Here is a 72089-nt window from a genome sequence, read left to right as displayed (position 1 = left end):
GGCCAATGATCCTTTAAATAGGGTGCAAAACCCTGAGATTTAGGGTTTCATCTGCCAGCTCCTACTCGTCGAGTCTCTTCTTGGACTCAGCGAGTAGGTCATTAAAATGCGTGGACCAACCCGCTGCTACTCGGCGAGTAGGGCAATCAACTCGCCGAGTAACCCTTGAAATCAAGAACTCATACACTAAGCCAATACCTGAAAATCGGGGCGTTATAATTCTCCCCTACTTGAACTTGACTTCGTCCTCGAAGTCTGCTGCAACGAATAACTCTGGGTAATGCTCCCGTATTTCAACCTCCGACTCCCACGTCCACTCGGACCCTTTCCGATGCTCCCACTGAACTTTCACCAAAGGTATCTCCTTATTCCTTAGAATCGTCATCTTCTTCTCTAGTATGGCCACATGCCTTTCTACATAGTTCAAGCGCTCATCAACCTGTACGTCATCCAGTGAGACTACCGCCTCTTGGTCCGTGATGCACTTCCGTAACTACGAAACATGGAACGTGCTATGAATCCGACTAAGTTCCTCCGGAAGCTCAAACCTATAAGCCACTTTGCCCACCCTGGCGATGATCCTGAATGGCCCAATATACTGAGGGCCCAATTTTCCCCTCTTCCTGAAGAGGATCACACACGCTTCCAGGGTGAGACCTTCAGGAGTACCGTGTCACCTACCTGATATTCCAACTCAGATCGGCGTCTGTTAACGTAACTCTTCTGCCGACTCTGAGCTGTCTGCAATCGCTGCCTGATCTGCTGAATCTTCTCGGTAGTCTGCAAGACCACCTCCGTCCAACCCATTACCCTGTGACCCACCTCGCCCAAACAAACCGGGGTGCGACACCTACGCCCGTACAATAGCTTGAATGGCGGGGCGCCAAGACTGGAATGATAGCTGTTGTTGTAGGCGAACTCCGCAAGCGGTAGGTGAGAGTCCTAAATCCCACCGAATTCGATGACACACGCCCTCAACATATCCTTGAGGGTCTGAAAAGTTCGCTCGCTGTGGCCGTCTGTCTGCGGGTGGAATGTTGTGCTAAAATGCAATGGCATGCCCAGCTCCTCGTGAAACTTTTTCCAGAAGCGGGAGGTAAGCCTAACATCCCGATCCGAGACAATGGAAACGGGAATCCCATGGTGAGACACGATCTCGCGAACGTACAACTCGGCCAACTTCTCAGCCGACGAACTCTCCCGTATGGCCAAGAAATGGGCGCTCTTGGTCAATCGATCCACGATGACCCAAATGACGTCAAACCCCTTCATCGTCCTTGGTAACTTTGTGATAAAACCCATCGTGATCTGTTCCTATTTCCACATGGGAATCTCCAGGGGCTGCAGCTTGCCATGCGGCCTCTGATGCTCGGCCTTGACCATCCTACATGTCAAGCACCTCTCGACGTACCAGGCAATCTCGCGCTTCATACACGGCCACCAGTAGCTCAAACTCAAATCCCAGTACATCTTGGTGGCCCCTGGGTGAATAGAGAAATGAGACTTATGAGCCTCCTCCATAACCGTCTGCCTAACCCCACCCGACATTGGAACCCAAACCCGACCACATCGGGTCAAAAGTCCCTGACTATCCCGCACAAACCGGTTATTCTCACCCTTGATCCTTTCCAGCTTTCAATTCTCCGGTCGCATGCCCTTTATATGGGCATCGATGATCAAACTTACAAGCGGAGAATCCACCGATATTCTCATACATACCGCGGGAGTGGAAGACCCAGCTGACTTGCGGCTCAAGGCATCCGAAACCACATTTTCCTTACCAGGATGGTAAAGGATCTCGCAATCGTAGTCCTTGACTACATCCAGCCACCTGCGCTGCCTCATGTTCAGGTTCGGCTGATCCATGATATGTCTCAAGCTCTTATGATCCGTGTAAATGGTGCAGCGGACCCCATAGAGGTAATGTCTCCATATCTTGAGGGCGAACACCACCGCCCCCAGCTCCAAGTCATGCGTAGGGTATCTCGTCTCATGCGGCTTCAGCTGCCGCGAAGCGTAGGCTATTACTCGTCCTCTCTTCATGAGGACTGCCCCTAAACCTGTGATGGGGGCATCACATAACACCACAAAATCCTCAACTCCCTCCGGGAGTGTCAAGACTGGTGCCTCACACAAACACTGACGGAGGGTCTCAAACGCCCTCTGCTGCTCGGGGCCCCACCGGAAGTCCACCCCCTTCATCGTCAGACAAGTGAGGGGTACTGCAATCTTGGAGAAATCCCGTATGAACCTCCGGTAGTACCTGACCAATCCCAGAAAACTTCTAATATCTGAGGGAGATTTCGGAATCTCCCACTGCATAACCGCCTTGATTTTGGCCGGATCGACCAAAATCCCCTCTTGGTTGATGAGATGCCCGAGGAACTGGACCCCTCTCATAACCAGAACTCGCACTCCGAGAACTTGGCGTACAGCCGTTCTCGCCTCAGAACTCCCAACATCTCTCACAGATGCTCCTCATGCTGCTCTCGGGTCTTGGAATACACCAAGATATCATCTATAAACACTATGGCGGAGCGATCAAGCATCGGTCTGCAGACCCGATTCATCAGGTCCATGAACACTGTTGGCGCGTTGATGAGCCCAAACGGCATCACCACGAACTCGTAATGTCCATAACGAGTTTAGAATGTGGTCTTCTCCACGTCCTCCTCCCTGACCCTGACCTGGTGATACACATAACTCAAATCTATCTTGGAAAACCATGATGCACCCTACAACTGATCGAAGAGATCGTCTATCCTCGGGAGTGGGTAACGGTTCTTCACCGTTAGCTTGTTCAACTCCTGGTAATCAATACACATCCGGTGTGAACTGTCCTTCTTCCGGACAAAAAGAATCGACGCTCCCCATGGAGAACTGCTAGGTCGAATGAACTGCTTGCCCAGCAGTTCCTGCAGCTGCGACAATAGCTCCTGCATCTCTGGGGGCACCAATCGGTACGACACCTTAGCTATAGGGGCCGCACCCAACACTAGGTCGATCCTGAACTCGACCTGCCTCTCCGGAGGCATCCCTGGCAATTCCTCCGGAAACACATCTGCAAATTCCCTGACCACTGGTACATCAAAAACCGAGGTCTGGTCCCTAACTCGCGTATCTACCACATATGCCAGATAACCCATACACCCATGCTGAATGTACTGTCGAGCCCTGGCAACCGAACAAAATCCTGATCCTACCCTAGTGCCCTCACCATATATAACCAGTTCTCCCCCACTTGGGGTCCGAACTACCACTCGCTGGCCCTTGCAATCAATCATAGCACCGAACCGACTGAGCCAATCCATGCCCACAATCATGCACACCTCCCCCATGGGGATCGGAATCAGATCTATCGAAAAAGACACCCCGAAAATCTCTAAGTCACATCCTCGATAAACTGAAGAAGCAGAAACCCCGTGTTCGTTGGCGATAGACAATCGCAACGGACACTCTAACTCGCCCACTGGCGCACTGATCTCTCTACTAAAAGACTGAGACACGAAGGATAGACTCGCCCCCGAGTCAAATAAGACCAAAGCAGGCAAATAGTTCACCAAAAATGTACCAACAACCACATCTGGTGCTGCTCTGGCCTCCTCCGCCGTAAGCTGGAAAGCATGACCCTGAGCCTTCGGAGGCTCTGTCCTGACCGGTCTGCCATCCGTGATCCTCAAGGTAGCCGGCGCTGCAGCCTGCACCGACTGGGCGGCAAGTAGTGGACAGTTAGCCCTCATGTGACCAACCTGGTTTTAGTGATAACATAACCTCATACCCTGAATTGGGGCGGCCTGGCGACAATCCTTCATGTAATGCCCCTCCTTGCCACACTTGTGGCACCCAGTCCCAACCCGACATACGCCAGAATGACCCTTGCCGCATTTCCCACAAGTGCGGCCTTGCTGACCCCCGGTCCTAGTATCAGCGGTCTTAGACCGCTTCGCCGCCGGCTGAGATAGTGCCGGGGCCGGCGGCTGCTCCCTTAACTGCAGCTCAATCTCTAACTCCCGCCGTCTGGCGGCCTCCTGCAACTCCAGAAGAGTATCACATCGTTGGGTAGATACAAACTGTCTGATATCAGTCTTGAGCATACTCAAATAACGAGTCATCTGAGACTGCTCGGAAGCAAACTCTAGGCAGAACATCGCCCGCTCAGTGAACATACGGGTGATCTCCGTCACCAACTCTCCATCCTGTTTCAAACTCAGAAACTCCTATGCCAAACATTCCCGCTCAACCCTTGAAATGTAACGGGTGCGGAACATATCCCTGAACTGCTCCCAAGTAACAGCAGCTCTCTGATCATCAGTGTAAGCCTCAGTTGCAAGTCTCCACCAGTCCTTGGCCCCGGACCTAAGCAGGTTCAGAGCACACCTGACCTTTTGGTCAGCAGGACACGACCAGGTGAAGAAACACCCCTCCACATCTGAAACCCATCTCATAGCCTTGATGGGATCTTGTGTCCCATCAAAAGTGAGGGGCTTCGTGTTATCGAAGTCGCTGTACTGAAAATCCCTACCAACTCCTCCCCCGGTCGTAGATACAGCTGATGCAGCTGCTGTGGCGACTGTCTCTGCAAGGGCTGCGTAACGCTCATCAAAATACTCCATCATAGCAGTCTTAATCGACCCGAATATCTCCGGCAACTCGGCCCAGAACAACGCAACAACCTCATCATGCAGGATCGCTCAGATCCTGTCATCCATCTCATCTGGCCTCATCTGGCAGATAGTCTCGGGCGCTGTCAGCTCCCCCTGTCCACCCTCTCCTGATCCTAATCCTGATCCCGAACAGGATCCGGTCACAAAGCGCCTGGTCATCACCATTCTCGCAACCCAACACAAGGTATTAGATAACTCATACGAATAATTAGGGACCAACCCCCGACAAAACCTAGGGGTTGTGACTTCCTTGTTACGCGTATGGGTCCTGTGCTTTCAGTAGTACGGGCCCATACTACTTTCCACACCTACCCATATTTGTCCCAAGTATCATCACAAGGCCCTAACAATACACATAATCATATTAAGCACTCAAGCCTCATTGCTAAAAGGAAGGCTAAATGCCTCGAAGTCGCGCGGACTCCTCCTAATAACCTATCTACCCATAAAACTTCCACCAACCCTGCAGCACTAGCGTACACTAGCCATACATAACGCTGGACCCTATAGACTTTCGAATATTCAAATCTACCCTAAGCTCCCAATCAAACAAGAACAGAACATAAGGCTAAATCAAACATTCTCAAGCTATAAGATCTTAATTATGTACAACCATGATGCCTACACTAGATAACTACAGTAATAATGTCAATTTCATATAAGGAAAGACCCTTGGCTAGCAGGCATCATGTATCAGGCAATTCTATCATGCAATTCCTGAAGATCCCTAGCCTAGCACTAGCATGCTGTTCTAACATATCACATAATCAAATAACTATATGGTATTTTGGGGTCTACTTACTTGCTCCGACTGAGTGTACACCCTGCATCCTCCTTTATTTATTTTGAAAACCTTTTTAGAAAAATCATTTTGAAACCCCTTTCCATGATTTGAGACTGGAGTTACACGAGGGTTCCTCCAATTCACTCAAACCAAGGCTCTGATACCAACTTGTAACACCCAAAAATTTCAAACCAATTTAAACTTCTAAAACATTTCAAGTTCATCAAAATATTACAACTTTGTTTTCAAAATATTAATTATCAGAGTATTCCCAGAAACATAAACATAATATGAGGAGCTGTACGATCATGCCTTCGCTTTGCCGCGATCCCCTGATGTACTTGAAACAATAAACTGAAACTGTAAGCCCGAAAGCTTAGTGAGTTACCCCCAAAATACCGATACACATACAGTCCCCATAGCAATGTCAACATTAACATATCATACCAATCAAACAGAACAGCATGTACTGGTCCACAAATTTACAAGCTGAACTACCCTATGGGCGCTCAGTACGAGTCTGGAATGCCTACCGGGCCCTTAGCTCGTATCTGGAATGCCATCGATCCCTCAGTACGAGTTTGGAATGCCTATCGGGCCCTCAACTCGTATCTGGAATGCTCCCGAGTCCTCGGTATGAGTCTGGAATGCCTACCGGGCCCTCAGCTCATATATGGAGTACTCTAGGGTCTGTTGGCTACCACATGGAGCAGTACAACCTCAACCCATCCCACATAACATGTCGACATGTAACAGATAAATGCACATACAGATAATCAATCAGTATCACAGGTAGTCCTACAGATCTACCAGACTAGCATATCAACTGGCATACATCACTAACTCAAACCTAACATATCAACAACTAGTAAGATATCAAATCCAATGGGCTGGCCTTGGTGCCTTAGACCCCTTAGTATAGTGAGGATAACTCACATCGCAACTGACATCAGAAAACTAGAAAGCTTCAGCTCCCGGATCACCAACACGAACTTCACTACCTATGATTACCATACAATCCTTTTTCATAAGTTTCCACATTATCATAACACCCTCAGAAGTCATATGGTCAACTCTTGGTTAAAGTCAACGCTCATAGTCAAAGTCAACAGTCCATGTTGACTCGACTCGTCGAGTGCAGTTCACCGACTCGTTGAGTCCTTCCTGAACTCGAGAAGTCGTGAAATCCTTGATTGGCTCGTCGAGTTCCCTTTTAACTCGTCGAGTTCATACGTCCAAGAATTGGGAGAAACCCTAGCCGACTCGCCGAGTCCAAGGCAATCTTCAACGGACTCGCCAAGTTGTTCATCTAACTCATCGAGTTCATGGCTATCTTCAACGGGCTCGCCGAGTTGTTCATCCAACTCGCCGAGTCCTTGCAGACCTTCATCCATGCAGACGCTTTTTAAGTCATGGCAAGGTTCCAAATTTCAGATCCAAGCCTCTAGGGCATGTTTATCACGTAAAGTCGCAAACTTTACGTGCATGCAAGGCTTTAAGACCCTTAAATGGCAAAACTAAGCTTGAAATGAAGTCTCACACTTGAGGGAAGGCCCCTACCAAGCAAGGCTGATGACTTTATGGATCTAGAGGTCAAAGGGAGTCTAGATCTGAATTTACAACTTCAGATCTTAGCTTAAACATGGGAAGCCTTTCATAAAATGCATCCAAAGGAGGTCAAAAGAGAGATGAGCTAAAGGAACAACTTAATACCTTCCAGGGAGTGACAACTGATGAACCTCTTAGCTCCCCATGAGTTCCTAGCCTTGATTTCCTTGCTTCTCCAAGTGTTTCTTCTTCAAAGTTCCTCCTCCAAGCTTGAACACACCACAAGAACACATACATACACACGATTTAGGGTTGAGAGGGACAATGGGCAGTAGAGGGGAGGCTAGGGGAGGCCAATGATCCTTTAAATAGAGTGCAAAACCCCGAGATTTAGGGTTTCATCTGCCAACTCCTACTCGTCGAGTCCCTTCTTGGACTCGACGAGTAGGTCCTTAAAATACGTGGACCAACCCACTGCTACTCTGCGAGTAGGGCAATCAACTCGCCGAGTAACCCTTGAAATCAAGAACTCACACACTAAGCCAATACCTGAAAATCGGGGTGTTACTGATGTCCTAATGGATAAAGTTGGAAATTTTATCCATTTAGTCATTGAGAAGGACTAGATCTAAAGTTTTGGGATTAGATCTATAAGGATTAAGCTCATAATGAAGAAATAAGAGTTCTACCAGCAATCAGGATGTGGCCAAGGAGGGTCCACATTGTGGTGGAATGTTGATTCGCGATTGTGTTGTCCTGACATTCCCACCACCTGACCAAGGAGGGCCCACGACATGGCGATGTCATACATGTTGTCTAATTTGTCTTGTCATGCCCACGATGTGGCTAAGAGGTCTCCACGTCGTGGTCACTATTAACTTGGTAGACCATTGACTTTTGTTGACCATAATGAAGAACATGTGAATCACAACAAAGAGGAGGAGATCGTCAGTCTTCCTCCGGGAGGTGGTCCCGGAACGAGGCTCTGACAATTAAGTCAGTGAGGGTCTAAGAGGGTGGAAAGCATAAAGAGAGAATTGAATGGTTCTTTTTCTTCTGGCCCCTTCTCTTGGAGGAGAAGGGTGCCTTTTATACCTGCGGATAAGGGGAACATATCAAAAACAATATCTTCTACCTTTTCAGTTTTGGCACAGGCTGACAGCTTGTGATTGGAAGATCGTGTTCCATGAGTGGTTGTTCGCTATTGGTGCAGACTTTGCTAGAAGCGGCGTTCGGAGCACTACACCTGTTGCTCTGGCGAACTCTTGTTACTGTTTTGTCTTCAAAGTTAGCCTTGGCGCTTGGGCACCAAGGAATGGATACGAGGTCTCGAAGGAGAGGGAGAAGGCCCGACGTTAGTAATGTGTTGCTCCTTGGCCGGTCCATCTGTTGACCTAGTGATTCCGTTATCTTTGATGGATTCCCAGTGGGATACGTCAAAAGTTGACCATTGACTTTTGTTGACTATTAACTTTTGACCAATTTGACCTTGGGTTAAAATTGGAGGTTTTGGGTTGTGGATTAAGGAGTTATATTTATTGGTGCCAATCGGTTCGTAGGATTAATCAGTGCGAGGAGAGAGAGTGTTGTCGCCGTTCTGTAGTTTTGCGCTTCAGGTGAATTTCTCACTATGTCATGTATCCCATTGTATATCCTTTGCATGGTAGGATAGAGGTACTGTCAGAGTACAAGTATGCTAGTTGACTAGGATAAATCATTGCTATACATGTGCAGTTAGAACACTTGGTGTCTTGGTATGCTAGATTGGTAGGGTCTCGCCTGTTGATCATATGACACTGTTAGGAGTTATGTATGGTTAAGGTAACGAGGGAAGGCCAGTTATCATGTTCATGTATGATTCACCAACGAAGGACTTAACTGAGAAGTGGTCAATGACAGGGTATGTAATACGCTACTATATGTTATGTGTTTATGTACATGATTATGTGGTAATTATAACACTGGTTCTATGTAGGTTAAGTTGGATAGCCTGATAACTCCTGGTATAACGCCTTATTGTGATGTTTTTGTCTGATTGTTAGCTCTCGGTGGATCATTTGTTCGGCAGTCTATCTAATCTATGACCGCATACGAATTTATGGATTATATGAAAGACCAAGAATTGACCCCCAACAATTACATGAAAGACCATGGGAGGACCATGGAATTTGTATGAATGACCATGGGAGGACCATGACATTTGTATGAAATACCATGGGAAGACCATGGCAACAATACATAAGAATACAGAAGGAAAAAGTAGTTAAGACTTCAGGAGGACTACATCAATAATTTATTGTAAGAGTGTGGCAAGACCATAGCATTCACACCTTTTTTGTATTGATATGTATGTTGTATGTATGTTGATAGATGGGAGTTATAGTCGAGGACCTCGTGTGGATGCATTGTATGTATAGTTGAATATGTGGTATATTGGGGAACTCACTAAAATATAAGTTTAGAGTTGTGGATTAAATGTTTTAGGTTGTTCATGAGAAGATCTTGGTGAGACTGTACACACGCATCGAAGATATCCATTTTCGAGGTTTTGTAACTCAACTATGATAATGTATGGTTTCAATCAAACAAATGTCATTCAAGGGTTTTTGAGATAAAGGTTTTAAATGGTTAATCTATTTTATAAATAAAAAATCTCTCTATATTTTTTGGGACGTTACATAATTACTTATAATATCTACTGCTTGCTAGGGTCTATAACATTGCTAATCCCCAAAGGATGACCCAGTTCGCTACAAAAGTGACCTGAAGACCCAGTGTACCAAGTGAGGTATGGCTCTTACCCGCAACACTGTCTCTGGTTCTTCGTGTTCACTACTTCGACTTTGTATGTACGAGTACGATGCATTGTCTTTCGAGAGTGTTGTAATTGGTATTTTCCACACTCATACCCCCATCCACATGTGATGCTTGATCCAACATCCCCGAGTAGCTAACATCACTCCAGTCCCCATACACCGTTGTGCACATATTCCATGTTTCAAAATGGTTATCTAGAAAACCACTCGACATCACCTTGGCTAAAGTTGTTACCCAACGGCATTCTTCCACAACTAAATATGGATAGGGTACGTGCCTAAATTTAGTTTCCTACCCTTTACAGCTATACCCCCTCTACATGTGTTTCCCTTTTTAATTAATTTATAATTAATTAATTCGCTTGCATGGTTCTTACACACTCCTCACCATTCGACATTATGTAATCATGCTTGTACTTTATTCATCAATTCATGACATATTAAACTACAAATCATATTACAAATGAATGTAAACAAAATAAACCATTTAAACAATATTCTCCACTAGCTTGAATTGCCTAATTCCAAGATAAATATGTTATACCAGCATTGCATCATGCATCAACTTCACATTTTAATCATCAAACATAATCCTCACCTCTAGCACGATAACCGCTTATTTTATGCAAATTCATCATCTCATGATTTCTAGCATGTAATTTTTACCCTATTTCATTTACCTATAGAGAAACAACAATACATCACAACTCATACTTCATACATAAATAAGATTATAACATCACATACAAAGTTCTAGACCAATAGAATTGTACCAAAACATGCAAGCTTCCATATTTGTACTAGACAACCACAAGAATGATTCACCTCAAATCCAAGTTATAGGAAGCAATAAATTGAGGAAGAAACTCTCCAATAGACCATTAAGCACCCTAAAAGGTTGCATAAAATCCTATGACACCCGGTTTTTCGTAACAGGTGTTATTTTATGAAATATGGATATTATGAAAGGGATAGGTGAGATAAACCCTAGAAAGGGTTAAATTTTAAAATTTTAATTATTAAAATATTATTGAAGAATGTTGTAGTTGTTTGATGAGGATTCTGTGGATATAAAGTTTGTTGAAAACGAAGTCCGTATGAGAAAGTTATGGCTATTTGAAGTTTAGATGAAAGTAGGATGCTATTATGAGTAAGTCAATAGAAGTCAAGTCAAAGGTCAACCTTTGACCACCACGACGTGAAACATGATTGTCACGACGTGAGATGTGATGAATCGATGAGACACATGGCGGGAGAGTGCAACACGTGGCAGAACCAGGTCTAGACACTGCTCACGACGTGAGATCTTGCAAAGTATAAAAAAAGAGGTTTTTAGTGTCATTTGGAAGGTTCTGGTGCATGTAAGCGATGCACTGCCCGGATTCGGTTGTGGGAGATCGTATAAAGTGATTTGTGCTGATACACGGGAGATACGAGGCTCACGGAGGTATAATTTACCATGATATTATGTAATTGTTCTATACAACATTATTTTTGGGATTGGATAGATTTGAATATATGTTATGTACATATACTTGTATCTGTGATATGATGCTATTACGGACCTGTTGGTTAGATTTGTAAGTAAATCTCATGGTAAGATAGTTAGTTGGGACTATCAAGGTTGTAAAACCTAATCTACTGAAATTTCTAGATATGGTAGATTTGGTTATTGGCTTATGGGGTTAAGCCTAGTATTGATATATTATTTTATTTAATGAGCTTGACGACAAATAGTCATGGGGTGTAGTTAAGGGTAAATTATAACAGGTTCTAAGGAACTTGGAAATTGTTGGTTAGGAACCGGTTTGTGACAAACGGGAAAGTTGTATAGGTCAAGGACCGAAGTAGTGTGTCAACCAAGTGATTAGGAGAGTAACACTACTCTAACATCCGTTGTTGTTGGTACATGCACATTTTGGTATATGTGTATTTGTGATTATTATGACATTATATGGTACATCGGGATGGTATAATTATTTGAATATGTTATCTCGGATTAGAGATATGGTACTTGATTAGTTAAATTGGTTATAATGAAATATTGATATATTGGTTTATATTTATCTCGGATGTAAGATAGTATCATTTGACAGGTTTGGGCTTAGCGCTTTACTAAGCATGTGATTATCATGCAAAAAGGTTTCTGTTAGATCTCTTAGGAGATATTGTGAATATATCTTCCTAGTGGATTATTTGTTATTTGGATTATGTTTTTATGTTATTGTAGTTGTCATTCACTAAGTCATGAGGCTTACATTGTTTGTTTGTATATGTTTTGCAGGTTAAAGATTGTAGCACCTGGCTCGATCATGTGCTTGCTGCCAGCATTATCCTTATGATAACTTTTTTGTGCTCCATTGTGCCAGTGTATACCAAAATGTTTTGTAAAATTTTCATAATTATGGATTGTATTTTTGGGGCATACCTGGTGTGAAAAATATGGGCGTTACATGATGGTATCAAAGCTGTGGTTTAAGTGAATTAGGAACTTAAACCGTAAAGTGGAAAATGTTATTTGATTATGCCTGCTATAAATAACTTGGAACAATATATATATATATATATATATATATATATATATATATATATATATATATATATATATATATATATATATATATGTAAGACCACGACATGAGAATCACAAGGTGAAGAATGATCATGGCCACAATGTGATTATAGATGGACCATAATGTAAGGATTAAATTTTGTCTAAGGCTAGCTTTCAGCTAAATGACCTGTTTTAGATGATAGGCCATGAAATTACTATATACAGTTGATTGATGTTTAGTATTTGTTAGTATCTATCTTTTAACTGTGTGAGCTGATAATTATTAACCATGTTTGTGATACGAGATTAGAGCCAAGATGTGGCTGGAAATTATGAAGTTAAAACTGTGCTCTGGATTGAAAGCAAGATACTTAATATTAGTCATGATGAATTTGGGAGACGTGAGGAGAAATATTTTCGGGATATGAACCCGGTAGAAGAAACTGATACTTAATATATGAATATTTGGAGGTAGTAATATTTTTGAGATGAGTAGTGAATATGAGTAAACTTTGTTTTATTTACAAAATTTTGATTCATATATTTGTCATAAAGTGGCAATGACATGAAAATGTCGGTGTTTGAAGTATCCTGAGAAAAATATGGAAATGGATGTAAGGATAACTTCGGTATATTTTTTATTTGGTGGTTATCTCGGATTGGAGATACCATAGGAATTGAAAATATATGTATGTATATAAGTGTATGTACGGTAATCTTTGTATCAGAGTTACCACTCGAATAAGGATGAATTATTAATGTCACTGGTTGATATGATGCCAGAAAGGTTGACTTTGAAATGTCACATATTGACAACATAGTAAGAGGTATAGGTGTTTGATTGACCTATTGCATGTATAGAAGATACCAGTATGAGTGGATTTACTATGTATCTGATTTACATTATGGTATTAAAGACCATAATGGATTGGGCGAACTCGAGAAATTTTGATGTAATAAATTCATGTGAATGATGAGATGTGGAAATGTGGGATTCACTGATATGATATTCGGTAATAATTGATAATTAATGGTATGTGTGATCTCAGATTGGAGATCATGGTTTGTAGTTAATTGATTTGGTAATAATGAAATACCCGTAACTTGGAAGGAGTCGTAAATCGAGTACCTTGTATTAGTTGAGAATGTTAAATAGAAATAGTTGATTTTAATTAAGCAATAAGTGAGTACTACTTGTTGCAAAGAATACGATGACAATAAATAAAATTTATAATTAATTAGAATTATTTAGGGATAGTGAATATATTCCTATCCTTATTATGTGAGATTTTTTGTGTTATGAACTTCTCACGAATAAATATGAATCGATTGTGAGGCTCAAGGAAAAGTGTTAATAATCGAAAGGAAGCTTAAAATGAGATGTAGAAATTTGATGGTAATTGATAGCTCATAACCATTTTGTATTGAAAATGGTTATCATTGTTGATAAAGATATATGTGTATTGTAGTGTAAATGTATGGGGCATTTATGTTAAGAAAATAATAGTAAATTGTGACAGTATAATGTACAACCATGCATTTTTATGCAATTGTAGTGGAGGTTGTGATTTAATAGTTGTTCTTGGAAGGACTATAAGTTAATGGAATTCTTAATTATAGCACGAGACTTCAGGAGATTCCAGGGACAAAATCTTTTGAAGGGGGGGAAGACTTGTGACACCTGGTTTTTCGTAACAGGTGTTATTTTATGAAATTAGGATATTACGAAAAGGATAGGTGAGATAAACCCTAGAAAGGGTTAATTTTTAAAATGTTAATTATTAAAATATTATTAAGGAATGTTGTAGTTCGTGTGATGAGAATTCTGTGGATATAAAGTTTGTTGAAAACGGAGTCTGTATGAGAAAGTTACGACTATTTGAAGTTGAGATGAAAGTAGGATGCTATTATGAGAAAGTCAACAAAAGTCAAGTCAAAGGTTAACCTTTGACCACCATGACGTGAAACATGATTTTCACGACGTGACATTTAACTCTCACGACGTGAGATGCGATGAATCGACGAGACCGTGGCGAGAGAGTGCGACGCGTGGCAGGACCATGTCCAGACACTGCTCACGACGTGAGCTTATAATGCTCATGACATGAGATCTTGCAAAGTATAAAAAATAGTGTTTTAGTGTCATTTGGAAGGTTCTGGTTCACATAAGCGAAGTGCTGCCGGGATTCGGTTGCGGGAGATCGTATAAAGTGATTTGTGCTGATATACGGGAGATACGGGGCCCATAGAGGTATAATTTACCCCGTTATTATGTAATATTTTTATACTAAATTATAGTTGGGATTGGATAGATTTGAGTATATGTTGTGTACATATACTTGTATCTGTGATGTGGTGTTGTTACGGACCTGTTGGTGAGATTTGTAAGTATATCTCACGGTAAGATAGTTAGTTGGGACTGTCAAGGTTATAAACCCTAATCTACTGAAATGTCCTGATATGGTAGATTTGGTTATTGGCTTATGGGGTTAATATTAGTATTGATACATTATTGTGTTTAATGAGCTTGGTGACAAATAGTCACGAGGTGTAGTTAAGGGTAAATTATACCAGGTTCTAAGGAACTTGGAAATTGTTGGTTAGGTACCGGTTTGTGACAGACAGGAAAGTTGTATAGGTCAAGGACCGAAGTAGTGTGTCAACCAAGTAATTAGGTGAGTAACACTACTCTAACATCCGTTGCTGTTGGCACATGCACATTTTGGTATATGTGTATTTGTGATTATTATGGCATTACATGGTACCGCAAGATGGTATAATTATCTGAATATGTTATCTCAGATTGGAGATATGGTACTTGATTAGTTAAATTGGTTATAATGAAATATTGATATATTGGTTTATATTTTTCTCGGATTAGAGATAATATCATTTGACAGGTTTGGGCTTAGTGCTTTACTAAGCATGTGATTATCATGCAAAAAGGTTTATGTTAGATCTCTTTGGAGATATTGTGAATATATCTTCTTGGTGGATTATTTGTTATTTGGATTATGTGTTTATGTTATTGTAGTTGTTATTCACTAATTCTTGAGGCTTACGTTGTTTGTTTGTAAATGTTTTGCAGGTTAAAGATTGTAAAGCCCGACTCAATCTTGTGCTTGCTGCCAACACGATCCTTGTGATAGCTTCTTGTGCTCCAGTGTGCCAGTGTATAACAAAATGTTTTGTAAATTTTTTATAATTATGGATTGTATTTTTGGGGTATATCTGGTGTGAAAAATTTGGGCGTTACAAATCCCAATTAGAAACAAGCAATCAAAACAGAAAACAAAGTCTAAGTTTCATATTTTGAAGTTTCATAGCCTAACCCCTTTTTAGTGTTTTAAGCGTAAAACAGAATCTACAACTGTAAACATGATGTTATCAGACTTTATGGAAAATAGACTCGATTTCCCACAACTTTATTCTTGTGGTGAGTTTCTCTAATTCGTACCAGAATGGCCTCTACAACCCTTGCAATATAGGTCATAAATCTATCCAAATTTCTAATTTTGCCAAACATTACCAAAACCCTAAACTCATGTTGAACAATTATCCACAACACATCTAATGCACTAGATACAAAAAATAGGATATAGGAGAAGGATTATTATCCCTGTAAATCTGATATGGTGCTAGGAACAAGGTAGGAGAGAAGAAACCAAGCTACACACCAAGAGTTCACCAAAGAAAGACCCAAACTTCTCTTCAGTCGATTGTAACTCCAAGAATGGAAGATACTCAATGACTCTCACTCACTTAGGGTTTGTTGGTTAAAAATGTTATTTTAGGGTGAGTTAAATACATGATAAGTTTCATTCTAGGCCCTTAAAGTATAAGAAAATGACTCCATGAACCTTATACATGATCAAGAATCATTTTCTTGCACTTCAGCCCTCATAAGTTAACTTTAACCACGCTAAAAGGTTAAATTAACTTATTAACATAATGGAAACTAACCTTGATCATACAACGGGAAATTTGGGTCGTTACAATCAAACAACTTAAAAATCCAAATTTGTCGCTACCTCTCTATCATCCCACCTCCCCTCATATTCAACACCCCTTGCTTTCTACCGCTACATCATAAAGAGAAACAACCACCTTCAGATGGCTTCCTTTAAAACATAAGGTTTATTAAAAAAACAAAATATGTGGATATGGTACATTATAAATCAAAAACCGAAATTAGTACTTGGGTTGATAATATAAAGAAAAACGGAAAGAAAAGGATGATGTCGAGTTATTGATTTTTCTACATCTATGTATTTTTGATTTCGTACTTGCATCTTTAGGTTATCAAATTTTTATGCATCTTTATGGGATTTGCCTAATAGTGGAACTAAGAAGAGAAATATAAATATGATGTTGGATTAACCAATTTTTTTCATGCAAAACTATTGGTTTTCAATGAAAAACTTACACTCGGGTTAAACATTTTTTTTCCTTCTATTTCTTCATGCAAATTTATTGGTTAATCGATTTTTTCTAGATATCTTTAGGTTGTCGATTCTTTAGAAAAATATGAATAGATAGAGAAAAGATGATGCTGGGTTCAATTTCTTTTTGCACCTATAGGTATTAATTTTTTAATTTTATCTTTGTTTTGGTTTATAAATTTTAGCTGAAAAACTCACTCTCAAGATCCATTTAAAGACAAAAGTGAGTAGGTTGTTTGGGGGGTTTCATCGAAGATGACAAGAGTAGGAGGATTGGTGACATGGATCTGGATGGGAGTAGATGTGATTGTTAGGGGGAGGGGGTGAGGTTAGACTAGTGGGGCCCAATAAAATAAATAAACAAATAATATAAGCTCAAAAAAATCTAATAAGGTTTATATAGTCAATTTATGTTGGTCCGAGACCAACCGAAACAAAAACAAACTATTGTTATGATGAGTGTTAAAAAAATTAGCAAACACACCAAATAGTAGAAAAAATCTAATAAGGGTAATATAGTAAATTTAAGTTGGTTTGAGGCCAAAATCGAAACAAAAACAAGATATTGTTATGATGAGTGTTAAAAAAAATGAGCAAACACACTAAATAGCAGAAACCACATAGACCATTAATGTAAAATTCCTCTAAAATCTAAATCGAAAGTCATAGATATTAACAAAACTAGGTTATAACCCGCGTACTACACGGTTGACAAAATAAAATACATAGAGACAATAAAAATTATAATCACTAATTATGAATTTACAAACAATTATTTTTATACAAAATTTGATGTTTTGTTTGTAAAATCTATCATCGTTATTACTTAATTAATCTCTAAAATTGTTATTACTTAATTAATATCTAAAATTGTTTTAAATTTCAGAGTAATCAATACCACTGTATGATTTAAAAATCTTAAAGTAATGTAACCTAACAAACATATATGAATAATAGACAACAAAATTCAAATCTATATAGATAAATAAAAGCTAAGCCATTAAAAATCAAATAATATTTAGATTGGAAACCGATATTTGAGTTTGAGGTCCAATTAAACCAAACCAATTTCGATTTCTCTTACTTAATTTGATTACACTACTTTTGAATTATCCATTGATTAAAATATATAAAGTTGGCAGATGTTTCATAAATTATAAATTTTATCATTTTAAAAAAGAATATTGGAACATAAGTTAGATATTAATCCAAAGAACATGAAAAAAACACTACATCAGTAAAATCATGTTATCCTGCAACACAAGATTTCTTTGCCTTTCTCGATAGTATATATCATCTTGATTTTCCTATCTAATGTTTTATATAAAATCAAAAGTGTATGTCCATCAAGTAGCATGACACATTTTCCTTTCAAAGAAAATTTCAAAATGACAAATTTGCCATATGTTCTTGAAAGGATATGTTGACTTCATATCATAGCTACTAACATATTTGAGTAGTATATTGGTTGAGTTGACCAGAAAGTCGTTGATTATAGAAGATCTGCATATACTTTCATTTCCAGCCCTCTGGCTCATATTTCGAGTCCTATACTTTGAGTCTTGTATAAGAAAAAACGACTAATAAATAAGTAATCAACTTGCTTTCAAGAATCATGTTGCCACATATAAGTCTTTTCAAGGTGAATATTTATTCTGAAATTAGAGAAAATGATATAACATGATAAATGTATGTGCCTACCCTCCATCTACGTCCACGTCAAGGCATAAATAGATCATACACAAGTCAAAGGACCTCCCTTTGATCAAAAGTTGCCAAAACCACTTGGGTTGTGGTGACTTGGTAAGGCATGTGGAAGACATGGTGGATAACCTATTGACCCATGTTCAAATCCTGGCACCACTCAGCCCTTGTGGCCATGGAGGTTCGCCTGCAGTGACTCCAGGGCATGAGGCAAAGCCTCATGTTTGCAGCGGGGGATTAGTCGGTGCACGAAAGCTGGCCCGGAAACCCTCGTTAGGGAAGTTCCCTTTTCCAAAAAAAAGTTGCCCATGCATTAAGAGCTTTATGAGGTCACATAATGAAAGAACGACATTGAACATTTTATTGTAAAAAGCTATAATTGGGTAGTTTTGCAATCTTTAATTGGTCATACTCTTTATAGCTCATTACAAGATTACCATATACATAAGCGGTTAAAGCCTCTAGAAAGTTCTATTCATAAGATCAAGCAACGTGTGTAACACAAAACTATCATAAACAAAGGACATTGGGTGACAACTTGATAAGATAATGGTTTGGAGGGTTTGATAGGTGACATGAAAATTAATTCAAACATTGGGTTATAACCAAAGCCAAATATCATAAACATAAAATTTAGTTCAAACTGGTCCAATTAAATTTTCCCTAAAACATTTGATTACCTGTAAAAAAAAGTCTATCGGTAGTTTTGCCCAAATCAAAATTAGCCCTTTATGACATACACATACTGGAATGATTTCTTCGAATTCATGGGGAAAACATTTAGTTTTCAATTAATACAGTTATAGAAAAAGAAAAATAGTTAACGAAAAGGTGCGTATGAAAGTGAAAAGTGCAAGAAATACATTTGGAATATAAATTAATTGAATTACCTTTGAACAACCATGGTGATTTTTCCAGCATCCTCATCATGTTGCATTATCTTCTGATCCGAGCCTACATATATTATTCAAAATCAGGAGCGACAGTTGAATTCCATTGAATCAACCGTTCAATCATACTCTTACAATACTCATTTGATAGTTTTAACTGCAACAATTGTGACTTTTCTCTCAAGCATTTCATCAAACAGATTATGTGCATTAGAAAATCATGCAAGAGAAGTTACAATACCAGGGAAAGGGTCACTAAAAACAGATGTGTAGACATTCTTTTAACTAACAACATAATCCTCAGAAATTGCTTCAACAAAGAACTTGAAGCTAAAGAGATTTTTTCTTAATTAAACAACACTACCAGATTATAGGATTGATGTTATAATATCGAGAACAAACACAATCCAATTCTAAAAACTGAGTAGACGATGATCAAACCTTGTCTACTTTCTGATATCTACACGAAAGAGAATATCTTGTTCTTTGAATATATGAAGCCAAATTTAAAATTCATAAAATGAATATGAATGAAGCACTTACATATAGTTATTTTGCAAAGAACATGACCGATGGTGGTGTGGGAAGATAAAAGACGCTCTGATCTTCTTCCAGACAAAGACTTCAATACACTCTAGGTTGTGGTGGTGGTCGTCTGCTTTAAAGTGTTCTAGGCCAGGAGAAACTGCATGTCGTTTTAAATATAAACCAAATTCTCCAAGATTTGGGGATTTAATGTATTTTAAAATTTGAACCATGATTTGGTTTCCAAAACTATTGAAGAAATTGCAGAAGAAACGGTGGAAAGATAGAAGGTTTTCAAATTTCTTGCTATTTTTTTTTGGATACTATCGATTTGAAATTGATGAAAAGAATAAGTATATGTTTGACTGCTGGGCAAATATGGAATTTCACTTAGGCGTTTTGAGGGGAAAATTAGATCGGGGAGGGGCTTAGCAATTGTCACATGGCAATAGAGGTTATTATTTATTAGGATTAGGGATAGGGATGAGTTATATTGTTTAAAAGTATTGATTATTACAAAGAGATAAAAATGATATATCAACTGACATTCATATTATTTTTCCGTTTTGAACTGAATTTTAAAAAATGTAAGCTAGTTGATATTCTTTCTATTTTTAGTTCTATTATAACAAAAATGGGAATTAGATAACAAGTTAAATAGCTTTTAATGACTACACCCTTTTTAAAATGTCATATCCGAATTGATGCACAAATGTGATACTCCATATGCATCATCAACTATTAAAGACGATATAAATTTGATATCGAAACATACCGTGTAGGTCAAAAATGTAATAATATTAAATTGAATTTAGTAAACATTATGAAAGCTATTAAGAAAATAAAATAATACTTTTTAGTAGACCTAAACAACTAAATGTTATCAAGTTGTCAATCTAGTGATTTATAGTATGTGCTATTCACCCTCACTTACGAATGAGCTAGGTCGTTTAATGCCTCGTGAAGAAGTGACTTTTATGTTTTGAACTATTTAAAATTTTAAATATCACTAGTCTCTATAAAAGTCAGTCACCGTCTATAAGATAATTTTCTATACAATTTGTGTAGATAAGTATTTTAAATTTTTTTTTTAATAGACTTACCCATTCGTTATTTTTACAAATTATGAAAACGAAATAGATAAAATACAAAGGGAGTTTGGTGCATAAAAAGGGAAAGACTTGCAACACTTTTGGTAGTTTATTTGTCACACATCTCATCCTCTTCCAATGCTTCAGTCATTATTTCTTAATTACCCATCATCCATGTCTAGGCGTGAACAAAAATCTCGATGGTATTGAACGAACCGGTATTAATACCGTATAGACACATGCGACTTGGTATTCGGTTCCCTCAAATAGAGCATTTCAGGTCTGGGGACTTACGAGATTCCGTGCTTCGGGTTTGAGATTTTACTAAAACTGAAGTAATACTATATTTTGATCCTCATAACTCTTTCGTATGAACTTCGAATGAGTTTATTTTTATTCTTGCAACTTCTTTTCTTGTCTTGGCTACATGTTAAAATCAAGAATCAGCTGATTTGGATAAATAAATCATAAGTTACATAGCCTTAAACATAGGTTCTTGAACATTTTAATTTTCTATAATTTTTTTTTACAAGAATATGTGTATAATTTTTCTTTCAACTTTGAACAATTATAACTCTCTCATATTAATTCGGATTTAACTTATTCTTTTTCCTATATGTTCTTTGTTGCCTTGGCTACAATGTGAGGCTTAAGAACCTCCATTTGGTTGTATATAAACTTAAATTCTACAGCCTTAAATGCCCTCTTGCAGATAAAAACTTGATACTAAAATGGTATTGGTACTGAAGTACCATTACCCACATAATCACATTTTCAGTTTCGGCACCCACAATAAAATGGTATCAGTTAGTCAATGTTTAAGATATAGTAGGTATATATCAACGTGATGATTTTCTTTCTTGTGTGGCAATTATGAATTGTGATTAATTCTTTCAAAACATGAATAAGACACCAATTAAATAGGTTTAAACGTAGAGCTGGGGTCGACTGAACCCGACACGAATATCTACTAACTTAATGTGGGAAAACCTTTATTAATATTAAATTATGTCATGCTATTGCATACCATTGATTAGATAATAGTCATGTGTCGTTATGTAAGCTCTGTAAGTCTTTTTAAATACCTTATTCTAACATAATAACAATAAAAAAATTATTCGGTACATATTCACCATTATTTTTTCCTATGGTCCCACAATTCACTAATAATGATTTTTGCTTTAAGAAGTTACCATGTGACTCAAAAGTTGTTTCCAAGCAAAGTATCCAAAAAAGGTGAAAACCATGCATCGTTTTCGTCTAATACTACAATGCCCGGTTGCTTCATCCATCACCACCCATTTGTCCACGCTGCTGTGATGTCTTTCTATATTTGAGTGCATCACTTACGTTTCAAATATAATTCAAGATTTTAATATATAAATACTACTTATATATGAGTGTCATTAATTTGATTATCGAAATAATTAATGTACAAATACGATTAAAATCTTTAAATTAAGTTATTACCAATACTTAACATCATCACCTCTGATCACTTCTCGTTTTTGCTACTCTTTGCTTTAATTCGACTATTTAAATGAATCTCAAGGAATATACTTGTTTGATGTGCTCTCTTTATCTTTATTCCTTAATTTCAAATTTTTGTCGGGTTCCTAATCGAGGATGTCAATTTATGTTATGTTGCAATCGCATCATTAAGCTTACATGTAGACGTAAGTTATGATCGCACATTTACCAGATACGTAACATTAGCAAAATGATCAGCTATTTCGTACCAAAATGAAAGGCAAAAAGAAAACACACTAGAAAATAGGGGTCATGATGCTTTAGTGATGATCTTTTCTCTTATTTAATTTGAGTAATCTTTACGTATAATTAATATCGTGGAGAAATAAATCATTAATTAAAGATTACCTAATTTTTGGTGCACATTAATATCGTGCGTTATTATTATTTTTGGCATTTGTAGCATGCCATATATATATATATATATATATATATATATATATATATATATATATATATATAAGGGTTAGGTTCATGTGAGACGACCTAATTTTATGAGACCGTGAAACGCATTTTTTTATTTATTTTTATTTTTTTTAGTTAATTCAAGTTCCGAAAATAATATTTAAAAAAAGAATTTTTTGATTTTTCCATTTATTTTGCATTTTAAAATTATTTTTAGAATATGTACAGTGTAATATTCTATTTAGAATATTTCACGTATTTTTCAAAAAAAATGGGATTTTTTTATATTTTTTTTAGTTAATTCAAGTTCCAAAAATAATATTTAAAAAAAGAATTTTTAGATTTTTCCATTTATTTTGCATTTTAAAATTATTTTTTATAATATGTCAGTGTAATATTCTATTTAGAATATTTCACATATTTAAAAAAAACGGGATTTTTTTTTTATTTTTTTTAGTTAATTCAAGTTCCGAAAATAATATTTAAAAAAAGAATTTTTGGATTTTTCCATTTATTTTGTATTTTAAAATTATTTTTAGATTTGGTCTCACGGTCTCACAAAATTAGAATGGTCTCAAATGAACCTGAACATATATATATATATATATATATATATATATATATATATATATATATATATATATATATATGCATATGCATGTAGGTTTTTTTTTTGTCAATAATTAATACTTCTTTGTCACCGATTTATAGTTTGTCACACTATTTATTTTGTCATTTTATACCGTTCATAGGTTATTTTAGTTTCTTAATAATGACGTGATAAATTCAACGAAAAGAAGGTTGGCTGATGTGATTGCTTGTACATACTATAATTTGGTATATTTGGAGATTTTAGAATGATACTGTGTTTCAAACAGAAAGATACGAAGATGTATTATAATTGATTCTATAAAAGAACATTTTTTGTGTGGTATTCAAATAGAAATAGTATAGATGTTCCATAGGGTTGGTTAATTTGCTCCAAAATCCCATTAACCTTTTGTAATTACTTTCTAGCTCTTTACTAGTATTTTATTTATGGTTGGCTGCTTCAAAAAAAATCTTAAACCTCAAGTTATATATATATATATATATATATATATATATATATATATATATATATATATATATATATATATATATATAGGGAAAAGTGAATATACCCTTAAGGGTATATAGGTACCCAAACACGTTATAATACGTCATTTTGTTTGATATACTCATTATAATGTTCTTAAACTTCAACTCCTAACTTGATTTACTTTCAAGATTTTTCAATTTTCACTATTATCTTTCTCTTACATCATATCTTTTTACCGAACACCTACTAGTCTATATATATTGTAGTTGAAAATGAAAAATATTTAAGAGGAAGATAAATGTGTAATTTATAGAAATCATGAAAGTAAATCAAGTTAGAAGTTAAATTATAAGAACATTAGACAATTAGAATGTATTATATAATACAAAACGACGTAATATAATGAGTTTGAGTACCTAAGCTTATATACCCTTAATAGTATATTCACTTTTCCCTTTTATATATATATATATATATATATATATATATATATATATATATATATATATATATATATATATATATATATATGGAAATATGTATAAGTAGTAAAATAGATGGGCTAGTTAGGCTCATGATCGGTGAAAACAGGTTGCAAGAGTCCTGTGGGTGAGCCAATCGAATCACATTTTAGATTGCTTAGCCATGTGCAATTGGTTTGGTGGGGGAGAATTAATGGTATGGATCCTTGATGTGATCTAACTGCACCTCTTTCTTGAGGTTTGTGAAACTTATATTTCTCTATATTTAGAAATGTATTTAATAGTTTTAAGCGCTTAGGTTTCTTTTTTTAAATAGAGTTGGTTTCATGTCAGTTCGTTAATAGGTTTTTAGCAGTTTTTGTTGTATAGTTCCTTAGTTTAGCTCCTTAAGCATTGGAATGATATGTTAAAAAGAACAGTGAAGATTTTTTTTTCTTGTTTCACCAAAAAATGGTAGATGATGTGGGTTGGAGTAGACCTATTGACCTACATGTAAGTAACCAAAAAACCGAATTAAAATTGAAATAATCAAAATAACTGAACCAACATTAAAATGGGCAGTCTGGTTTTAAATTTTTTATCAATTACTTAAACCGTTTAGATTTCGATTATACATAAAAAAACTAACCGATATCACCCAAACTTATCAATAAACATTAAAAATTAGAAAAACATAGAATTGGACTTCTAGTAGAAATATAGTTTCCTTCAATTAAATTATATTGCAATGTACTTTTAGTTTCTGACTTTTATAGCAACATAGTTTTTTATTATTAAATCGTCGGGTGTTCAACTATGCATGATATTTCGGATTGTGTTTCAAAAATCCTTATTGACTTGATGACTTTTTAAAAGATAAATAAGGTAAAAAGAATGTTGGGAAATCAAAATAGTTTTTTTAAATGATTTATCCACACCACTAATAAAGAGTTTTCAATAAATGAATTCTTCCTAACTTGTTAGAAATTCTTATGAATTTTTTGAGATAAAAAAACTATATTTATCCTTAGTGATCTCACTCTTTTTCTTCATATCCATCTTATTATTATTTTTTGTCATTTGACAATTATATGTAGTTTTGATAAACAGTAAATAAAATGTTTATAACTTATAGCTTTTTTCCGTCATATAAGCTAATTCAAATATATATATATATATATATATATATATATATATATATATATATATATATATATATATATATATATATATATATATATATATATAATGGCTCTAAAAAACACGTCATGACACACCTTAAGGCGTGTCATGGCGTGAGGCGTGGTGTAGCCGTTACAAAAACGTCAAAGACGGGTTTGTTAAGCGTGACGCCCAAATAACGTGTCAAGGCGTGCCTTATCGCGATATGACGCGAGTTTTCTTCAAGGTGCGGATTTTTTTGTTTTTTTGTTTTTTTTGATTTTTTTATCGGGACTAAAATAATTAAGTTTTTGTTAACTTTTTATATTAAATACTAATATAACACTTCTAAAAACTTGATATACTTGATAAAAATCAATAATTATATGATTTATCACTTGTAATATATAGAAAATAGTCACGCCTTGAAAAACGCCATGACTCGCCAAGGCTTGTCATAACTTAACTTTTACGTTGCCGCCAAGCTACGTCTCACGTTATTTAGAATCTTGATATATATATATATATATATATATATATATATATATATTAAAATCTCATTTTGTTGCTATATAATTTTTGAGACACAATTAAGAATTACCAAAGGCCAAATCGAGTAGGGTTATGCCAAATCAAGTCTCTTTAATAATAAATGTTATCCACTCGATGACTTTTAATTCCCAAAGGCCAAATCAGTCCTCTTAATGTATGTTTCGATTGCAATTCTTTTAAGGATCTTAAGTTGTATTTCGGATAAACTTATACTCCTTCTGTCCCAATATTATTGTCCACAAATAAAAAACACACGAATTAAGAAAAACATTAATTACCACTAACTTTATATAATAAAATGACAGTTTTGTCCTTACTTTGCATTTAATGTTCCATTAAATGCTTAGTTGGTTAAGTAATAATGAGGGAGTATTTTGGTAAAAATGTTATTTATTTTTAAAAGTTGAATATTATTTTGGGACAAACTAAAAAGAAAAGATAGACTATAATTTTGAGACAGAGGGAGTATGTTTTTTATGCCTTCAATCGATGACACACTCACAGACCTATAGGTTCTTTCAAGTACCACATCATCTTTAAAAGCAAAATAATAGTAATAATAAGATGGTTACATTTAAGATAACATACAAGATCTATGCAATACAATTGAAGTCGCATGAGCTCATAAGTTTAAAAAACAACAAATTGTTATAATTGTTCAGTAATATATAAACAACACCCAGTTGGATAAGAATCAAAACAATCGAAAAAAACAATATCCCAAAAACACACTTCTTACTCATTATTCAATGCATACAACTCCAAAGAAAAACCAAAAGCTTGCTATAAGGTTTGTATCAAATACCCTTCAAGGTGAACATATATTGATATGAGAATTTATATACACGATTTACAAGTTCAGATCTTATATTAAAGGGATACAACAATATTATAAATAATTATAAGATACTATGATATCTTATCCCTAATACCCCTTCAAGCGAAGCAGTTCAGGAGCAACCCGAAGCTTGGAACGAAATTCTTCATATAGAGGACGTGGAAGACTCAATACCGGTTTAGAGCAAGGGCAAAGTGGGCATTGGAACACGGCCTATAATTTTAAGGGGCCCAATTTTTTTAAGTAGTGTGTTCAATATCAACCCAAAATCAGTCATGTATGGGAAAAGGCATAGCAACATCGCATCAGTAAAGCCAGAAGCTATCATCACGTTCAAAAAAATAGGAAGAAGTGATCAGCGACTGCAACATCATCATAGCAACTCAGCAAGAGTGAACGGTAGATTTGACGATTACTCGTTTACATATTACTCGATTGAATGTAGTGCACTCCTAATCAGAATAGAATACAGGGGAAAATGAAAAGGAATCTTAGCTAGTTTTTCGCAAACTCTTGTTTTCAAAGAGTGTTTGATGTAAGTATATCTGCATAGCTAAGGAAAATGTTTCTTTGTTGCATCAATTTCCTCTTCTTCAAAAAGATCGAAAAACTTGTCTTTCTCGTTGTTCCTTTTTGGTCCAAATGAAATTTCAATAGTTTTTCTGTATTGGTATCATTTAAATCAGCATGAAATTTCACTATTAGACGAATCTGATACTCTCTGTATGTGTACTATGGGGATTGAACTAAAAACAATATCGAAATTATTCATGTCCCTTGATTGCCTTCACTCCGGTTCCGGTGAATCCCTTCTCTTTTTTACCAAACGAGACCGAAAGGTATAGCTCTAATAAGTTTTAAGTTTAAGTAAATATATGTTTGTTAATTGTTTAAAATAAATAGATTTAATATTATATTTTAACACAACGTAAATTAAAAAAGGTTCTCATGAAAGGCAAAAGATTTAAAAACGGTTGATTAATCATAGTTAAAAAATGAGAACATGCATTTAAATGTTCTAGACTACGAAGAGTTAATCAACCAATTTGCTATTAAGAATACTAGAAGAGCTTTACGGGTCGTCGGTTAACTGTTACTATATGTAATTACTTATTAAAATATTATGATTTTGTTATGTTTATTACTATAAAGTTTATCACCATTTTGAAAAAAAAAAATAGTTTATGTAACTTAATTCGTTACACGTTAATGTCTAAGGGCCTCTTTTTTTCGAGCTCGTCCTGGGAATTTGAATCCTCAGGACCGGCCCTGGGAAAACTCTTGGTAAAAATGTCTGCAAGCTGTAAGGACGTAGGGAAACCGAGTGTATAATTAACCAGAAGCAACCAACTCACACACAAAATGATAGTCAATGTTGATATGCTTGGCACGTTTATGGGAAATGGGATTCTGAGTGAGGAAAAGTGCACTGCGATTGTCACACAACAAGGTTGTTCGATCCGGAGGTAAAGCATGCAATTCACGTAGAAGATGAGTGATCCAAACGATCTCAGCAGCAGTGTTAGCCACAACCCAATATTCAGACTCACAACCTGATCATGAGACAGTTGGCTATTTCTTTGCACTCCAGGAGACTAAATTGCCACGAAGAAAGATAGAGTATCCATAAGTGGAGTGACGTGCCTTAATACATCTGGCCCAGTCAGCATCGGAATATCCAATTAAAGAAGATTCAGGCGGAGAATTGAAATGAATGCCATAAACGAGAGTGCCTTTGACGTAATTTAAGATCCGCTTGACAACTTGATAGAGGTCAATGGTAAGAGCATGAATAAATTGACTTACCTGATTCACAACATAAGAAAGATCAGGACGAGTGATGGTTAAGTATTGTAAGGCACCAACAAGAGACCTATACAATGTAGGGTCAGAATAAGGAGATCCTTGAGACATAAGATAATCAGTGGTGGACAAGGGAGTAGAGACAGGTTTGACATTAAGCATTTGAGCGTGAGTAAGTATGTCATGGGCGTATTTAGCTTGAGAAAGGAATATACCATCTCCATGTTCCATATAGGAAACTTCAAGTCCTAAGAAGTAATTGAGCTGCCCAAGATCCTTGATAGCAAATTCAACATGAAGTTTATTGATAAACTTACGAATGAGAGTAGGATCATTACCAGTAAGAGTTATATCATCAACATACACTAATAAGTATAGGACGTGGGATTGTTGTTTAATCACAAGGAGTGAAATGCCTTCACGGCTACAAATAAACCCAAAAGTAACCAAAAAAGAGCTCAACCATTGGAACCAAGCACGGGGAGATTACTTTAACCCATAGAGGGTCTTTTTGAGGTGACACACATGATTTGGGAAATGAGGATCAGCAAAGCCCGATGGTTGTTCCATAAAAGCTGTAACGCCCGTAGATTAGGGCTAGTCAATTTAGAGACGATAAGCATAAAAAATGACTTTTTGATGGAAGATTATTTAGAAGGATTAATATTAACTAAGTTATAGTATATGTTACAGGGATTCCGTACATATAAAGAACGCTGAAATCCGAGTTATAACGAAGAAGTTATGACCTGTCGAAGTTTCGCGACAGAACCGACACGACACAGCGCGACGTAAATAGTGAATTTACATTAGATTGATATTTAACCTTAGCGATCTAAACGAAAGTTGTAGATTTCGTTAAATTATGAGCGTGCATAAAAAGAACGTCCAAATCTGACTTTGTATGAGGAAGTTATGATTTTCTAAGTTTCGACTTAGCGATATGCAGCCCGAATACTCGATTTAAGATCAAACGGTTTTTAGCCGAAATAATCTAAACAAGAATCGAAGATCTTGTTGATAGTAGTGTAACGGTAAAAAAATAGACGAAAACAGACGTCGGATGAAGAAGTTATGAATTTATAACGGAGTTTTCTTGTTCCGACCTACTAAAAATTAATAATAAAAATAAATTCAAAATTAGTCAACGGAGTCTAAACGAACGTTGTATATCGTAGTCTCACCTACGCGGGGATATAAAGAACATCGAAAACGGAGCTCGTATGAAGAAGATATGAATTTTTGAAGTTTATTAAATAATTAAAGTATTTAATTTAAATATAAATTCGGATATTATCCACAGGGGGGAGTCAGTGGCCTTATCCAAATTACGCCCAACGTAACTCTATTTACGCCCAGTGTAATTCGAAGAATCAGCCCCTATATAAAGGGTGCGAGGACAACCGAGTTCCTTGCTCAATTTCTCTCCTCTCTCTCCCATTTTACCTCGTTTTTCATGCAAGAAATATCCCGAAGCCCCAGTATCATTCCCAAGACCCGAAGCAAGTCTTGAATCCCGAAGATCCCGAGAATTAAAGTTTTCGAGCCGAAGTTCTGCCCGCGTGAAGCCCGGTTTTGGAGGAAACATCCCGGTTTCGTCGCAAAAAGATTATTTCAAGAGCCGTAGTGTTGTGCGATCATCTTCTAATCAAGTGAGTGTGTGGTTACTTTCTTTTAAGACATAAATATGAAGTATTTGTTTTGAAATACGTGTTATGTATGTGTGTGTATATATATATATATATATATATATATATATATATATATATATATATATATATATATATATATATTGTTGTTGTTTATTTGAAGTAAGTGTATAGTCCCTTTCATAAACACGATATTAATACAAGTATTGCTTGAATGTATTAAGTATATGTTTTGGGTGAGTGTGTAGTCACTCTCTTCTAACACATAAATATGAAGTATTTGCTATGAAATACGTGCTATGTGTTTATATATTGTTGTTTGTTTGAGATGAAAGTGGAATGGATGTTTTATATAGTTTTAAATGAGTCAAACTGTATATGTATTTTATATCTACAAATATGTTGGGTAGGACATCGATAGATGAGATCTGTGAGTATGGATTAGATCAATAGGTTAGTTTTAGATCCGTGAGTATGGATCAGATCAAGAGGTTAGTTTTAGACCCATGAGTATGGATCAGATCAAGAGGTTAGTTTTAGATCCGTGAGTAGGATCAGATCAAGAGGGTAGTTTTAGATCTGTGAGTATATGGATCAGATCAAGAGGTTAGTTTTAGATCCATGAGTATGGATCATATCAAGAGGTTAGTTTTAGATCCGTGAGTAAGGATCAAATCAAGAGGTTAGTTTTAGATCTGTGAGTATGGATTAGACCAAGAGGTTAGTTTTAGATCCGGGAGTATGGATCAGGTAAAGAAATAAACTTGTTATTAGTCCGGGAGTATGGATTAAGACTAAGTTAATTGTCCCTAGTCCGGGAGTATGGATTGGGCACGGTTATAGATCCGGGAGTATGGATCAGATATGGATTAAGACTAAGTTAATTGTCCCTAGTCCGAGAGTATAGATTGGGCACAGTTATTGATCCGGGAGTATGGATCAGATCAAGATTAAGGTATAGTTAATTGTCCCTATTCCGGGAGTATGGATTGGGCACAATTATTGATCCGGAAGTATGGATCAGATCAGGAGGTTAGTTTTAGATCCGTGAGTATGGATCAGGTAGTTTTAGATCCGTGAGTATGGATCAGGTGAAAATGTTAGTTTTAGATCCGCGAGTATGGATCGAGTGAAAAAGTTAGTTTTAGATCCGCGAGTAGGGATCAGGTAAAGAGGAAAATTTTAGATACGAGAGTTTAGATCGTGTCGTTGTGAGGATCGATGGGGTGGGATAAGAGTTGCCTTTATATGGTGAAATTGTAGAAGTTTGAATGTTCTATTTATATAAATATATGATATAACATTGTGGGATGAAAACCCTATATGCTCACCAGGCTCCCAAGCCCGACCCACTCAGTTTTCTTTGTATCATAGGTATCGATACGAAGACATATTTCACATAGAGATTTAAAGGAGATATAAATCATTAGTGTAATTGAATGTAAGTTCTATTTATGCTTATATGTCTGTATCGGAACATGACATCCCGAGGTTTTATTATTAAATGAAAATACATTCTCTTTGAGAAATGTTTTGATAAGTTATTATCATATCTTGTTTTGGGAACAAATTCCGCAACCGTTTTCTTTGAAAGATTACTCTGATTTTTAAAACAAAGCATAAACAAATCGGTCTTTTATGGCTGTGAAATTGGGGATGTCACAAAAATTGTGTCAACAAGGAGCCCGTTTAAAAATGCATTCTTAACATCAAGTTGATGCAAAGACTATTTGTGCATGATGGCTAAAGACAAAACAATGCGAACAGTAGTAGCTTTGATAACGGGACTAAATGTATAGGTATAATCAATATTTGATAGCTGAGTAAAGTTTTATGCGACGAGACGAGCCTTAAGACGTTGAATAGAACCATCATAATGATACTTGGTATGGTCAACCCATTTAGAGCCAACAACATTTGTATGAGAAGGATGAGGAACCAATTCCCAAGTATTATTAGAGTGAAGAGCAGACATTTCCTCGTTCATGGCTGATAACCAACGAGGATTTTTAGCAACAAATTTAAAACCACGTGGCTCATTGGCAGCGAAGAGAGCCTAAAATAATGGAGTCTGATCAACATAAGTGATATCAACAAAGTGATGTGGTTTTAAAAATTCCTTCCTTGCCACAAGTGATCATCGGATGTTGAGACGACAGAGGTGGCGGTATTGATGGTTCCGCGTGCAAAGGAGGAGATCGTGGTTCGTCGTCTACTAAAGGAGATGTTGGGTCGGCTTGTATTGGACGAGGTTGCTGGTCTGTGGAAACGACGGCTGGAGCGACATGTGACGAGGAACACAAGTGACATGACATCGATATGGATGGAGCAAGTGATGCCGACTGGACAGGGGGTTGAATTGTAGCCTTAGTGGAGGGAGTAGGAAGAATTTCTTCAAAATTTGAGAAGACTAAGGAAGCTTGATTAGCAGGGGGAGAAATTCCACTATAAAGAAAGACGAGTTCATCAAATACCGCATGTCGGGTGGTGTAGATTTGATATGTAGTGGGATCCAAACCCTATAACCTTTGTATTGTGGGGCATACCAAATAAAAATGCAAGAAGTACTACGTGGTGCAAGTTTGTTATGAGCATAATCTCGGAGATATGGGAATACCCGCCAACCAAAAGGGCGTAATGAAGCATCATCGGGTACTTTATGGAGCAACAGTTGATAAGGAGAATTATTGCTAAGCAATTGGGAAGGAATTCGATTAATGATATAAACAGCCGTACTGAAAGCATCAACCTAAAGTTTGGCAGGAGCACTAACATTAAAAAACATAGTGAAACCCGTTTCAGTGACATGGCAGTGTCTGCGCTCTGATCGACCATTTTGTTGTGGAGTATGTGAGCAAGATATTTGATAACAAGTGTCATTTGTTATAAGTAAGGTGCGTACTCTATTATTGATAAACTCGGTGCCACCATCACTTTGGAATGTTTTCATCTTTCATGAGAACTGTGTTTGAACGAAAGTGATAAAAGTTTCAAAGACAACAAAAAATTCTGATTTGTGTTTTAATGGATAAAACCATAAGAACCCAGAAAACTCATCAATAAAAATGCAATAATAATCATATCCATCTGTTGATGAGATAGGTGTCGACCCCCATAAGTCACAATGTACCAAATCAAGCACATATAAAGATCTCGGATCATTAATATGAAAAGGTAAACGCTTGCTCTTAGAAAGTTTACAAGATGAACAAATCCTAGGTTTTGATAACAAAGAAGAAAACAGATAAATGCCCTAACTTAAATCAGCAAGGAAGATCTTTGATCATTAAAAGTGAAATAATATCAAAAGCAACATGGCCTAATCTAGAATGCCTAACTTAAATCAGCAAGGAAGATCTTTGATCATTAAAAGTGAAATAATATCAAAAGCAACATGGCCTAATCTAGAATGCCTAAGTTCATATGAAGCATGAAGCTTGGAAGATCTTAAATCAGCAAGGAAGACTTTGTGACCATGCTCGAGTACATATAGCCCATTCCCACATTTGCCCTTTCCTAGAATTTCCTTTGTGACGCGGTTCTGAATGGCAAAAAAGGGTTAGAGAATAAAACATCCATCGGAGAGTCCACAGTTAGCTTGCTAATGGAAAGTAGATTTTTGGTGATGTGTGGGACAACAAGAACATTTGATAATTTGGTTGACAACCAAAACCGATTGGTTATGAATTTGTGTTAATGACTTGGTTCCATTATGGTACAATTTTGGTCACAACGTATGATGTGAAGTGGTAGAAGAACGACAAAGTGAGAGCATATTTTTTTATTGTTTATTTTTTCTTTATTTTATATATCTAATTATCTTTAAGTTGTATAGGACTATTATATTGGATTATACTTTAAACTAATCAGGTATTTGGCCTATTAAAATTCAAATGTGAGCTTTTGAAATCTTGATTTATGTATATATTTTTCCCTAAAATATTAAGTAGTTCACTTTAAAGTTTTATGATAGGTCACATTTTGTATTTATATATAACCTCTTAACAAAAAAAAAGAAAATATAGGTCAAGTGACCCACCTACAATATACATAGACTCCTCCCGAGTCAAGTTTAAGTCTTTTTATAAAAAACGATCATTGTGTCCACTAGGAGTGTTCGTTTGGATGGATCAGTTTGATCCGATCCAATCAAGTAAATCCAAATTGATTTCGGTTTTCAAAACATGAATCCGAATTGTCCAAACTAAATTCAAATCCGATCTGATCCGATCCAATTACAATTCGGTTGGATCGGTTTTTATAATTCGGTTTTCAAAACCGAAACATTTTAAAACGACATATAATTATAATATTATCCAACTTTACACAAGAAGCAAAAACAAATAATTTAGTTGTGATTTGAAATTTATAAACAACTAACAAAGATATATTATAGTTAAATATTTTATAGATATTGCATATTAATGTTTTTTTTATCGGATGAAACATTTTGAACCTATTTAAAAAAATAAATTACAAAATTAATAAATAACTATAGATATATATTATAAATAGATAAATAATAAATCTTTATTCGGTTTTTTTGGACTATTCGGTTCTTATTTTAAAAACCAAAACCAATCCGAAATCCAAAATAATAATTCGGTTTTGTTGAAAACCAATCCAAAAATCCGAATATCCGAACCAAATAGTCCAATCCAAATTGTCCAATTGAATAATTCGGTTTTATCCGAATAGTGTACAGTCCTAGTGTCCACCTCTAGTAGTTGTATAACTTGCACACCTTATGGGTCGGAAGTGAGTGAAACAAATAATACACTAGACAAAAATTTTGTAAAACAACTTTACAAATGTCGAGAGACGATACACTATCAAACGCTGGACAAGGTTACTTTTGAAATGGCTCACATATGGTTTCAAGGTGTAATCCAAAAGTAAACCATATATAATTAGAATCGAGATGTCCAGAGACAAAAATCATAAATTTGAGATGTTGAAAAATAATTTACCATATTGAAACATTGTACTGAATTTGAGTGCCTTCGAATTTTCATTCGCGTGATTCACCACCCAAAACGACATCCAACTTTGGCCCTTCTTGTTAGCATGATTTTTTTCCCCTACTTTTAAGTAGAGTGGCTTACAAAGTTACAATTACATATGTCTAACTTTACAAATTTTGGGCTTTTGCCAACATGGGCCTAAGGATTAAGGAGAAATTTTATATGGATGTTCGAAAGGCCTAATCTTAGAAAGGCCGAATTTTATTTTCAAAACTTCAAACCGGTTCATAATATAGTCGAAAACGAAAAGAACTATCGAGCTCAACCACAAACTTTTGACTTTTCAAGTAATCAGTAATCACTTTACGGTTTACTCGCGTGGCAACAAAAAGAAAAGTTAAAGTGACACACGTGGAGGCGGGTCCCATCGCAGCTAACGTGGTGTAAATCCCGCAAAAAGGTCAAAGGTTGACTGACTATGTGGCTTCTCTTTCCCGAATTATCCAGCCAGCTTACATGATTTCACCTGCACCGAGGACACCACTCTGCTCCAATCTCAATAAACCCCATTACCCCATACCATTACCATCCAATCCTCTGTATACACCCACTTTGATTTCTTCAAACTATTGGCATTCGATCTTGTTACGATCATACTAAAACCCTACCGCAATTCCTCACATACCATTAATTAATCTCCGATGTCTCTGCTTCAAGTTTCGAATTACGGTGTTTTCTGCCAATCTCCGTGTCTGAGAAACTTCTCATCGAGTCACACTTCAATGTGCTCTTCGTTTTGGGGGAAAGAGTTTTGTTTGATCAATGGAGTTGGAATTTCGGAGAAGTTACAAAGAGTAGGTTCAGGAGGACGAGGATTTAGGGTTTTTGCGATGTCTGCATCGACGAATTCCAGATTTAAGATGAATTTGAATGAGTATATGGTTACGTTAGAGAAACCGCTTGGGATTCGTTTCGCTCTGTCCTTGGACGGCAAGATCTTAGTTCATTCCATGAAGAAAGGGGTTCGTATTTTTCTCACTTAATCTGCAACAATTTTCAAATTTAATGTGGTTTCATAGGTAACTTTTCGATTTCGCCATTTTTACTGCATTTTTTAAAGATGTATCGATTCTTCTGTAGGGGAATGCTGAGAAATCGAGAATAATTATGGTGGGTGACACTCTGAAGAAGGCAAGCGCATCTCCTGGTGGCAGTCTTATTGAGATTAAGGACTTCAGCGATGCAGAGTATTTTCATATACCTTTACCGCCATATCTTAATCAGCTTTCCATCTCTTCTGATCTATTAAAATATCTGGTTTCATCCTTGCAGGAAGATGATGTTAGAGAAATCCGGACTTTGTAGTCTTGTTCTGGAAAGACCTTTCTCTCCTTTCCCAATTCAACATCTGCATCACAAAAGCGATCTAGATGTCCAATTTAACAGAGGTCGTGTTCCTATTGCCACTTGGAACAAATCAATACTCACATCAAGTTTAAGAACATCTTTCGAGGGCAACGGGAATTCAGGGTTTATCATGTTCACCCCAAGATTTTCCACACCAAAAGGATGGAATCTTTTAATCAACCAAAACGGACAACCACGTGCAAGAACACGCAAAAATATTCCCGATGAACCATTTACCCAACTAGTCACCATTTTCTCTGAAGAAGGATCTGGAGATGACTGGTCACATGGTGGCTTCCCACTTGAGGAATATATCAAAGCGTTAGATCGTTCTAAAGGAGAAATTTACTATGATCATTCTCTTGGTATGCGTTATAGCAAGGTCAGAATTCAGATCTCCACAATCAACTTGATTCATAAATTACACTGATAGACTTGTTATCCTACAGATTACAGATCAAATGTATGTGGGGTCATGCATACAAACAGAATCTGATATAGAGACTTTAGCTAATGTCTCCGGAGTCACTGCTGTACTAAACTTTCAAGGTGGAGTTGAAGCAGACAATTGGGAAATCAATTCAAAAGCAATCAACGAATCATGTCAACAGTATAATATCCTCATGATCAACTATCCAATAAGGTAAAATCCAAGTTGTACTATTTCCTTGGGGGCAAATTTGTTTTTCCACTGCTTTTTCTAATCATTTTTTTTTTACAGGGAAGGAGACTCGTTTGATATGAGGAGCAAACTTCCGTTTTGTGTGGGGCTTCTTTTACGGTTGCTGAAAAAGAACCATTGTGTTTATGTGACTTGCACGAATGGGTTTGACCGGTCTCCTGCTTGTGTGATTGCATATCTTCATTGGATGACTGATACTTCACTTCATGCAGCTTACAATTATGTATCTGGATTGCACACGTGTCGACCTGATAGAGCAGCAATTGCATGGGCAACATGGGATTTGATAGCTATGGTGGAAAATGGGAAACATGAGGGCCCCGCTACCCATTCTGTCACGTTTGTGTGGAATGGACATGAGGGAGAGAATGTGGAATTAATTGGAGATTTCACCGGGAATTGGAAAGAACCAGTTAAAGCAATACATAAAGGTGGGCCACGATATGAAGCTGAAGTTCGACTCGCACAAGGGAAGTAAGTTTTAGCATTCTAATTTTAATTTATGTTGACTATTTTGGTCAAACTATGTGATGTGACTAACTTATTTGATGAGATGTTTCAGGTATTATTACAAGTTTATAGTGAATGGGGATTGGAGGCATTCAACAACTTCACCTACAGAAAGGGATGATAGGGGGAATGTTAATAATATACTTGAGGTTGGTGACGTGGCAAGTGTGAGGCCTTCTATTCAACATCCAAAGAAGGTATACATGAAATATATTTTTAGGGTAAGACATAACATACTGACATTGTATTTGTTTTAGGATGCGAATATTGTGAAAGTGATTGAGAGGGCATTGACAGAAAATGAGCGGTTTATGTTAGCAAAAGCAGCTCGATGTGTTGCATTCTCTGTGTGTCCTATAAGACTGGCTCCCAAATAGTTGCATATCAATCATACCATACATACAAATACAATGGCTTTGAAACAAGATATCATTTTCATTGCCATCTAACAAATTTTACTTGTGGAGTCTGCTATGAATCTGCTCAAGTGTGACACTAATGAAGAATACTGTTTGAAGCTTAACAAGTTTCAAGATGATGGGATCTTTGGCATTCCGGCATTGGGCATCTGGTTGGTAATTTCTTTCTTTTTGTTATTTTGTCAATTGATATAATAATTTGATACATATACATAGATACATACTTGCTACACATGTATACATTGCAATTATCTGTAAATAAATTATTCCTATACATTAAGATTGTAGATGACAATGGCATGCACGATGTGTACTTGTAAGATGCCCATATCCCCGAGTCATACATAGTATACACACACTTCACTAAATACCCTAGTTCTCACAAAATAAAATTGTCTCTGTCTCGCACACAAAAGTCTATTTCTATCTACCCATATTCACTGAATATGCAACTTCCAGAAAAGCGAAGGAACACCGACAATCCCCTACATAGATATACCCATTACAAGTTGACTCAATTTACTCTTCGATCTCTCTTAGTATCCCAAGATCCAAATATAGCCCTTTTATACACCATACACAAACAAGTATTAAGAACCTATTGCAATCATTTAACAAAAATCAAGACCAAATGCTAAAACTCAAAATCGTTGAATAGGTTTACCATATAACCATATGGCCATTATGGTGCGGCTCACATACTACAGTACAAACCGAACATTCAACAAACTGTTTGGCGGTAAGTTTGTTTAGTTAATAAATGAACGGACATCAGTAATAGAAAGATAAAAAATGGAACAGCTAAATACGAGCAACATATGAAAAATGTTGACAGTCAACTTTTATGGTCTTGATTTGGATGTTCATGTTCATATATATATATATATATATATATATATATATATATATATATATATATATATATATATATCCACTTATGTTGTTTTAAAATTGTTCGTTTAGCACCTTAATGAACATAAACAAGGTAATTAGTTAAATGAACAAAGATAAACAATAAAATCCATCCATTTATATGTTTGTTGTTTATTCGTTTGTTTAGTCAACTTAATTGAGCAAATATAAACAAATCATTGTTCACAAATCATTGTTCATGTTCATTTAGTTTTTTTATAGCCCTGGTCTTTGGAGATTTAATAACACCCAAAATAACGTTAATATACTCATGATCAATCCATTGACATACCATCTGGATTGGAGTTTCAAAATAACTTATTGACTTGTTGGCTTTTTAAGTAGTCAATATATAGTTCATTTACAAAAGCGCTGAATATAGTTTACATCCGTTCCCTTCATCAACTCAATCCCCATCAAGTTTTTGCCCTCTTTGGTTACTTTACACTTTACATATATAAGGATTTGTTTTTTTGCCAAACACTCCAAAAAGTGTTTCTCACCTTATTGTGTTTTGCCATCGCATATATTTGCTACCGCACAAGCAGATAACTGTTTTTTTTTTTTTTTTTTTTTTTTGTTTTTTTTTCAAACTCAAATCCAAACACCACCTTATAGAGTTATACTAATTAACTTCCTCCTTAACACTTTAATTATAACAATCAAAATAAAGTAGTCCCGACAAGCATAAAATTCCTATTCTCATCAAAGTTTGAAATTCAAGGACAATCAAGATAAATAGCAACTTCTTCAAAGATTTTCACCATACCTTAAAGTACAGATGATGCATTCTCTTTTTCTCAATTTGGCGACTTCCTTACAAATGTTTTACGATTACAACAGAAACAAATAGATGCAGATGGTGATTTTCTTATTCTACTTCAGATTCAAAACCTATATGACATCCCATCTAAGATTAGTTATTATTTGCAGTTTTTACATCAATCATGATTCCAATCTCCCAACAACTAGCAAACATACAATAAATTCAACATTAAACTGACCTCTTATGTTTCATCAGGCTTTGGTTCAAGCATAACAGGAATCTTCTCCACATGATCACCACGCAGCACCTCAACAGTCACCTGAAACCATCCACAAACAACTTCCAATTACATCTTTAACATACTGAAAAGGACCTTACAAAATTCACCATGAACTTACCTTCTCACCCACTTTGCATTGGTCAAGAATTCTGTATAAATCACTCCCATTAGCAACCTTTTTCCCATTTACAGATGTTATTATATCACCCAATACAAGTCTCCCATACGCATCACGTTTTGTTGATACAATACCCTGAACAAACTCAAATTCAAATTATTAAGTTTTGGAAGCAAAAGTGAAAGTGAGATAATTAATAAGAACACAACCACAAAATTACCGCTTTTCCAGCTGGGCCATTTGGAGGAGCATCCAAGACAAGCACTCCACTTACTCCTAGCTGTTCCACTGATTGCTCAGGTGCAAACTTTATCCCTAAAATTGGTCGTGTAACTTTCCCAAATTGCACCAACTGGTCAACAATTCCACCTACTGTGTCAACCGGAATGGAAAACCCAACACCAGAGGATGCACCAGATGGAGAGTATATGGCTGTGTTTACACCAATAAGGCTGCCTGAGCTATCAAGAAGTGGCCCTCCACTGTTTCCAGGGTTGATTGCAGCATCTGTCTGAATTACATCTTGGATTGGCCGCCCAGTTGCTGCAGAGCTTATTTCTCTCCTTAGCCCACTATAAATGTATAAGGATCAAATTCCAAACATGTTTCTTTAAAAACTAGGTCTTTTGAGCTAATTTCATACCTGATGACACCAGTTGTAAGTGTGTGATCAAGCCCAAACTGCAGTGGGATAACATGTTATGGAGATAGATATTAGCAGAAAACACACAACATACACATACATTCATTCATATATATATATATATATATATATATATATATATATATATATATATATATATATATATATATATATATATATACTCACAGGGTTTCCAATTGCAAAAACTTTTTGCCCAACAAGCAAGTCAGCTGACACACCAACTGGGATTGGTCTCAATTTGTCTTTTGGTGCATCGATAGACAATACAGCAACATCTTTATCTTGATCAAAACCAACAACTTTTGCATCATAAGTGGTTTGATCAGCGAGAGTTACTCTGAACAAACATACATCAGTTCAATCTTAGCAGATAAAAGTTATGGATTCATAGACATTTCATAGGGAAGATAATCAATCAGTTCATAGTTCAACATAATGGAAATACCAAAAGCAACAAACCTGAGATCGGATGCACCGCGTATAACATGATAATTTGTGACAACGTGACCGTTTTTATCCCAAACAAACCCTGATCCAGATCCTTGAGGCACCTCCAACACATCCAGAGTAAACGCATCCTGCCTAAACCACATAATATCAATCTCAGTTGATTCCACGAAATCAACAAGCCAAATGTAAGCAATTAAGCGTCATAAGTTCATAACCTGTATAGCTTTTTCTAATGATCTCATGAAATGAGCATTAAAATTAAAAAAATATGTGCAAACGAGTTGGATCATTTACGGTTATACTATACTACAGAAAAAAATTGTGCTCAATACTTCGATTATATCACTCTGCATCAAATCCAGCAAACACAATGAAGGACACAAAGCAAATATCCATCGAAATCGGAGAAAGTAAGCTAAATACCTGGAAGCTAAATTGGTAATGTAGACAACAGAAGGAGTATTCTCCTGGAAAAGACGAACAGTGGCGAGCTCATCCGTCTGCAACTTCCTAGGTGTAGCGACAACGAAAGCAGCAGCTGAGTCCACATCGGTGACGAAAACAGAGGCGGAAAGAGCTACGGAAGTGCAAATCACGAAGCACGAGTTCAGAAATTTGTCCAAGGAGGATCTGTGGGTAGATTCCGGCGTCGGAGAGTAGGTGGGGTGAGAAGGTTCGCGAAGAGAAGAAGCCACGAGGCAGGAGGTATGCCTATAGCTATTGGGTGTGCGAAGAGAGAGGGTTCTAGAAAGAGAAGATATGGTGGAATTATGGGAAGGAAGAGAAGAGAAGGCGCATGTGGAAAGAAGTGAATAGGCAGCCATTGTTACTCCGTGTGCTTACACAGTCAGTCAGTCACCGGTCACCGCTTTCTCGTTTTCTGTTGGATCATTTTATTTTAGTATTTCTTTTCCACATTGCTTTTATGTTTCTTTTATCAAAGTTCAAACCAAATGATTAGAATATTTTTCATATTTAACAAACTTATTTTTTCGTAAATTATTATATTATTATCTTGTATTGTCTTTTTTTTAGTTCATTACTTATTTTTGAAACAAAATTATGAAAAAGGTCAATGAGAAACATATATAAAGTTAATAAAAAATAAAAAATAAGTATATAACATCATGCTTCTATTTCACTAGTTCATTACAATTTGTAAGCCGAAAATCAAAACTATCGATTATTTAACTTTTCAAAATAAAAAATCAACTCATTTGGTTCGATTTATGTTGTCCCTAAAGACTAAACTGTGCCACATGACCCCTAACATCTTTATGTCACTTTAGTTAAATTATTTTTGTTTAAAATTAGTGTTTCAAAACATAATGTAAGTAATTTTAGTGTAATCGATTTGTTTGGTGTGATTAAGTTCGAGATATGTTGAGCTCAATTTTTGTGACATTGCGAGTTTAGGAGCTGCAGAGTGCATTTTCTTATAAACTAATTTGATCTTAAGAGTACACTGGTTCAAGGGCTACGTGTCAGCAGACAGAATCGGATATTATTGGTTCGAGAACTGGAAAACTAAAGGGCGTATATTAGCAAGCTTTCCCAACCATGTTACTTACTTGGAACAAATTAGAACAAATTATTCTCCTTGGATTGCTTAGGGCAGAAGCAATCCATGGACATGATCATTCACGGAACAATTGTTTTAGCTTCATTAGAGGAGTAATGAAGTTTCTATGTGTTGGAGGGTCATAAGTCCAAGGGAGAACTGAGGTGTCATGGAAGGATGTTTTCGGGTCGCCAAGCATGGATATAGAGAGGTGGGTGATGATGAAATCAAAGATAAAAAAAAGATATGTAAAAGGACTTGTGTCCGTATAGCTATGAAGATTGAAGTCCCTTTTAATTTGGTTGTGGAAGAGATTTAGTAGAAGGGAAGAGGAAGAGCAAATGGGATGACAGATGTGATTACTGCCATGCATGGTGATTGTAGTAGTAACAATATATGTTTAGATGGTGATCTTTTTTGCCATAGGATGCTTTCCAGAGAGAGATCTTAATTGTTAGTTTAATGTAAATTCTGTATGTGAAAACTAGAGACAGTTTTGTAGTCAACTAAGTGATGTATCCCAAATCGATTAGAATATTATTATTTGCTTGTTAATGCATTTGATAATTATCTGGATCACATAAAAAGGACACATGAATCAATGTGTAGAAACCCAAGTTGTAGAACACGCTCTAAAGATTAAAAAGTGAAAGGAGTTAAATTTATTCTACAGACTCAAATTAGTACAACAAACTTACAATCTTGTGTTACTGTATTTAAATCAACTTCATCCCATGAGCAACTTTCAACAATAAAGATTGAAAAGTGAACCATTTCTGCTACCCTTGAGATGTCATTGATACAATTAAAAGGCTCTCCATAGCCATAGCCTAAACAACCCCAGATATACAAAAAACGAAGCATCTGCATATATGCACATGGGAATTTCATACATTTGGATCAATATGTGGATTGGTTTTTAAATAAATTAAGAGAGATACTCGACTAATTTAACCCTCAAGTAGAAATTCAAGCGACAAAGACTTCTTGCTTCGGTCCCTGCGTGCATCTTTTAACAATTGGGCCAGCCGTCGTTTCTCATCATCAACGTCCGAACTCGCTGTTCCCAGTTTCTCCTCTCTCATCCCCACAACATATTCCAATATCTCAATTGCATCTTCCCATCTACCCATTGCATCATAAGTTCCGGCCAGATTACTGTAAACGCCGAGTGTCTCCGGATGATGAGGACCATATTCCACCTCCAAAACTCCCTTTGCTTCTTCAAATAAATCCGCAGCTTCATCCAACAATTCAATCTGGACACAAGCTAATCCCATCTGATTCAAAACACTACCAAATAAAGCCGATTTCTTCTCCGCCACCACTCTCAGCTTCGAAACCGCGATCTTGAAGTAATCATACGAATCGTTGTAAAGCCGCATCATGTAATACAAAACCCCCATCTGAGCTTCAACTCCGGCGATGGTGCTCAATTGACCTTGAACCTTCCCGAAAACTTTCAGCGCCTTCTTCAGAAGGTTAATCGCTGGACCAAGTTCATTCATCGATTCATAAATCGCAGAAACTTCGATAAACCCATTAGCGATTTCATCGTTAGGGCTCCCCGGCATCGGTTTCTCGTAAATTCGTAACGCATTTCCACAGTAAGATTTCGACTCCCGAAACTTTCCCATTTTGTTGTAAAGCTCAGCCAAACGAACGAAAACGGAAGCAACAGATGGATGATTGTCACCTTTTGTCGACTTGAACACATTCAGCGCTTTCTGATACGCGAAAACAGCTTCATCATAACGAGCTAACGATAAATACGCGTCACCGATACACACGTCAATGGCGGCAACATCGGCGTCTTGACCGGCGGCTGACATGGTGATGCTGGCCAACACGTAATGTTCAAGTGCAGCTTCGTATTCTCCTTTGGCATCACAAACAAGACCAATAAGTCTCCTATCTGCTGCTTCTTCTACAGAAGCAGTTGTCCCATTTGCTTTGTGAATGTCAAGAGCCATTTCGCATAGTTTCTTGGCTTCATCGAATTCCAAAGCTTGAATATGAGCTTCGGCTACATACCTGCATGTCTCTCCAAATCTTGGATCTGTTACACCTAAAACTTGTCTTTGGATTCCTAAACCATTTGTGTAACATAATATGGAATTTTCGATGTATCCAAGCATTGCATATGTATCGCCTAACTGCATACACCCCGCAAACTTGGCTAGCGAGTTATTTTGGCCTTCACCCATACTTGGAATCTCGATAGAACGTTCTAGAAGAGGAATTGCATTAAAATATTGGCCTAAACTACAATACAATGCTGCTACGATGTGTAAACATAGAACATATTCCAAATTGGGTTTCTGAGATCTATTGGTTTCAAATGCTCTCATTGCTCTTATACCCAATTCCAAAGCTTTCTTTGGATTCTCCCCTGCTGACAACAATTCTCTGGTTTGTTTAAGCAAGTAAGGCCCTAAGAATGCCGGATCTTCTTTCCCGGTTGGTGGTGTTTGGGTGGGAGCAATGGGGCTCTTTTCGACTTTTCTTGGGCTTGCGAGAGGTAGAGGGAGGTTGTTTTCGTGGAAAGACTTGCTCCTTATTTTTGGCTTTGGGATTCTTGGAGATCTTGGAGAAGATACAGTACTTGTTACACTTTTTGTACTTGGAGAACGATTCAATGTCTTCATGACCTTGCTTTCAACATTATTAACTATAGACTTTTTGGTGGTAGGCTTAGTGTCTCCTCCAGTACGACAGCGTAGCTCTGGTTTATTGATTTTTGGTTCTGGAGTAGTAGCATATGATGATACGCTGGAAAGTCTTGGAGGAGAGTGGTTGAAGCTTTGCACATCAAAGGCATCAAGATACAACTGCTCATAAGTGTCGGGAGCTAGAGGACTGGCTTTGTCTAAGTCGATGATGTTGTTGTCAAGCTCTTGTGTGCTCAATGGGCTTCCCGGAGGATTGATTAGGAAAAGGTCTTTATGGGCCAACAAGGGGTGAGATGACCCTGTTTGTACGCTAAGTTCCGCCATTTTTATTCCTTAATGGCTTAGTTAGATGCGATTTGCCCCAAGAGTACTCTTGTTTCTGCATACGTACGAAAAGGAACCACATTAATCAACCTAATTAAACCTTCTTAAATATTCAGTTGACATTACATACAATATACAAGAACCAAAATACAGGTATTGAAATTTGAACAAGATAATTGTCTAAATGTGGTGCAGATAATTGCAAACTATGAATTCAATTCGTAACGACGATCATGCAGTTTTTTTGTATAAATGTAAATGTCAAAGATCGATCACAATTCACAACTTATAAGCACATATAGCCATGCACCCATGTTTATTGTGAAATTGAAATCTCGCAACTTCTAGAAACAAAGTGTTAATTATTTCTCGTTTTGAAAACACTACGAACAGAATCATAGCAATCGAATAAATATTTTGTATGATTATATATCGACATCAAGAATCAAAATCAAAACTATGTATGATCGAAGAGATAAACCAATCTATTAAAAAATCTGAAAACTCCAGCATGTTTAACCTAAGTTTGGGAATCGATAGAAATGTAACAACGTGGAAAGGAATCAATAACATTACAAACTCAAAAAGTGACAAGAATTTGATTACGTACCTTGATATTTCACCTAAATAACAATCCAATCTCCTTTGTATATGATTAATGCTATCAAAGACAATTAACAGATAACAAGCAACATAAAACACACGACTCCTTTTTATCTCTCTTTATACATGCATAAAAAGAGAGAGAAAAGGAGAAGCTAATTAATTGAGGAACTCGAAGGCAGAAAAGGTGGTCAATAAGAAATTAAAAAAGAGAAAAAAAAATCTGGAAATGTGGAGAATTGGTATGTTAAATATAGACAACAATGGCAGTGTGGAAGAGATGAGAGAGGAGGGATGTTTGAAGACGACTAATCTCCACACAACCACCGCCCCCCCTCCCCAACCGTGCACAACCACTCCTCTCTCTCCCTCCCTTTATTTATTTCTTAATCGCTTTTCTTCGGTTATTATTTCATGGGGGATTATTTTTTATACATGTATTTCCCTTTTACTAACATTTCTTTTAATTTTATAAATATAAATACCAGACCGTTGATTACAGATGCAAAAAAGGTCAGATAACAAAATTACATGAAGAAGTGGACGAATGAGATTGGTTGAGATGGATCTTAACTTTTGAAAGATAAAATTCAAACATCAAGTATTTCTATAAGGTGCTGTTTGTTTTTTCGAAATGAAAATTCATGAAATCTGCGGACCACCTCTGCAATCCTCTGTAGCAGAAGAGGTGGAACAAACGGCTGCAGCCTATAATAAGAAGTATGTTTGTTTTTTAATATCTGTAGACTGCTGCAGTAAACTGAAATTTAAATAAACTAATTTTATAAACTGAAAATAGTTCTCAACACCGAAATTTAATAATTCTAGTTTTAAAACATTGAAATAATAATAAAAAGAACATGTAAAAAAACAAAAATATAAAACTTTTTTTTTAAAAAAAACTTTAAAAAATGTAAAAGAAGCTAATAGTTTTATTCTAGAAAAAAAAACTAATTTTAAAAAACATTAAAAAAGAAAATAATAAAAAAAATTAAGAAAGTATTGCAAACATTGTCTACAAAGTTCGTAAAAAATTACACACGTTAAAAAAGATACAACTGAAATTGAAAATATTATTAATAAAACGGTAAAAAAAATTAAAAAAATCATGTTAAAAAAATCGTGGAAATTATAAAAATAAATTGTGTCACATCCGTAAATAAAAATTTAAGAAAGTCAAAGTTAAAAAAAAATTAAAAAAAAAAGTTATACAAAAATTCTTAAAAAAACACTTAGAAAAAATGAAAGCTGAAGAGGTTAGAAGAGGCAAATTAAGTGCTGCGTCACGCAGCACACGCGCAGAGGTTTTGTAGTCTGAATTCTTCCAAAAAACAAACTGCTGCGAGAGGGAAAGTGTTGCGCGTGTGCTGCGCCGCGCAGCAATAAGTGGTTTGAAGAGGTTTTTATAGAAAAACAAACAACACCTAAGAGTCGGGTGGAGAAGGTTCACAACAAAAAAGTCACTATTAGCGACAACAAAAATAGTCACATTTAATTACAAAAATCGTCAATAAAGGTATTATTGTTGCAATGCGCCACCGCAATTATCGCGTAGCTAATACTCAAAAAATCGTCGCTATCAGCGTCGTATCTAATAATCGGCATCGCTACAAGCCAATGTCATTGCAAAAAAGGACGTCCCTAACAACTTTTCGGTGACCGGCCAAAGTTATTCCGGAAAAGCTTCCTGGAGTTGATTGTCGCCGCAATTGATTACAGGCGTCGCTAAGCAGTCGCCGCTAATGATTCTTTTAATAAAATTTATATTTTATTTTGTTTTATATCATAAAAATATAGAATTTACACAAATACAAAAATCATGATCTAGAAATCTGCATTACATAAAACATCACAATAATATAAACAAAATATACTACATTACATAAACAATCTAATAAAAATGGAATACTAGTCGATCTGATCCATAATCTAATCTTACATACTTATAAAGCTTGCATTTTCCTTTGATTGTCATGCATTTGAAACCCCCCACAATAATTTGCTAAAACCTCATGCATTTGAAACCCCCAAACCTTTTCACCTTCTTAATAATTAATCACACATAATCAATGGTAATTCATATGAGATAATATTTGCTAAAACCTCATGCATTTGTATGGTACTAAAACATGTTTGAGTTTTTGGGTTTTAGACTTTAGTAAATGGGTAATCTGTTTGATACGTTGGATTTGAAGCTATCTTATTCGAATTACCCAAAACAAGAGATAAATTAATAATATATGATCATGCATGTTTTGTACAAACCCCAATCAAAATACAATATATCATGATCATACAATTAAATATCTTTTATTCCATTTTTGGCTTTATAACAAAAGTTTGTTTACGTGGCGAAGAAAGAAAACTTGAAGATGAATATTTAGGTTGGATGTTTATATAAGATTTGTTTTAAATATATAATATAGATATAAATACACAAATGTATGTCAAATACAACACAACACAAATTTAATGTTATAAACTACAATATAACTCAGAGTGGTTTTCCAAATATAATGTTTATACTATAATATAATATATTAGAAGAATACCATATAGTAGACGAATCCCACATGTTGTGCAGAAATTTAGTTGCATAGATAATATATTATAATTATATTTCATTTAAAATATGTTAGGGTCATTTGGTTATTACATTGTTGTATTAGACACTATAGTCTCATATATTTTGAATGACTTTTACAAAAATTATGTCTGTAATTTGAATATAACGTAATATCTTATGATGTTTATTGAATGATATTATCTTCGATTGACCACTTTTTAATTGGAATCAACTTTATTATAGTTAAAAATTTTGGCTCCGTTTTTTCTTTTCATTAGTTCTAGAATATGATTTTTTATATTAACTTAAAATATGTCACTATCTTAAAATAGATTGAGAATGAGATTTTTTATATTTACTTAAAATACGACACCATTTTCTATTCAATAGTAAACTAACAAAAGTCGTTAAATATGTACTTTTATGAGGTTCAACATAAGTAGACGACCACATATGAGAATCCATATCTAATCAATCATCAACTAATTACATTAGATACTAATGTGTACATAAAAATTACATTTAAAATTTTAAACTAATAGTAAAAAATTTTCATTATTTATTATGATAAAAAATTTATAAATCAAAAAATATACATGCTATTTAATCGCATACAAGTTTTATGTATGACTTATTCACAATACATTAAACCATATATAACCATATTAAATTGTATAATTATCCCACTGCGCAACGCGTGGACATTCGCCTAGTAAATCCATAATAACATCATCTATAACATAAAACAAGAAATACTAGTCATCTTTTCCATCGTCGTTGTTGCTCGCATTGTTGGCTTTGTTACTAAACAAGCGGATAATGTCTCTAATTGCCGTCACAAATGTTGGGTTTTGACGAAAAGCGTTAACATCCACATCCTACAAAGTAAGTATATAAGTTAAAATATCAAACTAAAAAAACAAAATATTATTACTTAACAATTAAGTCTCAAGCACAATAAGTCATTAACAGTTTAACAAACTATTAAACTACCAAATCAATTAAGTTCTTAACAATTTAACAAACTATCAAACTACCAAATCAATTAAGTTCTTAACAATTTAACAAACTACCAAATTCATAACAAATGAATGAAGCACTTAACAAATAAGAAAAATACCAAACTACCAAAATTTATCATGAAATGCATTAAATTCTTAACAACACAACAAAGTACCAACATACCAAATTCTTTAAGAGTTTAATGAATATCTATGTTGGTTGTGGTGTTGGTGACTATGACTATGTCTGCCACCGAGACGGAACACTTGTACCCACCGCAGAAGGAGGTTTAGGCCAGATGCCTCTCTCATGTCCCCTTCGAGCACCTAACACATTCTCAAATGTGCCTACCCAATCAATGGAGTTCAGATCACCGCCAGAGTCGGTTATGTGCTAAGTTTGAAATTTGATGGATATGTAAGTCTCTTTGCTATTTTTCAGTGTTTTATTGTTGCATAGAAACATGATTAGTTATGTATATGGTGATAAAGTTAATTCCTTTGTTTTGTTTCAGGCTTTAGAAATGGTATGTGGATTCAAAATTGTGTATTAGTTTGTGTACTTCAAGAGAGAGGTATATCCATAGTTTGTGTTTTAGTAATTTATTGTAATATGAAAGACCAATTTGCTAATATTTAAAATTTGAAAAGTGGTGATTTCAATTTATACATTAATTTAGTATTCTAATTGTTAAAGTTGTATATTTCTCTTGTTTCTATATGTTGTTTATACTTAATAAGTTTTTAGCTCTTCATTTTTAGGTTTGTAATTGTTTTAAATTTAGGATTTCTTGAAAGATGAAGACTATACAATTTCTTGTATTTGAATCCCTAATTTGGTTTTATATTTGTTATTATGAACAGATCTTTAATTATTATACTATTGTTTAATTATTGATGATATCTTTATGTATTGCAGATGCAAAGATTTCAAAAAATTGAAAAGTCTTGCCCTTAGTCATCCTCAAGATTCCTCTTTCAGGAAAATCGTTCTTACCCTGAACCTCATTTAATTGATAATTTATTAGTTTAGATTAATGCTTCTAGAGTCATCAAGTTGATAATATTCGTAGGTAAGAAACAAACCTAAACAAATATTAGATGTAAAGTTGATCTAATTTTTCAAACATGATACATTTTAACTTCAAGTATGATCATTTTTTTCAAGCTTCATACCAAGTAGGGTATAGGATAAGAACATCAAGATATGAAAGCTATGGGTGACTATCACCATGTAAGATGTGTGTGGTGTGTGATGCGCTTGCTTATGGTTAAAAGTGTTAGAAGGGTCTCAAAGGAAGCTGAAAGTGCTTTATTTGATTTGAACGACTTAGATGCATCATCCTGTCATTAATTTCACTGCTATTGTAACATCTTGTTTTGAGGTACCTTCACTTTTGTCCCTTATATTGAGATTTATTACATTTTGGTCCTTAAAATGTAAGATTTGTGGCTAGGAGGGGCTAATATTGCCATTTTTAGAATTATGGGGCAGAGCCACGTATGTTGGGCGTACGTTTACATATGTTGGGCGTACGAGGTGAAGTCCCAAACCCTAATATTGGGGTTTGGACCCTATTTATTCTTCATTAACTCTCAAACTTGGTTCCTTTCATCAACCTCCATCCTCTCAAAACGTTTTTGCAAACACTAATCTACCTTGTGAGCATTTTTGAGCTTATATATATATATATATATATATATATATATATATATATGTGTGTGTGTGTGTGTGTGTGTGTGTGTATGTGTGTGTTTTGTGCCTTTGAAGAAGAAAGAAGGAAGTATAGACCATAGTCGGACATGGTCAAGGATTATGACTGCGAGATCCTTTACCATCCGGGTAAAGCAAATGTAGTAGCGGATGCCTTGAGCCGCAATTCGGTTGGATCTTCAGTTGGAGAGATGTATATGAGGATGTCCATTGATTCTCTACTTTTGGGTTTGCTCAGAGAGGTTCAGGCAGAGGGAGTTAAACTGGAAACAAGAGAGGATCGGGGGAGATATCGACAGGTTTATCACCGATAGTCGGGGGTTGTTGAACCGGTGTGGTTGGGTTTGGGTTCCAATTTCTAGTGGGATCAGGCAAATAGTGTTGGAGGAGGCTCATAATTCTCACTTTTCTATACACCTAGGAACCACCAAGATGTATCAGGATTTGAGATTGAGTTTCTGGTGGCCGTGTATGAAGAGGGAGATAGTCTGGTATGTCGAGAGGTGCTTGACCTATAAGACGGTCAAGGCCGAGCATTAGAGGCCACATGACAAGCTGCAACCTTTGGAGGTTCCCATATGGAAGTGGGAACAGATCACCATGGATTTTATCACCAAGTTGCCGAAGACTGCTAAGGGTTTCGATGCTATATGGGTCATCGTGGATCGATTGTCTAAGAGTGCCCACTTTTTGGCCATTCGAGAGAGCTCTTCGGCCGAAAAGTTGGTTGATATGTATGTTAGGGAGATTGTTGCTCATCATGGGGTTCTAGCCGGCACCAATCGAAGTTGGAATTTCAGGTCGACAATATGGTATTATTGAAGGTCTCACCCTGGAAGGGTGTGATATGCTTCAGGATGAAGGGGAAACTGGGTCCCTAATATATTGAACCGTTCCATGTGATAGCCAGGGTAGGCAGGGTGGCCTACCAGTTAGATTTGTCGAGTGAGATCAATCAGATCCATAACACTTTCCATGTCTCTCAGTTGCGCAAGTGTGTGTTAAATGTTGAGGCAGTGGTTCCATTGGACGATATTCAGGTCGATGAGCGCCTGAATTATATTATTGAGAGGTCGGTGGCTATATTGGAGAGAAAGATGAAGGTCATGCACAACAAGGAGATACCTTTGGTAAAGGTTCGGTGGCAGCATCAGAGAGGCTCTAAGTGGACCTGCGAACCCGATGATGAGATGCGGGAGCATTACCCGGAGTTATTTAATGCAACAGACTTCGAGGACGAAGTCTAGGTCAAGTGGGGGAGAATTGTAACATCTTGTTTTGAGGTACTTTCACTTTTGACCCTTACATTGAGATTTATTACATTTTGTTCCTTCAAATATAATATTTGTGGCTGGGATGGGCTAATATTGCCATTTTTGGAATTGTGGGGCGGAGCCACGTACGTTGGGCACACATTTGCGTATGCCAGGCATACGGGGTGAAGTCTTAAACCCTAATATTTGGGGTTTGGAGCCTATTGATTCTTCATTAACTCTCAAACCTGGTTCCTTTCATCAGCCTCCATCCTCTCAAAACGTTATTGCAAACCCTAATCTACCTTATGAACATTTTTTAGCGTGTGTGTATTTTATGACATTGAAGATGAAAGAAGGAAGTAGAGACCATCTTGGAGGAGTGAAGCACCTTAGATCCAGAATCACATCATCATTTAAGCTTGGTGAAGTTATACACAGATCTTGTTTTGGGCTTGATTTTATGTTCTTTTGGTCCTATAAGCTTGGTATTATGAGTGGGGGTTACTCTAATCCATTTGAGTTGTCTTTTCATAGGTTTTGTATCCTCTTGAGTCACAAAAATATAATACTGGACACTAGTTTCTTCTCATGAATGGCTTAAGTTGTCTTAACGGATTAAGAGGTTAGGATCTTTGGTGTTGGGCACTTAATGGCCATGCAAGACCATAAGGTTGGAAACTTTATGTTCAATGATATTATTTTGGACTTGGATCTGGAAAATGGACTTAAGGGCTTAATGATTAAGCTCTTAATTATTTGGGTTAGCAGCCAGTTGCGTACACTTGGCGTACAAGGCGTACGTTGCACGTACGTGGTCAACATGCCTGTGCCTGGTCAACCAACGCGGACGTTGGGCACACAGCTGAGTACGTTTGGCATACTCAGTTGGATTGATTCGGTTGACTTTTTGGAATTTTGACTTTTACCTAATTTTGACTAAGTTTGACCTAGGAGTATTTTGTATTGTGTTTGAGAATTGGTCATTTGGATGGATATGTGACAGTTAGAGCTGAGATTCGGAGTCGGGACCTCATCAACTGTTGTTCAGATTGAGAGGTGAGTCTTCATCACTTTACTTATGGGTCGAAGGCACCAAGGCCGACCCATTGGATTGATATCCTGTTATACATTGATTTATGGTATGCTGAATATGGGATAGACCTGTATGATTATATGATAGTTGTTGATATGCGTAGACTGGTAGATCTGTATGACTACCTGTGATTTCTGGCTGCATGATTATCTGTCGGTTGATTTTGTTTGTTATTTGTTATATGTAGATATATTGTGTTGGGTTGACACTTTACTACTTTGTGTGTGAGCCAACAAATCAGGGGTATTTCTATCCGATGACTAAGTGGACCCGATGGTACTCCATTCCGATAACTGAGTGGGCTCGTTGTATATTGGTATTCTTGTCCGATGACTCAATGGACCTGTTGCATATTGGCATTCCAGATGATTGATTGGGCCAAGGGTAATCTAGACCGATGGTTGTGGACCCGTGGGTATTCCAGTCCGATGACTGATTGGAATAGCATGCTTGTTTGTATATGATATGTGTATTGTATGGTGGTACTTTGGGGGAAACTCATTAAGTGTTGGATTATAGTTTTTAGTTATGGTTTCAGGTACTTTAGAGGACCGTGGCAAGGCGAATGTGTAACTATACACATCCTGATTTTTATACTGTTGATCTTGGGAGACTAGTTCTAAATAATATTTTTGAAGCAATGGTTATGTAAATGAATCATCAACTATACCTATTATAGTTTATCAATTATTTGTTGGGGTAGTGAGCACAAACTATACTTGTCATAGTTTACCAATGTTTGTATTTAATGGATGTAGATTTGTTTATAACAATTTATCAATTACTATGCTTAATATAGCAAAAGTCCATTTGTTAACTGATGTATGTCTATATGAAAAGAAAAAACGACATATATGGTAGTAACATATCATCACATGAAGGTTACACACCTTGCTCAACAAGTTACAAGGTGTAAATGAAAGTGAAAGCATTTTTCTAGAATTACCATTTCTATTCTATTCTTAGAAAATTCATAGAAAAATCATTAAAGGTCCAAATCAGAATCCGTAAATTCTAAGGGTTTGGAAAATGAGTCTAGTTTGTTCATAAATTTTATCATGATTTTTAGTAATCTCCAACTTGGGTGAACAGACCACAATCACAAACTGGTCTGGATGTTTTCTTGAAATGATAGGCAGTTTTGTAAAACTCACCATAAATCATAGAAAAAAAATCATATGGAGATGTGCAAGTAGTCATTTTAAAGGTATAAACCTGAACTATTTGCATCTAATACAGTTTTGAAAACTAAAATGTTTAAGTTAACCAAAACAGTCTGTGAATGGAGTTAAACTTTCTTGATGAAAGTTGTTGAAAAAGTTTAGTTGTGTTCTTGGTGTTTTAACTTGTATTCCCCCCCCCCCCCCCCCCCAACAAAAAAAAAAACTTAAGAAAACATGAAAATGTAGGGGTATGAATTCACCTTATATGATTTCAGTGGGTGATTGTTGAAGAAGTGAAGTGTTCAACTCAAGAACACTTGAAGGATCACTTGAAGATTTGAGAATCTAACACAATAATGATGGAGTTTGTGTAAGGAATCAATGATTTGAGTAAAAGGAATGTAATAACCATAAGGAGGGTAATGATACCTACTAAATGAAGATGGAAAGCTTGAAAAATAACTTGGAAATCTCGAAATTGTATGAGAGAATTTGAGAGAAAAGATGTGTTTGATCTTTGGTGGAAATGAAAGAAATGAGTGAGAGTGAGGAGAGGGGGTGGGTTTTCAGCCTTTGACTAAGAGTATGGCTGGTCAAATGGTGGGGAAAGTACCCTTGAATGACCAGGTATGGTGGGGAGAGGTGTGGGTTAGTCATGTAGTGGGTATGGGGGTGGTTGCTTGTGTCTAACACTAAGGTAAAGTCAACACTCCACCTCAAATATTCACCCACTAGATTTTATTCTTAAATAAACATTTCCATAAAAATATGTTTAAATTATGAATAATTAGGGTCTTATATGTTATAATATGATTTTTGGAGAAAATCTCGCGTTAAAATAATTAAAAACGGGCTTAAAACGGAGTTGTGGTCGAAAACCGGGTAGAAAAGTGGCAAATCCGAAGTCAGGAGGGGGTTGGGTCATCAGCAGCCTAAATCCGAAGTGGCTTGGTCGCAAGACTGCGGTCCGAAGGCGAGATCCGATGCGGTCTGATGCGGTCCGAAGCTAAAGTGGCTGCGGTCGGTGGCTGCGGCTAGGCCAGAGGACTTCGGACTCGGTCCTTGGGGCTTCGGCTCAAGAAGGGCTTGGTCCTTATAGAGGGACTTCGGTCCAAAAGCCTAATTTTCCATGGAATCTTCCCGTTTTGAGTGGTTTTTCACCAAGTCAAGTGTCGGGATGCCCCAAATGACTAAAATAAATCAAAATATGTTTTGAGAGAGATTTGGGAGAGATTTGTCACACCCCCAAACCAGAACGGCGGAGGACGTCATATTCAGTATCATAACAGTTCATAGAAAGGAAAGTACACACCACCATACATATTAAGGTTTCCAAAATGTTTACATAATTGTATTCGTTACATGTTCAAAAGATAAATACATAAACATTTTTCAAAAGAAGTAATTAACGTCAGCACGTTAATCCTCAAAAGTTGATTTCCAAACCTGCTTAGCGGTTCCCTGAGAATACAAGTTATTTCAAAGAAAAAGTGTCAACAATTAAGTTGGTGAGTTCATAAGTGGTGTTTTGAGAAAATGTATGCCATTCGAAAGTGCTTGTATGTTTTCCAGAAAATCCCTTATTTTCTATTAGATGTATGAAATGAGTTTGAAAGATTGTTGTATGTACTATATGTATTTGAACCACGAAAATCCCTTATTTTCCTAAAAGTGAAATGCAGTCTCAAATGACCAAGACTGTAAGCTATAAGAAACTATGACATGCTCAAAAGAATGATGTTGTAAATCGTTATTGTACAAAATGAATGTATTTGAACCAGGAAAATCCCTTATTTTCCTAAAAGTGAAATGCAGTCTCAAATGACCAAGACCGTAACCTGTAAGCAATTATGACATGCTAAAAAGAATGATGTTGTAAATCGTTATTGTACAAAATGAATGTATTTGAACCAGGAAAATCCCTTATTTTCCTAAAAGTGAAATGCAGTCTCAAATGACCAAGACCGTAACCTGTAAGCAATTATGACATGCTAAAAAGAAGATGTATAGTTTTATTGTTAAGTAAAACTAGTTGTGGAAGTGTTTTAACCAGAGTTTTGATCATGCCGATAATACCCTAGAATATAGTTATTACCCCTCGAGCATGATTGAGTTAAGTATTACTACGTGCATGAGTCATTGTTTCCGCGTGTTGTGAGTTCCTCATAACCATACTAGACGCAGTACCTAATGTTGACATTTGTCACCCCTAATGACGGACTGTAGCTAACAGTCAGGGTGCGGAGTTGTCAGCCCCGTATAGATCTATACACACTTGTCACGCTCTCTCTCCAGGAGACTCTGGTTATAGGTGAGGACTTTCGTTTGGTACAAACAAAGCCATATGCCATCACATGATTGCTAACAACAAGTTCACGAGTAATATGATGAAAATCGTTCGTATGAAATGATTTCGTTTTCTACCGTGTTACAAAAACGTGATGATGAGTTGAGTTTTCTTGTAAAAGCATCATGCTATAGTTGAAATGGTTACTCTTGACATGATGTAGTATGCAAACGTATAAATAAAACCTATTTCTATTTATAAAACATATTGTACCCCAAGAGGGTAAAGTTGTGTTGTGAGGTGTTTTGCATGATAATAACTTCATAAGATAGTTTAAAACAACAGTATGAAAAGTATATAAAAAGATCGATGTTTCACACGATTTTAGTTGTGTGTTTACTTGTATTCCCCCCCCCCCCCCCTAAAAGTGTTTCAAAAGCATTTAAAAAGCATTTAAAGTGTGGTTGTAGGGGTATGAACTCACTTGATTGAAGTGGTTGATTTGAAGTAGTCGAGAGGAGAATCGAGCAGAACTTCGACAGGAAGAGTTGAAAACGCGGGAAAAATCTCAGGATTCTCGGGAATCTCGGGGACCTCGGGAACACAAAGCCTTCCTTCGGGACTTGAAGGTGAAAACCGGGGCTTTGGGAGGGTCTCGGGGGCTTAAACGCAGAGTTTCGGCGCGAGAAAGAAAGGAACTGAGCAATGGAACTCGGAGCCCTTGAAATCTACTTATAGGGGCATTTTTGGGGTGTGCCACGTCGTGGCAAGGTATGGCCACGTCGTGGGGAGTCAAACCTATCCTCTTCCATTGATTGGACGCCCTCAGTCACTTGCCAGGTCGCGGCAAGCTTGTGCCACGTTGTGGGGCCTGACAATCTCGGATTTTGGACCCCGAACTTGTAAAATCCATAACTTTCGCATACGAGCTTCGTTTTTGACGTTCTTTATATGCACGCGTAGCTAAAAATATGATCTACAACTCTCGTTTAGACTTCATCGGCAAATTTTGAACTTATTTTTAATTATTTATTTTTAACGGGCCGGGACACAAAAAGTCCGTTAAAAATCCATAACTTCTTCATCCTATGTCCGTTTTCGTCAGACTTTTCGCCGTTGCGCTACTAATGTTGAGACCTTCGATTCTCATTTAGGTTGTTTTAGTCAAAAGTATCTCGAGCTCTATTTTGAGTTTTTAGCTGTCTACTGCTATACCCGAACCTTGGAAAAATCATAACTTCCTCATACGAAGTCAGATTTGGACGTTCTTTTTATGTACGCTCACGGTTTGATGTTATCTATAACTTTTATTTAGATACTTAAGGCTAAAAACTATTGTATTGAAACTTCGCGTTTTTCGTTTAATCGGTGTTGCCGGTTTTGTCGGGAATTTTAGAATGGTTATAACTTCCTCGTTATAACTCGGATTTTTGTGTTCTTTATATGTATGAAAACCTTGTTACAATATTTACCACTTAGTATAATCAATTACGGTTTTATAAAAGTTTAAATTTTGACCTAAATTTTGCTGTTGTTACAAGATTTCACATTCTTGGAGAGATTTGGGAGAGATTTGACATACTTGGAGAGATTTCACATATAAAGAGAGATTTAGGAGAGATTTCTCATTCTTGGAGAGATTTCTCATACAAAGAGAGATTTGGGAGAGATTTCACATATAGAGAGAGATTTGGGAGAGATAGAGTGAAAGAGATTGAGAGAGACTTCTTTTGAGACCTTTTTGAGTGTTTGGCTCTGTAATTCAAGGTTCACAAACCTCGTTAAGTCTTGTTATGACTGTCATATGCCCCCGAGGGTTAAGGAATAATGTTTTATCGAGTAGTTTCATCACTTGCCCTGATTAGGGTTTAGAGTTTCCGAACACATGAAAACTCTAAGTGATACTTTGCATTAAGAGTGCGAGTTGTTTAAGAAGAAACAAAATGAAAACCCTAGTATACGAGGCTTAGATGAGTTGACCGGCTTGACTTGTTGACTTTAGTTGACTTTGACTTGACTGGAAATTGACAGTTGTCACAATATTCTCCGCTTATGAAAGGTCAAGTAGACACAATAGGCATTGCTATGCGAAGAGCTTTGCTTGGAGAAATCGAAGGAACAAGTATCACACGCGCAAAATCTGAGAAAATATCACACGAATATTCTATCATAATGGGTATTCAAGAATCAGTACATGAAATTTTAATGAATTTAAAAGAAATCGTATTGAGAAGTAATCTCTATGGAGCTTGTGAGGCGTCTATTTGTGTCAGGGGCCCCGGATATGTAACTGCTCAAGATATCATCTTACCGCCTTATGTAGAAATCCTCGATAATACACAACATATAGCTAGCTTGACGGAACCCATTGAGTTGGTTATTGGATTACAGATAGAGAAGAATTGCGGATATCTTATAAAAGCGTCAAATAACTTTCAAGATGGAAGTTATCCTATAGATCCTGTATTCATGCTTGTTCAAAATGCGAATTATAGTATTCATTCTTATGAAAATGGTAACAAAGAGATACTATTTCTCGAAATATGGACAAATAGAAGTTTAACTCCTAAAGAAGCACTTTATGAAACCTCCTGAAATTTGATTGATTTATTGATTCCCTTTTTACATACCAAAGAATAAAATTTAAATTTAGAGATTCCAGAACCGTACATGAGATTCTCATCTCATACGGCTCCTCAAAGGTCACAAATGAATCTAAGGACCCGTCCAATATTATTTTTCTTGATATGTTTGTAACATATATAAAGAGAAAATCAAATCCATTGTAAGGTCCCCATTAGACACTGAAATTTTATTTGCTATATTTATAATAAAATGCTTCTGAATTCATCTTATCTTTTAATAATTTAAATTCTTCTTTTTTGAGTAATAACTTAATTCTTGAATAAAATGTTTCTTGTAGCAATATCCATAGATATATTTGATCAATTAGGTTTCCAAACATTTTTCGGAACAACAGTTTGAAAGTTTTTATTTTCAATATCATTTGAGACCAGAAAAATGCCCTCTTTCCCTTATTTTGGATGTGCCTACCTTAATGTTCATAATTTTATAGGAAGCGAATGGACTTGATGACTAAAAATATCTCGGTCATTGAATTAACTTCAATAAAATGTCTCTTGAAAGATTTAAAAGTTTACTTAATTAAGTGACAGGATCAATTTTTTTAATTAAGAAAAAAAATTATTCTTGAATCCGCAAAAAGTTCAATTTTAGCATCAAATCCCAGTTTTTCTGTATGAAATAACTACTATTATTTGGTGGCTTACTGTTATCAACTTTAATGTAACTTTGTATTTGTGGGGCCTTGGTGCAAAGATTGATGAGTAATCTGAGCGAACATGCTCATTTGCCAAGTAATGCTTTTCCTAAACCCAATCAAATGAAAGTCCCATAACTTTATTTCGTTATTTTTGTTTTAAATTCTGTTAATGAACTAAGAAAAGATGATTACGAAAAAGATAGTTGTGAGCGTTTGAATATTATGATTGATTGATCAACATGCATGTGATATGATGGTTTTCAGTAAGAAGGGAGAGTTGGCACATACCAAGCTTCAAACGCCTAACTCCAGTTCCTACTATAGAGAGGATAAAAACTTGGTTTACCAATTCAATACCGAGAAATATGCCCAAGTGTTGCAACTATCTTGTTCGAGTACTTATTTTATGAAGATTTATTGTATATTGAGAGGTTGTGGTAACATGTAACATGTTGCAGAAAATAAAATATGCATTAAGGATTAGAATACTTATCTCGTCCATTAATTTTCTTTTAATTCCATAAACTATTTTATTGTCAACATAAATATTCGAGTGTATACTCTTATTGATGTTGGAAAAATGATACATAAAAGCATGGTTTGCTAAAAGTGAAATGGCTTCAGGAATTCTATAATTAGATATACTAATTTCATAAAAAAATGTCATTGAACTTTTATTAATCATACAACTACGCTTACTCAAACTACAATGCAATAATTAGATATATTTCAAAAATATAACATTTCGATTAGAAAGGAATTCTATAATATATAAACAAAGTACCATTTTTTGCTTTGAAAAAAATGGCATCATTTAGTACTCACCCAATAAATTCAAAATCAACCAAACAATGTTTGCATGTGGTTTATTATTTTTGTAGCGGCGATAATTATTTGGTCTAGAACCGAAAAATCCGAAAATCAAATTGAACCGAAATTGATTTCCGATCAAAAAGTATTCAAATTCGGTTTTTGGTTTGGTCCGAGAATAAACCTAATTACAAATTTGGTTTTTGGTGCGAGATTTGGTCTCATAAAATTTAGACCAAAACAAAGTGAAAAACTGAATTTTATTAGTAATATATATATATATATATATATATATATATATATATATATATATATATATATATATATATATATATATATATATATATATATATATATAAGACATTTCAGCCCTTTTATAGTTTTAGCAATTTAGGATTCACTTTTCACGACTCATGTTGTCATGCAATTAATGTTCTCCAAAAACGCTGCAAAGCTACAAAACGACGGTGTCGCGGAGAGTCTCAGCTCACTACCTTGAAAATTGGAACTTTTTAATTTATGGTTGGAAAATTGCAACGCTAATTTTTTAAGATAATATTTGGTTTCCTCGGTTTCCAAACCGAACTAAACCGAATTAGAATTCGGTTTTTGGTTTGTTCTAGACAAATTTGAATTCGCTTTGGTTCGGTCTTCACTAGATTTAATTTTTTGGCAAAAACTGAATCATGCGCAATAATTCTCTTTGGCCATTCTGATTTTTTTTTGTACAATCCAAAATTGAATCTTAAACAAAGTATAAACATACGGTTGGTCACACCCCTTTTCATTGAAAAAAAACAAAGTCATGTTGTCATTATTGATTGCTTCTATTGCTCTTGGTTTTTAATATGCTCGATCCTAAAACTATTTATTTCATAATATACTCCACCCTTGAACCATCATCTCATCGATTCTCAATTGTTCCAACATCGTATGAAAGCTTACCTTCTCATATCAGTTTCAACAACCCAAGAAAACACACTTAAAATCAGGAACACCTTTCCCAAGAGAAAATCAAGAAGGCATAGTTATATTTGTTGCACACCCTTCTGAATAATTTAATCAAGTAATAGTTTACATCTTAAACAATGTATATCAGGAATATAAAATGTTTCCATATAAAACTACTCGCCAAAGAAAACGATTCACTAAAATAAATTATTTGACAACTGTGTAAGGGAAAGTAATCATAAATAAAAGATTATACACTAAAATAGATTATTTTTTGATAGGAAATTATTCAACAAAATACTATTCATTGTCCAACGAAAGGGAACTAATATCCAAAAGAAGATAACTGTCATTGCCGTATCGTGTTGGTACTATTCGTTGTTGCAAACCTGATCGATGACAGTATGAGTGTTCCTATAAATATAGCATGTTTTCAGATGGAATTAAATTGTTGAAAGAAACTATTCGTCGCCGCCGCTTTGCGCGGATACACCACAGTGTGTGTGTGTGTGTGTGTGTGTGTGTGTGTGTGTGTGTATATATATATATATATATATATATATATATATATATATATATATAACATCCCAATTTTCAAGGCCAAAAATTTCATTTTTAAATAAGTTATTACATAAAACCATCAGTATAAAAGCATTCATAATAATATCTCATGTCAAACCCAAAGTGTCAATAATCAAAACATATCATTATAAAACCATATCATAGTGCAATCCCAAAGATCTCATGTGCGGAAAACATAGTGTGATGCGTTGTGCTCAAGTCAGCTCCTTTTCCTTTAAACATGAAATACCTGAAACCAAAACTGAAAACCTTAAGCACGAAGCTTAGTGAGTTCCCCCATTATACCACATACCATACAAACACATAGCCTACATACTACCGGGCAATTCTGGGGTGCCCGACCTACCCGGTACGACCATTTTGGGGTGTCGGCCTACCCGTGTCAAGCCATTTTGGGGTGCTGACCTACCCGTGTCAAGCCGTTCTGGGGTGTTGACCTACCCATTGGTCCTAACAACCGAACCTCGGGGACTATTCCCCCTAGTGCTACTATCACATATATCATAACATAAACATATTATCAGACATATATGGGGTGTCCGAACTACCCTTCGGTCCTAACAACCGAACTTGGGGACTATTCCCCTCCTACTATCACTATTACATATAACATATCATGTCAGCATATAAACATATCATAACATACTGTCAGACATATCTGGGGTGTCCGACCTACCCTTATGTCCTTAACAACCGAACTTGGGGACTATTCTCCCCTACTACCACTATCATATATAACATATCTTGCCAGCATATAACATATCAGGTAGTAGCAAACCTAGATGAATATCAAAAAGACAATCATCTAACATATAGATCTTACTGGTGGGCCAGCATTGTGGTCGTAGACCCACCGCTACTAGAAGGTAATTCACCTCACACTGCTGAAGTCCCGAAGACACAATCTCACACTACTGAAGTCCCGTAGACTCAACCCCATTTGCTGGATGATAGAATCCCGATCTGTCATATATCAAAACATCACCCAATTAATAATTGGGTCCCAACACATAACCATAAGTTCATTCTTTGGATAATTACTACATTACCCCAAGCTTGGCTTATTCAAGCCCAAGGCCCAATCCATAGGCCCAAAGTCAATTAGGAATCAAAGCCCAACACATGGCCCAATTTTCCAAATTAGGCCCAAGCCTATACATGGTCTTATTCTAAGGCCCAACATCATATAATCATTAAGGCCCAAACTATTGCCCAATTTTTCCAAATTGGGCCCAAACCCCTTACATGGGCCATATCCTAGGCCCATTAAATTATTCTAGTCTAATTGCTTGACTTTAGATGGCCCATTAATAACCCAATCATCAAGGTCCAATAGAAAGGCCCAACAATAAACCCAAGTAAAACTAGGGTTCACATAAAATGATGATTAGGGTTAAGTGTTTCTCGCATAACCCGTTAAGGACTTAATCCATTAAGTCCATCACTCTTCTATATAACTCATATGGTGTGATTGGGCTTAATACCCACTTCCATTCCAATGGCCCAAATGTGGGTCTCGATAAGTCCAAGCCCATAAATCCAATATTAGGGTTTTTTAAACCATAATTAGGGTTTCCAATCCCATCTTAGCCCAATAGGCCCATTAGCTAAGTCCTTAGATCCATTAGGGTCCATTAAGCCCATTAGACATATGTTTGGGCTTTAATGTCAATTAGGGTTTTATTGGGCCTATTAGGTATTACAAGACCCATTAGGGGTTTAGTCCCTTGTCCAATCATCCCAAACGAATCACAACACAACTAAGCACACCGCCACCCGACACGACGGCCGGTGGCGGCAGCCACCACCCTACGGTGGTGGTTTGAGATTTCTATTATTATTATCCAAATTGTAATTTAGACTTTACAATGCTAAATCTCAAAATAAACACACACAACCACCCTATGGTGGCCGGTGGTTGATGGTGGCAGCCTTGTATTTCCGACCACACAAACATGCACACCCACAACTGATCTCAAAAATGTACTCCAGCCACCCACCTGGTGGCTCACTAGGGATGTCAAAAAGTCTCATGGGACCCCGTTCCCGTGGGGGCCCCGTCCCGTTTGGGGAAATTTTTTTCAAAAAATCAGGGGCGGGGACGAGGGCGGGGGCAAGGTTAACCCCCGTTTTAATTTCGGGGGCGGGGGCGGGGATAGGCAATCTCGTCCCGAAACTAGGGATGGCAATGGGGCGGGGATGGGGCGGGGATTACCATCCCTGTCCCTGTCCCCGAGTCCGTAACATCATCCCCATCCCCATCCCCAACGGATGCGGGGAATTTAATCCCCTCCCCTTTAAATTTTGGGCTTATCCACGACCCATCCCCGGCCCATTCCTGGTTCATCCCCGTTCTATGTTCAAATCAACTTACACAAAAAATAACTTCAACTTAAGTAAGATATCAAAACCAGATGTCATAATTAGATTGTGTTTACATCAATCATAAAGTCTAACAACCATCAAAATGAGAATATGATTACACAAAAGAAATTTCAATCTTTGGTTCTATTTGTTTGCTTGAAAAATTACTCAACATCATCATCATATGCAACCGTATGATCAAAAGCCTTTGGTTCTCCTTGCTTTTTACCTGAAACATATAAAACTTATTTTTAGAAAAACTAATATTTTATGCACATGTATGATATAACAATTGATATATTTATCAAATCCATCATCCTCAGAAAGCATATTCTCGAAATCCAACTCCCATGTTGATTTGATTAAAGTAGAACCTCCTCCCTTAGAGACGTTTGTTGCACATTGTTGTTTCCAAGAAGCTCCTCGTTTATCATCATGTTTCTTTCTATACTCTTCAAATAACTCAATAATTATGTTACGTATTTGCATAATCTCACTTCTTGCTTCTTCCCCATATAACTTTGGAAAGAAATAATTGATCAACTTTAACTTATACCTAGGATCCAAGACAATTGCTACACTCATAACATTATGTATTACATCCCAGTATTTCTCAAATTTGATCAACATAGTTGATGCCATAGACTTAATAACACTATTATGAGATACTTTTCAACTCAACAATGATAGTTTCATATCACAAATCAAAGGGAAGAAAATGTTTGACGTGGGATATTTGGTACCAGAAAATTTTTCAGTCACTTGATAGAACAATTTCAATTTTTCACAAACATTCGATGCCATATTCCATTCATCTTCACTAGGCAAGCAAACATAATGTTTATCTTTTTTGCTCAAACGATTGAAAACTTCTCTATACTCCAAAGCAACACTCAACATCATATAAATGGAATTCCACCTTGTTTTGCAATCAAGAAGTAACTCCTTTTGGCAATTAACACCTACTTGCCGAGCAAAAAGTCTAAAATCTTGTATTCTTTTAGGAGAACTTCTCCAAAAGGAGACACTATTCCTAACATTCTCAATTGCATTGGCAATCACAGAAAATTCATCTTGTACAATAAGATTAATTCTGTGTGCACAACATCGCATATGAAATATTCTCCCTTTCAAAATTAACGATGAAGTAGTAAGCGTACCTAGAAGCTTTTCGACGATGGCATCATTTGTTGAACAATTGTCAAGTGTTAATGTTGACAACTTGTTGTCAATGTTCCACTCCAAAAAACATTCCATCATAGCTTGTGATAATGCATCAACAGTGTGTGGAGATGGCACATGTATAAAGTTGCATTAAACAAAATATAACACTTCAAAACTTCATCCAATATAAATTACAAATAATAACATTACTTAGAGTAAATACCTCATAATTTGATTTTGTAACTTCCAGTTGCCATCTATATAATGTGCTGTGATTGCCATGTAACCTTTTTTTTGGTTACTTGCAGTCCACATATCAGACGTGAGAGCAATCCTACTATCATTCTCTTCAAAACATTTCAAGATATGAATTTTTTTTTATCATCGTATACCTTCATTATATCGTCCTTGACTGTATTACGACAAGGCACCTTAAATAAAGGTTGAAGACTTTCAGTATACTTTCGAAAACCATAATGCTCAACAATGGAGAGTGGATAGTCATGAATTATAATCATCTTTGCTAGTTCATCTCTAGATACTTCAGCATCAAAGGAATACGTACTCATTTAAGCTTTACCATCAATAGTTTTTTGCCCTTGAACTAATATATGTTGCCTAATGTCCCTTGTATTTTTCCTAAGGCATATCCTGTAATGATCTTTCAAATGTGTTGTTCCATCATTAGATCTACCAGTCAATTGTTTTTTGCAGTATTTGCACTTTGTCCATCTGCGAACACCATCAATTTAAATGGGATTAAAATGGCTCCATGCAGCGGATTTCAACCTTTTATTTGGATGCTCAGTAGCCGTATTGTTTTCTACAGGTCCCGGTTCAATATCATCTTCATGTTCATCATTCATGGCTGGTTGTTTATCATTTTCTGAAGTAGCCATCTATAACTACAAAAAAAAAAAAAAAAGTAAAACGCAATTCGTATTAGTGCATCACTTTATCAAACAAAACATAATTGTTTGAATGGGCTGTTGTCATTATGTATTCTATAACCATATTCAATAAATATTCAAACAAAAAAAAACACAATCTAAATAACTCTCCGTTATATATAAAAAAGGTATTCGATAACTAGTTAGTTAACCACATTCATGAATGATTAAATGATGATAGGAGAAGTAAACAAGAATTATATGGGATAATAATGACGTTTTTCAATTTTTTTTCCAATAATGTGATATTTTATGTCTAAATATTGACTGTAGCCTAGTAGGTTTGATTAATTATTCGAAATAATCACGAGAATTTGATAAAAGTCATGCATTAAATATTAATCATAATAATCACAAGAAAATACCACTATAATAATCAATATTGTTCAAAAGAAACACAGAAAGCATACCTACTTGGGAGTCGCTGATAGGGTTGCACGACGACAAGAGTGAGATGGAGGTAGAAAACGAGAAACGAGGTGAAATAGCAGCCAAATTGGAGTTGGGAAATTAGGATTAGAACATTAATTAGAATGGACAATTACTTATCAATAATGGACTCTATATGGACTATGGATCGTAACACTCTGACGAATGAAATTATGGGCTACTTTATAATCAATTACCAATATATATATATATATATATATATATATATATATATATATATATATATATAATCAAAGCGGGTGCGGGGCGGGTTGGGGATTGATATATCCAAACCCGGCCCCTTCCCCGGTTTTAGTCTAGCGGGGATCCCCGGCCCCATACCCGAGACCCGTTTTTGCGGGGAATACCCATCCCCAATTGGGGCGGGTCAACCGGGTTCCCCACCGGGTCGGGCCAAATTGTCATCCCTTGTCCAATCATCCCAACCGAATCACAACACAACTAAGCACACCGCCACCCGACACGATGGCCGGTGGCGGCAGCCACCACCCTACGGTGGTGGTTTGAGATTTCTATTATTATTATCCAAATTGTAATTTAGACTTTACAATGCTAAATCTCAAAATAAACACACACAGCCACCCTATGGTGGCCGGTGGTGGATGGTGGCAACCTTGTATTTCCGACCACACAAACATGCACACCCACAACCGATCTCAAAAATGTACTCCAGCCACCCACCTGGTGGCTCACTAGGGATGTCAAAAAGTCCCGTGGGGGCCCCGTCTCGTTTGAGGAAATTTTTTTCAAAAAATCGGGGCGGGGGCAAGGTTAACCCCCGTTCTAATTTCGGGGGCGGGGGCGGGGATAGGCAATCCCGTACCGAAACCCCCATGGGGACCCCGTTAATAAATTACACATATATTTACATATATTAAATATATAAATATAATAAACTGTAACATGATTTTGAGCTTCCAAAATGCATCAAAAAAACATGTTTTTAAATTGTTAGTATAATGTTTTTAAGATGCCATAACTTTTTTTTTATTTTTAACATGTAAAATTTTACTATACATAATTATTTGTTATCTAAAAAATAGTTTCTTTAGCGTAAATAACAACTTCTTTTAGCCAAAAAAAGACAGCCCAAAATCAATCGGGGGCGGAGGCGGGGGTAATAAAGGGGATTCGGGGGCGGGGGCGGGGGTAGGAAGGCTGAACATTTCGGGGGCAGGGGCGGGGACGGGGGAACAAGGAAATTTCGGGGGCGGGGGCCGGGCATGCACTCCCTGTCCCGTTTGCCCCCATTGACATCCATATGGCTCACGGTGGCGACGGAAGCAAGGTCGGTGGCAACAACAACGACGACTTGGAGTGGCGGCAGTGACGATAGTCTGAGCAAACCCCGAGGGAGAAGCAATTGGAACCGATACAATCTCGTCGGAATAGCCTCGCAGCGGCAACATAGAACCGAGGTCGCTCACCGGTGGCTTAATCTTCAACGGTTGCAGTGTAGCGGCGACAGCAACCCCGTCGATCATATCCCACGCATCGACGTTTCCCACTCCGCCTATAGTCACCAGCGGGTTCCTAGATGTCACTATGGCGAAGCACAGCGCGTTCGGCGGTCTTGGTTCTCAACTATGGTGGTCGCACTTCTATCGGAAACGACCACAACGGTCATCACTCCCGGTTCATCCATCAGTCTTCGATATCTCCAACCATAGCAGGCATCGTTGGCGGCCTACGGCGATTGGCGACCTCATCGGAGATGGTTACGACTTGAACATCAAAGGGAAATGGCACCGAAGATCGGAGGAGAGGGGGCTGTTGGATGGTAAGGTGACGGCTGCACCTCTCATTCCTAGGGTTAGGCTTACGGAAAAGCTATATACCCGATCCCTCAAAACATTATTCCATAATAACGATATCAATCCCTCCACCTTCCCTTTTCTTTCAAATTCAATCCAATTGTTACCAAATGGCCCCACCTATACGAATTCTTCTCAAATTAAGTCTAATATTTACTCTTTAACCCCTGCTTCCATAAATTCTTTTATATTGGTCCAAATGATAACAAATAGCCTTTCCTCTTCCAAAACCTTTTCAAAATAAGTCCCTTAATTGCACTTTAACCCCCGAAACTAACATCACGATAATTATTACTCGTTTTTTGGGCTACTATACATTCATCAATTTATTTATTTATTTAATAAATAAACGGGTGTTACAATATATATATATATATATATATATATATATATATATATATATATACACACACACACAATAAATACAAACCTTATTTTACTAGTCAAATGTAAAGAGTTTTATTATGAGATTGTACTTTTTCATATTTTATTTTATCTATGTAATTTTTTATGTTGTTTGTTATTATAATATTGTACTTTTAATGACATTGTAAATTATAGCATCTCATTTTTTTTTTCAATCATAGCATTGCACTTTACATATTAAATAGTTTTGAGGACTAGCCTAATTAAGTCATAACATTTTACATACAAATACAAATATACACATATACACATATATACCAAATACACATATACATATACCAAATACATATATACGCATAATGTAACATCCTATTTCCGATTGTTCGTGATTTAGGGTTCGTGGGCTGCAACCCGGGCATGAGGAAGCCTCCTGGCTACGACGAGTTACTAGAAGCGTAGGGCTTCTCGCCGCCTTTCCGTGGATATGAGGTTCATTGGAAATGGACTTATATCGAGGAAGTTGTGATAGTTTAAAGATTTGGTGAGTTTAGCCCTTTATTTGAGAAAGGTGGCAGCTGAGTACGTGGGACGTATGTGTGTTTACACTTAGTGTACTCATGCATGTGCATGATTTTGAAGCGGATCCACCTAGTACATTGGGCGTACTAGGCACATGGTGAAAACCCTAAATGAGGAGTGTGTCCCTATTTAAAGTACATGATGGCCTCATTTCTGGCCACCATTTCTAACCTTCAACCTTCTCAAAACCCTAATATCCGTTCCTCTAGCTTGAGTGTCCATTTGTGAGCTTCTAAGTGTTCTTGTGGTATCCTAGAAGTGAATAAGGAGCTTTGAGGAGAATGGAGTTGGAGTCCAGCTATCCAGGCCTTGGATCTGAGCTTTCCTGTGGTTGGAGCATCATTTGAAGGTATAAAGCTCAAAGCTTTTTCATCCTTTTTGATTTGTGCATTTATGGTCCATTTTAGGGTTTTTGGTTCCAAAGCTTGAAGCTTTATGAGTTGTTGAACTCCAAAGCCTAATATTTATCCTTTTAAGTGTTTCTAGTGGAGAGGATTCATAAAAATGAGGTCTTGGATGTTAAAACCACCCCATGCATGAGATGTGAACATTTTTTGGAGTAAAGAGTGAGTGTATTTGGGTTTGGGGCTTTATCAGCCCTGCAAAGGCTTAAAGTCATGAACTTTATGGAGTATGAGCCTTTAGGGAGTCCAGATCTAAGAGTATGGCTATGGTCTTAACAGGTTAAGACCAAGAGAGTGGGAAAAAGAAAATTTGGACGTACGCCGAGCGTAAATCTAGTACGCCCTGCGTACTGATCAAGTTTCCCCAATGGCCCGATCTGGATTCGTGCGTACGCTAAGCGTACCAAGTGAGGTACGCCCCGCGTAACTTTGCTGTGGGCTTTTTGAGCAAAAACTCACATT

General features: G+C 36.4%; 2 protein-coding genes, 1 long non-coding RNA gene and 1 pseudogene across 6 annotated transcripts; 2 read left to right on the top strand and 2 right to left on the bottom strand.

Moving 5' to 3' along the window:
* Positions 1 to 35951: 35951 nt before the first annotated feature.
* LOC145087740 (phosphoglucan phosphatase LSF1, chloroplastic) lies at positions 35952 to 38754 on the top strand. Its single transcript, XM_079025782.1, has 7 exons — positions 35952 to 36484; positions 36603 to 36709; positions 36795 to 37251; positions 37319 to 37512; positions 37591 to 38025; positions 38114 to 38258; positions 38319 to 38754. The coding sequence occupies exons 1-7, from the start codon at positions 36164 to 36166 to the stop codon at positions 38436 to 38438; spliced, it is 1779 nt and encodes a 592-aa protein (XP_078881908.1). The 5' UTR covers positions 35952 to 36163; the 3' UTR covers positions 38439 to 38754.
* Positions 38729 to 42592, bottom strand: LOC145087741 (protease Do-like 1, chloroplastic). 3 transcript variants are annotated; one of them, XM_079025786.1, is made up of 8 exons: positions 42094 to 42592; positions 41680 to 41802; positions 41386 to 41557; positions 41200 to 41237; positions 40777 to 41128; positions 40557 to 40691; positions 40397 to 40477; positions 38729 to 39043 (listed from the first exon to the last, which is right to left on the bottom strand). In XM_079025786.1, the coding sequence occupies exons 1-7, from the start codon at positions 42492 to 42494 to the stop codon at positions 40400 to 40402; spliced, it is 1299 nt and encodes a 432-aa protein (XP_078881912.1). In that variant the 5' UTR covers positions 42495 to 42592; the 3' UTR covers positions 38729 to 39043; positions 40397 to 40399. The 3 variants fall into 3 exon arrangements, with proteins under 3 accessions (XP_078881912.1, XP_078881911.1, XP_078881910.1); XM_079025785.1 differs by lacking the exon at positions 38729 to 39043 and adding an exon at positions 40139 to 40286; XM_079025784.1 differs by lacking the exon at positions 38729 to 39043 and having other exon boundaries at positions 40139 to 40477.
* On the top strand, positions 41748 to 42475 carry LOC145087742 (uncharacterized). Its single transcript, XR_013700866.1, has 2 exons — positions 41748 to 41855; positions 41983 to 42475. It is a non-coding gene; the product is annotated as an uncharacterized LOC145087742 (long non-coding RNA).
* Positions 42593 to 43870: 1278 nt separating the features above from the next.
* On the bottom strand, positions 43871 to 47188 carry LOC145087739 (protein KINESIN LIGHT CHAIN-RELATED 2 pseudogene; annotated as a pseudogene). Its single transcript, XR_013700865.1, has 2 exons — positions 46838 to 47188; positions 43871 to 46282 (listed from the first exon to the last, which is right to left on the bottom strand). The product of XR_013700865.1 is annotated as a protein KINESIN LIGHT CHAIN-RELATED 2 pseudogene (transcript).
* Between the last annotated feature and the right edge of the window lie 24901 nt (positions 47189 to 72089).

Source organism: Lactuca serriola, chromosome 2, assembly GCF_051521515.1.
Source record: "Lactuca serriola cultivar US96UC23 chromosome 2, Lser_US96UC23_V15, whole genome shotgun sequence".
Taxonomy (NCBI): domain Eukaryota; kingdom Viridiplantae; phylum Streptophyta; class Magnoliopsida; order Asterales; family Asteraceae; genus Lactuca; species Lactuca serriola.
The sequence above is the reverse complement of the archived record's forward strand: the minus strand, read 5'-3'. Positions and strand labels throughout refer to the sequence as shown.

What these genes read in the sequence shown, in the direction of transcription:
- LOC145087740 (XM_079025782.1), top strand. Translation starts at nt 36,164, where the DNA reads ATGTCTCTGCTTCAAGTTTCGAATTACGGTGTTTTCTGCCAATCTCCG. An exon ending in TTGGTATGCGTTATAGCAAG is followed by an intron (nt 37,252 to 37,318) that starts GTCAGAATTCAG and finishes GTTATCCTACAG; the next exon opens with ATTACAGATCAAATGTATGT. An exon ending in CTATTCAACATCCAAAGAAG is followed by an intron (nt 38,259 to 38,318) that starts GTATACATGAAA and finishes TATTTGTTTTAG; the next exon opens with GATGCGAATATTGTGAAAGT.
- LOC145087741 (XM_079025786.1), bottom strand. Translation starts at nt 42,494, where the DNA reads ATGGCTGCCTATTCACTTCTTTCCACATGCGCCTTCTCTTCTCTTCCT. An exon ending in ATTACCAATTTAGCTTCCAG is followed by an intron (nt 41,803 to 42,093) that starts GTATTTAGCTTA and finishes TATGTGGTTTAG; the next exon opens with GCAGGATGCGTTTACTCTGG. An exon ending in CGCGGTGCATCCGATCTCAG is followed by an intron (nt 41,558 to 41,679) that starts GTTTGTTGCTTT and finishes ATGTTTGTTCAG; the next exon opens with AGTAACTCTCGCTGATCAAA.